This window comes from Pseudonaja textilis, chromosome 10 (assembly GCF_049901715.1).
Source record: "Pseudonaja textilis isolate UNSWEBS1 chromosome 10, rPseTex1.2, whole genome shotgun sequence".
NCBI lineage: Eukaryota > Metazoa > Chordata > Lepidosauria > Squamata > Elapidae > Pseudonaja > Pseudonaja textilis.
The window spans coordinates 10264096-10325043 of NC_141999.1; the positions used below are offsets into that span (position 1 = coordinate 10264096).

Genomic DNA, 60948 nt, shown 5'->3' on the forward strand with positions numbered 1-60948 from the left:
GTACAAAAAGATGTAACCCAGGACTAAGCTGCTTTCCAAAAAGAAGTTTTATGTTTTCATGTTTTGTGTTTTGTTTGTGTATGTTTGTTTATCGAAAATTAATAAATTTTATTAAAAAAAAAGATGCACAAGTCAGGAGATTGGTTGCTCTGCTTCTTGGCATCCGTGTTGGCTAAAGAATCAGTGCTGGCTGAGGAGAGACCTGAGGGGTATCAGTGTTGGACTCTGTGGCTGTTTAATCAATAGGTGTAGAGCAGTGGTGGGATTCAATTTTTTTTACTACCAGTTCCGTGGGCGTGGCTCAGTGGGCGTGGCATGGATTGGTGGGCATAGCAGGGGAAGGATACCGCAAAATCCCCATTCCCTCCCCGTCCCACTAACCTGCTTTCCAGCTCCGTTCTCCTCTGCAGGGCAACCAAAGAAGACCCAGCCAATCAGCTGGGACTTGGGAGGCTGAGAATAGATGGGGTTGGCAGGGAGGTGGCATTTGCCGGTTCTCTGAACTACTCAAAATTTCCGCTACCGGGTCTCCAGAACTGGTCAGAACCTGGTGAATACCACCTCTGGTGCAGAGCCAAGTGGAATCTGATCTGCTTGCATCGTGCAGCCTGGATTTGAGGTCATGATATTAACCAACATGTTGGCTGAGGAATTCTGGGAGTTGGAAGTGTCCACACGTCTTAAAGTTGGCAACATTGCTAAGTGTTGTTCCCCTGCCTTATCCACCGCAGGTAGTCCTTGATTTATGACCATAATGGAACTTACCCCATAATGGTTATAAGTCATGACGGTCATAAAGAAAGTCACCCACGGGACCAATCTGATCTTACGATTGTTGTTGCTGGCTGGGGAATTGTGGGAGTGGAGTTTCCAGGTGTTAAAAGTTGCCGAGTGAAACATTTGCTAAGTGAGTTTTGCTCCGTGGTCACAGTTATTAAGCGAATCACTGCAGCTGTTAAATTAGTAACACTGTTGTTCAGTGAATCTGGTTTCCCCATTGACTGCTTGTCAAAAGGTCGCAAAAGGGGATCCCCTGATCCCTGGGGCCACTGCAGCCATCATAAACACGAATCTGTTGCCAGGCATCCGAATTTTGATCTTGTTGACTATGGGGATGCTACAACAGTCGTAAGTGTGAAAAACGGCCAGAAGTCACTTTTTTTCTGTGCTGTTGTAACTTTGGTCACTCAGTGAACTGTTGTAAATCGAGGACTGCCAGTATTCATTCTTTGACTGGCAACAACATCCCACAACTGACCTTTTTAAAAAGCAGCTTAGAAAAAGAGCGGATTGTGGGAGAGGCTGTTCTGGAAGGGCTGCACTTGGGGTGGGTGAGGAGTGAGGAGGGGTGTTTGCCCCCAGATCCCGTCCTTAAAAGAGGATCAAACTGCCGTAGTATAGTTGGGTTTCTGTGGGCTTGACCGGAGTTTTAAATTACAGTAGCCGCACTCCAAACCTGAGCCTCACCTTTAAACAAAGAAAAGCTTTATTGGGGCCGTTCTAGAAAAGAGCTACAAATCCGTCATGCACAAAAATAAACAGTGCAATGGCAGGCTGACGAACACAAGGAGTCCTTGACTCGAAGTGTTTCAGGCTGCTTCCTTGTTTGCGCCTAGCCAGGACGTCAAGCAGCAAGTTCCACACACCCAGCCTGGGCTCACTTGGGGTCGTACGTCGAGGACAACCTGTACTGAAGTGCGACTAGAAATCAATCCGATTGGGTAAAGAGTTGGATGCCTGTCTCCCAAATGCTTTTTCCAAAAGGCAACTGGACTTCTGTAGCTTTTTCCTTGAAAACGTTTCGCTTCTCATCCAAGAGGCTTCTTCAGTTCATCTGAGAACTGAAGAAGAACTGAAGAAACTTCTTGGATCAGAAGCAAAATGGATTTGCCGGCAGCCTGTGCAGACTGCAGCGGAATTGGACAGTGGGGAAGAATGGAGACCAGTCCAGGAGTCTGGGGAGGACTTGGACGAGGTTCCTGCGTCTGATACAGAGATGGGGCCAGGACTATCTGGGAGTGGGGAGCTGCCTCTGGAGCCCCTGGATTCTGGCAGCAGTGAGGCCGAGGAACAAGGGGAGCCTGTTCCTAGTGCGCTTATGCGCAGAGCTGCTAGAGGGGCAACTTGGGAGTAAGGCTGGGAGGTGATTGCCCCTCCCATAAGATATAAAGGACAGGCAAAGGTGAAGAAACCTTCGCAGGAAGCAAAGTAGTTCGTTCCATTCGGATTAATCCTTGAAGCTCTGCGTGGACTTTGTACTTCGGTTGGTTTTTTATAATTCATTTGACACTCTAGTTATTGGCAGCGGTTCAAAGGAGAGAAAGGTGGGTGCATATCTCGAGAGACTGTTTGGGACTCATTACCGGCTGGGAATGAACATAATTCACAGCGTTGAAATAAAACAAGAGTTGTTTTTGACTAAGCGTGTGCTTAATTATGGTCTCGGGAAGCCATGGTCAGAATATAACCATGACCTGGATGATTTGAGAATCTCTATAGACAGTTGAATCCCTGCCCCTAGAAGACATTGTAGAAGGAGAATCATCTTATCAGTTTGGGGTAGTCAAAAACCCAGGAGAATTGTGGTAGCCCCTTTTTCTGACTCCTGCGTTTTACTGAACAGGCAAAAGCTTTTACGAGCTGCAGCTGCCTTTTAATAAAATCTCTTAGTCGGAAAAACGGCTGCCAAACTCCTCCTGATTTTTTGGCTGCCGTTTTTTTCTACACACCCACCTTTAATGGGCATGCAGTCGTGCCAGCTGCCCTGGCCTTTGGCGATAGCACGTGCCTCGTTTTCTGAAAAATGATCAAAAGGATTGTGGTGCACTACTCCGATGAAATGAAGCATTTCTGCCTTTGAGATTTCAAAGTCCTCCTAAAGAGAGAGCTGGGAATCTCCTAGGACGCCCCCAGAGTTCAGTCACGATTGTGGAAAAGAATATGGAACATAAGTAGAATTTTAATAATGGATGCGTATTCAATCAGCTAAATTAAAAAGTGAAGGATTTCGTATCAGAGAAGCTCTAAGCAACTGAACTGCAGAGAGAAGAGGGAATGCCCTTGAAGGATAGGAAGAACAGCCGCTAAAGAGACAATGATCAATAAGAGAGGACTGGGGCAGGAATACAGTAGTCCTTGACTTATGACTAGATGCTTCAGCATTATAATGGACTGGCCAAAAGCTACTTGTCATGCCCCTGTTGGAAACTGATTCCGAGGGGGAGGTTGAGCAGCTGGCAGGGAGTGGGAGTGTGTCTCCAGTGGCTGTGGAGGAAACTGGGGAAGGGCACAGTCCGGCTGGGCATTCAGAGGAAGACCCAGGGCCACCCCCTCTTCATCCTAGGGTACACAGGGAGGGATGGAGGAGGGAGCAACTTGAGTTACATGGGTTACGGGGGAGAAAAGGGCCCTGATTCCCTTCAACAGCTGCAGCTGGGAACACAGGATTTAAAAAGGGTGTTTGCGTACAGTACCTTGCTGGAAGCAAAGCTTGAATTAGTTTGATTTGTCAAGTCTTATCTGGGTTCCTGCGTCTTCCTAACTGTGTTTCGTTATCATTGGAAGTCTGCAATTCCTTATCCTGGCCTGTCTCGTTAATTGCTGCAGCATGGTTTGTGTTGGTTTTCATTTATAATTTATATGTACTTTGGGTTCGGACTGAATTTCTTCCCTTTAAAAACTGTTCTTGGGACAGTTTTTTCTCCAGCCGATGATAACTGGACATTGGGGGCCAAGTTGGAGGTATTTTAGGGACTTTACCTACTTTTGTGACTTTGTTGCTTTTGTGCCCCACCCCTTTGGTCATCACAGTCAGTGGGGAAACCAGATTCACTTAACAATTGCAGTGATTCACTTAACAACTGTGACGAGAAAAGTCATAAAATGGGAGCAAATTTTACTTAACAAACAGAAAATTGGGGCTCAATGGTGGTCGTACATTGAGGACTGCCTGTACAATATAGAGCAGCGTTTCTGAACTTCAATAGCCTCCAATAGAATTCTGGGAATTGAAACTTCCAGCAGAAGTCACATCTTCAAGAGGCCAAAGCTGAGAAAATGCTGGTTTAGAGAAAAAGGAAGTTTCTAAATGCAGACCTCAGACGAGTCAGATGAGAAAACCACAGTCTTTAGGGTACCAATTGGTCGTCTCCTCTCGATGTCAGGTAGTTTCAGTTTATACCTCCACAAAAGATTCTCTATGGAAAAATGAAGCTTAGCAAATATAACTCCCCCCTCTCCCTTAGTGTTCAAGAAGAGAAAGAAAATGCACTGGACTCCAATTCTTATTTTATTTGCCCCAATTAATGGCACCGCGGCCTTTTATTTTAATGAACATTAATCTAGAACCTGTTCATCAATTATCTCCACTGGGGGACGAGGACACTCACCCAAATCTTTTTCTCTCCCATCCTTCCTTCCTTGTCAATAATTATAGCTTTATTTTAATGTCAGTTTTAAAGCCGCAGAGTGTTGGGTTTTGATAACAGCAGGCTGCCAATTGGCAGGGATGTGCCATGCAACTTTCCTACAAATCAGGTCAATTGTGTTGCCATGGTGAAAGGCTGTGATCTCATAAAGAATGGAATTATCAGATTATGAGCAGAACCGAGAGATTCCAATGAATAAAAGTGGAAATGGGAGATGGCCAGGGGACCAGTCGGAGATTCCCATTATGAAGATCTGCAGGGAGAGAAAATTATCCCACCTGGCCTAATTCAATAGGATCTAGGGGTGAAAGCATCAGGCTAGAAACTGGGAGGCTGAGAGTTTTTAATTCTGCCTTAGCATGACTTAGCACAGCTGGGTGTCTTTGGGCCAGTCATTCTCTCTCAGCCCAACCCACCTCCACAAGGTTGTTGTGAGACTCTAGAAAGAGTGCAGAGAAGAGCAACCAAGATGATCAGGGGACTGGAGGCTAAAACATACGACAAATGGTTGCAGGACATGGCTAGTCTAGTGAAGAGAAGGACCAGGGGAGACATGATAGCCGTGTTCCAATATTTTCCAAAGCACCCAAAGGCCTGACAAGGAATAATGGATGGAAACTGAACAAGGAGAGATTCAACCTGGAAATAAGAAGAAACTTTCTGACAGTGAGAACAATCAACCCATGGAACAGAAGTTGCCTTCTGGTGTTGTGGGAGCGCCATCACTTGAGACCTTCAAGAAGAGATTGGACTCCCATCTGTCAGAAATGGTGTAGGGTCTCCTGCTTGGGCAGGGGGTTGGACTAGGTGACCTACAAGGTCTCTTCCAACTCTGATTATCTGTATCTCTATTAGGTAGATGTTTGCCTCCTTGAGTTATTTATATATAAAAATATAAAAATGGGATATAAATAAAATGCTGAGCCATCCTAGTTTCCTTACTGTTGTTTGAGCATGCTGTGCACATTCAGTCATCACAGTTTGCCAATCAGGGTTTTCAGCTAAATGGGTTCTATGAATCCAGCCAATAGGGGTTTATTCAAAAAAACCATAGTTAAGTGCATAATGGTTTAATACAAACTGTGAGCCAATTTTATATTGCTTTCTTTCTGTCCAATCCTTTGTCACTGAATAGGTGCTAGAAGAACAATGAAAGGATCCTTCGAGATACCTTTCTATGGAACTGCTACCCTTTTCAACAGAGTTCTATTGCTAGCTGGAAGGGAGGCAATATCTATCCATTGCATAGGTAGTCCTCAACTTATGTCCAGTCGCTTAGCAACAGTTCAAAGTTCTGATGGACCTCCTCAGAGCTATTTGCAACCTGATTTCAAAGTTCTGATGGCCGCCCAACCCTTCCCGCTCCCCACGATCACATGATCATATTTGGGGCACTTGGCAACTAGCCCACATTTACAACCATTTGCCATGTCCCGAGGTCACAGGATTACAATTTATGTTTTCTGTCAGAAACCAACATTTATGTTGTAAGATGGGACCTGGTCACGTAGTGACATGTTTAATGACCACTGCAACTTATGACTGTAATTTTGGGCTCAAAGTCATACGTCAAGTGTAGTTGTAACACCAGCACGGTCAATTTGCACAGGCAAAGAATTCCTGAGACCATGTGGGGCTTTTATGCCTTAAATTTAAATTTTCCTGGTCATATTCCTGACTTGCATGCTAATTTTAAATCGAGATTTTTGCATCCTGATTTTCTAGAAAATCTATATGGTTAAGAATACAACAAAGCTCACTGTTAGCTTGTAGTTGGCCCCAAAGCACTGAGCTAGCATGTAACTAAAACAGAAATCTTACACACCAAGTAGTGGGGTCCCTTCATTATTCCATAATGCTAACTTTATTACAGGGGAATTAATTCACTGTCTTAAGCTTTGGATTTCTTCCAATATTTTACAGACATCAAATGTGGCAATAGTTCCAAAACTTTGAAAGTTAAGCCCTTGATAGGATAACATGCATTTCACCTGTACTGCATTTTTGAAGAAAGCTGACCTGAAGCAAACAGGATGGTTGAAGAGGACCAGGACACATGGGGCCATGCACTATGGAAAGAAGAGCTCAGGTATACAAGGTGCATAGAAGGAGGGAGAGGAAGGATATGTTAAGTCTGTCTTTCCCAACCTGGAGATTTGGCACTCACCAGATGTCCCAAAACACAAAGAATTCCCGCAAGAGCCATGGTGGCACAGTGGTTAGAATGCAGTATTGCAGGCTAATTCTGTCGACTGTCAGCAGTTTGATCCTGTCGGGCTCAAGGTTGACTCAGCCGTCCATCCTTCCGAGGTCTGTAAAATGAGAACCCAGATTGTTGGGGGCAATATGCTGACTCTGCAAACTACTTAGAGAGGGCGGTAAAGCACTGTGAAGCGGTGTATAAGTCTAAGTACTATTGCTATATAAGTGCTATTGCTATTGGAAGTTCTGTATCTCTCCTTCAAGATACAGAACAGGAAGAGCACTGTTAGTCTTACCTATTCTGGAAAGATGGAGTTGAGATTTGGTTTATCACGGCTGATTTTAATTCAGCGGGAGTTCTTGTTAGAGGATGTGTTCCTGAGCGTAAGCAGGGTGCTGAAAGAATAGAAAGTATGCAAATGGCCAACATTCCATTAACAAGTAAAATATGCTCATAAAATAGTTTTCTTGGATACAGGCAGACATTTAATATATTTGAAGCAAAAGCTAGACTTATTAAGAAATGCATGAGTCCAGAAAAACTCACTTTTAACCAAACTAGATTTGGAAGAGCAGGGGGGGAAAACAGAAACTTAAATAATATTTAAACTAAACTTTTAATACTAAGTATAGCATATCTAGCTAGCAAGAAGAAAGCAAGAAAGGCCAATAGAAATAGAAACAGGTTAAGATCCTTCTCCTTATCAATCTCCAGCCATTATTGCCAGTGGTTAAACCAGAGGTGGGATTCTATAGGTTCTCACCTATTTGCTAGAACCGGTTGTTAACTTTCTAAGCAGTTTGGAGAACCGGTTGTTGGAAGAAATCTCCTTTTGTTTTTTTCCACCCTTCTTGCATTCTTGGCAGTATGCCTAGACTTAATGTCTCCAAAGGAGGTTTTTTTTTCCTTTGCTGGTACTTTCTTAAAGGGGAAGGGTTGTTTTAAGCTTTTTACACTGCTGTTGGGAGGAAATGCTCCCCTGTTGGAGTTAGCACTTTGAAGAAATAATTGAATACTGAAGCAGAGTTGCCAGAAAGAAGCTTTTAATGACAAGGAACCAAGATGAGTGACATTCAGCAAGGCTTCTTGGCTAGCTAGAAAGATTGACATTCAAACGTGAGTTTACATACTCTTTCTGAGTTTTGGTCTAAAACTAGTAACCATTCAAAGTTACAATGGCACTGAAAAAAGTAACTTATGACCATTTTTCACACTTACGAACGTTGCAGCATCCCCACTGTCCTGAGAGGCCAGGCGAGGAGAAGCGCCCCTTGATGTGAGTGACATCGAGTTGGCCACGCCCACCCAGTCACATGATCAGCAAGCCATGCCCACCAACTAAGCCACGCCCACAGAACCGGTTGTTAAAAAAAATTGAATCCCACCCCTGGGTTAAACAGCTTAGAAACCACCCCTCAGGAGCCCTTTATGGGAACCAAACATGCCTTATGGCTTAGCTTTGGTCAATCAAACCATGTGTAATTACTCAACAAACCCTCCCTTAAGCAATTTGTAGCTTTTAATGCAATATCAGGATTTTAAAAGCAACCTGTGCAATGCTGAGTCAGAAGCAAAGTTTACTATAACAGGTAATCCCAATGAAGTCTTGACCTATACTTTTTTAAAAAGCAGTGTTTGTAAAAGTAGTGGCCCTACTCCATGTTGGAATGATGAAGTAAAGATGTAGGCAGGGAACTGCACAATTATCAAGATAGTTTGGATTTTTTAAATATAAAGGGTGTGTTTGGGGGCTACTCCAACATGGAGTAGGGCCACACACATATACATGCATATATCATGATATATAAAAAGAAAGCAGATACAAATATAAAAAATAAGAAATACAGAAACAAATATATATAAATAGTCTGACATTTTTTACAATACACATAAATGAAACTTAAGTTCAACTCTTGCTCTACAATTACAATGTACTCTTCATTTCTTTTAATGTATAAATATTACTAAAACTCAAATCCATATGCCAATCTGCCACCTTCCTAATGGAGAACTGAATGATTATGTGCCATCAAGTCATTTTGACTCCTCGTGACCACAGTGATATATTTTCTCCATGACTATCCGTCCCTAACCTGATATTTCAGGTCTTCTTGGCACATTGGACTTCTTGGCACTGTGCCAGAGTCTTTCCGTGTCACTGCTGGCCATCCTTTTCCCTTTCCTTCCTCCTTTCCCAAGCATCATAGACTTCTCTGAAGAGTTGGATCTTTTCATGATGTGTCCGAGATAGACATATCATCAACTGGAAACTGCATGGATAGACCTTTTTCATGGCTAGTCCTTAATCTGGTCCTTCATCATGGCTTCCAAGGATGCCTCCATGGACACTATAACCATAAGCCTCTACCTTCCTGCTGGTCATCTCTTTACCTTCCATCTTTCCCAGAACTAGGGCCTGCAGAGAGGTGTGTCTTCACAGTATGTGTCCTAAATAAGATAATTTGAGCCTGGAACGAGCCCTTTGGGTGGTGAATCAAGATCACGTGAAAGTACTGCTTTACAAAACCCAAGCAAGAACCACATCTGGAATACTGCAACCAATTTTGGTCACTATACTACAAAAAAGCTGTAAAAAGCTCAGAGAAGAGCAACTAAGGCGATCAAAGGCCTGGAGACTAAAACATATGAAGAATGGCTGCAGGATTTGGGTTTGGCTAGAGAAAAGAATTAGGGGTGACATTATAGCAGTATTCCAGTATTTGAGAAGCTGCCACAAAGAAGAGCCTGGGGTCTGATCTAAGCATAGTTCACAAAATTGTCTATTACAACATCTTGCCTGTCAACGACTTCTTCAGCCTCAATCACAATAATACACTGGCAAACAACTGATACAAACTCAAGGTAAACCACTCCAAACTGGATTGCAGAAAATATGACTTCAGCAACAGAATGGTTAATGCCTGGAACGCCCTACCCGACTCTGTTGCTACAGCCTCAACCTCTCACAGCTTCAACCTCAAACTGTCTACTGTGGACCTCACCTCATTCTTAAGAGGTCCTTAAAGGGGGCGTGCATAAGCACACCAGCATGCCTACCGTCCGTCTTACTGTCCCCATTTATCTGTATTTACTTCCTTTGTTCTTGTTTATGTTCACACCTGTACTTATCTTGTACATGTTTGACAAACAAAGAAGAGGGGGATCAAATTATTCTCCAACGCCCCAGAAGGCAGGACAAGAAACAATGGATGGAAACTAATCAAGGAGAGAAGCAACCTGCAATTCAGGAGAAACTTCTTAACAGTGAGGACAATTAACTAGTGGAACAGCTGGCCTTGTGGCTGCTTTATTACTGGAGATTTTAAGGAGACTGGACAGTCTCTTGTCTGAAATAGTATTGGAGCTCCTGCCTGTGCAGGGGGTTGGATTAGAAGACCTCTAAAGTCCCATCCAACTCTATTCAATTCTATATAATGTTTTTTTTTGGGGGGAATCCCACCCATGTCCTGTGAAGATTGGGCATTTTGGAGGTTTTTAAGAGATTAGACAGCCACTTCTCTGAAATGTCCTACCTGTCCATGAATACTTCAGCTTCAACCATAACAATACAAGAGCAAACAATAGATACAAACTCAAGATAAACTGCACCAAACTTGATTGCAGGAAATACGACTTCAGCAACAGAGTGGTCAATGTCTGGAATACTCTACCTCAGGGGTCTCCAACCTTGGCCACTTTAAGCCTGGAGGACTTCAACTCCCAGAATGTCTGGAATACTCTACCTCAGGGGTCTCCACCTTGGCCACTTTAAGCCTGGAGGACTTCAACTCCCAGAATTCCCCAGCCAGCTGGGGAATTCTGGGAGTTGAAGTCCTCCAGGCTTAAAGTGGCCAAGGTTGGAGACCCCTGCTCCACCTGACTCTGTGGTTTCTTCCCCAACCCCCCAAAACTTTAACCTTAGACTGTCTCCTATTGACCTCACTCCTTTCCTAAGAGGTCTGTAGGGGGGGCGTGCATTAAGCGCACCAACGTGCCTAACCGTCCCTGTCCTGTTTCTTTTTTATTCGCATCCATTTCATGTATTCAAAACCATGCTTATGCCTGTTATCTAACAATCCCTTGACAAAAATAATAAATAAATAAATAAATACAAAAATGGTGTATAGGATCTCCAGCAGGGGGCTGGACTAGAAGACCTCCAAGGTCCCTTCCAGCTCCATTCTATTCTATTTGTCTGATGGGCAACTGTTGCTCCCCAAACCCCGGACTAGGTTAGTATTAGTAACCCATTCCATCTGGGAGGCTCAGGCTCGACCCGAAGTAATCCACGCCGACTCTCAGCGTCCCTCCCGAGTTGGAGACCAGAATTCCTCCCACCCCACCCGGAGAACGCGGCCCTCCAATTTTCCCACGCGGACCAGCATCCCGGACGGGGCGCGGCAGGCAGGAAGAGCCAACGAGCAACCTTCCCTCTTTCCCTCTTCGGGGAGGAAAGGGTTAGGCAGCGGCCACGCCCTTTGAGGGGGCCGGGGACGAATCAGAAGCGAGGGGGCGGGGCCGGGTGGAATGTTGTGAAGGTGGAAGTGGGACGCTGCGCGTTGAGTTGCGAAGGCGGGCGAGGAAGGGTAGCGCAGCGGTGGAAAGCGAGAGCTGGACCGGCGACGCGCAATGCCCTGATTGACGGGCGGCGGAGAAGGTGGATGGTTGTGGCTTCGCCAGGCGATTGATGGTGGCGTGGAAGCCGGGCAGGGCGGACAATGCAGGATAGAACGGACTGAGAAGGAAGGGCGAACGGGAAGCTTTAAGGTGCGCTTAAGGGCACTGAGATTCCCGCCGGATTGATTCCCTCTCTCCCGGGGTAAATGAGCCTCTGAGCCTCGGAAGAATCCTCGGATGACCCAAGGACAAGCACCAAAGCGCAGAAAGCTCCAGTTTTCCGGCCAAAGAGAGAAAAGGCATCATTAAAAACCCGCACCTGGACAAAAAAGAACTTAGGTTTGAAGGAGGGGTTGAGCGAATTAACTGGGTTCCAGAAAAGCGAAAGTGATGGAAAGATCAACCGGGGAGGGCTTGAAGGTTGAGAGTTAAAACTTGTTGAAAGTCCTATCTTTAAAGGAATAGTTTATACTCATTCAGCAAAAGAAAACCGCAGAAAAATACATGGCTTGGCTTGAAGATTATTGGATGGGTGAAGATTTGAGTTTATTTCTTTGGGAGCAGAGAAATGTCTCCATCGGAAAGCACTTGGTGCCAAGAATCTAATAAATTAGGGACTGTAAGTGTTTCTTTGCCTTTTTTCCAAGAGTAGAAGACAGTCGCTTGGTTCATCTGTTCTTTTAAAGCAAAAAAAAAATAAAATAGGATTCAAACCAATTTTCTGAGTGGTTAGAAAGGTAGATTCTCCATTAAGGATCTTTTAAGGATCAAACATCCCATGAGACTTTTTATCTGTTACTTGTTGGATTGTCTGCTGGGGGCTGTGCCAGGCCAAATCTGATAGCAGAACAAAAGAAGAACCCAGTACAGTCACAAACTGGAAGGGTGAGTTGATAAAATGACCGATTTTTTTTTTCTAATCCTCAGGGGGAAAAGATAGGGCAGTCACTGAAGATTTAAAAAGAAAAGCACCAGGAAGTGATAAAGAGAGAGAGAAAAAAAACCAGTAATCAAACTCAGGCTTGTTTACCCAGCCTGAAATAAATATGGAATAAAGATTATATATATGATAAAGGTTTCAGAACCACACCAAATTGTTGGAACTGAAGAAGCCACCCAATCAACTCGTGACAGTGGTGTGGTGCATTTCAAAGCTAGGGTATATCTGAAAATGGGGAGAGAAATTGGACCCTTAGAAAGTGCCGTCTGCAGCATTCTAGACTCCATTTCCGAGGTTTGAGCTCCTGTTTCTCTCCAATGAAGTTAGTCCCCCCTTGTGCCTGAATAATTCACTTTCTGGATTGCTGTATTGATCCGATTGATTTCCTTTCTAAATAAGGATTTGGTGGGTTCTGCATGAACCCATGCAGGCCAAGAAAAAATACCTGTTCGTGACTCTCTTGGCCACGTGGCTTCTGCTTGTTTTGTTTGGAGGAGACCAAATAAGACACTTTGCCTTTTTCTCCAGCAAAAAAGCTGAAGTCTTAAAGACCTGGCCTCATTGGGCCGATGAGATTCTTCTCAAGAACTTCGCAGATTCTGAGGAGCTCCAGAGCAATGAAAGGGGCCACGGGGATGAATCTCCCCAAAGCCGGCAGCAGTTGAAGCTGAGTGTTTACAAGAACAGCAGGTGCCGTATGGAGACTTGCTTTGATTTTTCTAAATGTAGGGAACACGGGTTCAAAGTCTTCGTTTACCCCCCGGAAGGAGGGGATCCTGTGTCCGAAAGTTACCTCAAAATCATCAGCTCCATTGAAGAGTCCCGTTATTACACCTCCAATCCAGAGGAGGCCTGCCTGTTTGTTCTAAACATCGACACGTTGGATAGGGACCATCTCTCCATACAATATGTTCATAACATCAACGAGAAAATCCAAGGTTTCCGGCTTTGGAATGACGGACAAAACCACCTCATATTTAACCTGTATTCTGGCACGTGGCCTAATTACACTGAAGACTTGGGCTTTGACATTGGACAGGCTATCCTGGCCAAAGCCAGTTTTTATGTCGAGAACTTTCGGCCTGGTTTTGATATCTCCATCCCTTTGTTTTCGAAGGAACATCCCCAGAAAGGTGGGGAAAGAGGCTGGTTATACAAGACTTCTCTCCCACCCAAGAAAAAGTATCTCTTGGTTTTTAAAGGGAAGAGATACCTGACCGGCATTGGTTCCGACACCCGGAATGCTCTCCGCCACATCCATAATGGGAAAGATATTATTTCTCTGACCACATGCAGACATGGGAAAGACTGGGAGAAGCACAAGGACAAGCGATGTGACAAAGATAATATCGAGTATGAAAAGTAAGTCAACACTTTTTCCTCTCCGAAATGCCTCATGAAAGTGAGGGACTTCGCAAAGCACTAAATGTTGAATATCGTTAATGATTGTTTAATAGATTCTGTCCCCGATTTATAACGGCATAGAGTGCAATGTTTTCAGCCTCAGGTATTGAAATGTTTAGGGCAAGCTCAGATGGGTTTCTAACCACTTTAGTTGTTGGGTTATAGAGATTAGAGGAATCAGCACTTTAAAAAAAATGCAAATACTATAGAGATTTTATAGTTAAAAACTGGGATATATGTGGAAAACCTTGTTCGTTTTCTGCCCCTTATGTAAGTTGGGTTTGAGGGTCGTTAGGATGTTTGCTCAAACTAGTAGAGCTAAATTGCCCTAATCTTTTTCACTTTCAGAAAAGGCCTGGAAAATGTCAAATGAAAAGTGGCTTTGAGAGTATGTAGATTAGAATATTTCTCTCCAAATAGTGATTCATAGAATCATAGGGCTAGAAGGGACCTTGTAGGTCTTCTAATGACCTAATGTTTCTCAACCCTGTTTCTCAACCCTGGCAGATGTGTGGATCTCATTTCCCAGAATTCCCCAGCCAGCCAAGGTGGGGAATTTTGGGAGTTGAGGTCCACACATCTTAAAGTAGCCAAGATTGTTCTAGCACAATCCCTTGCTCATGTCAGGAGTCTTTATAATGTACTATATGGAACAAACGGTTGTCCAAACTTTTCTTGTTCAGGATGGTATAAGGACTCCTGCCTTTGAAATTGTTGAAGTCCATTTTTGTAGGATAAAAGACAAAGACCCAAGAAATTAATTTCTTTTCCCCCCTATTTCTGAGATTTGATGCCTCCATATTTCAGCGTGCAAATGTTGGATTTTCTCAGTATTTCACATGGTTTGTAGGGCTGAAGCAATATGCATTGTCTATCTAAACTAAACTAAAGGTCAGTAGAAATAGCTAAGCAATCATTTCTTTTGTTTCATCACTTGGGTTTCTTAACAACTAAGTTTGAAGACTTCTGTGTGACTTTTAAGCTTGCATGGGACATTTACAACACTGTAATAAAGGAGTTGTGTTAAATGCATACATTAGTGTTTCATGCTCAGTTTTGGAAGCAACAGCTGGTTTATAATCTTCCACTAATCTGCATATTTGATTTATTGAAATTGACGTATCTTGCAAATTATGTTCAGAAAGGAGGAGAAGTTCATTGGTTTTATGGGGTCGTGTTTATCCTTCCCTTGATTTTTCTTGAAGAGTCGTCTTTTCAGTTTTTAAAGAAATGTTTATCCAGTTGTCAATGGTACAGTGGCATTGGACTTCTATTTATCATTGCGTGTCTTCACAAATTCATTTTTTCAGTAAGTGTATTTTTAAAATGTATTTGTTTGATTTTTATCCTGCCTTTATTATTGTGTATGAATAACTCAAGGCTGCAAATATACTTTTTGTCCTATTTTCCCCACAACAACAACCCTGTCGTTGGATTGAAAGACTGATTGGCCCAAAGTCACCCAGCCAGTTTTTCATGCCTAAGGTGAGGGAATTTGTTGATTAAGTTAGGGCACAAATCTGTTGATAATGTTATAAGTAAATCCACCCTGTCTTAACCCTTGGGTATAGGCTGAACCTGAGTGCATAATTGTGTGCAGGATATTTGTGTGAAAGGTTGATCAACATGTCGTTATTGTAGGATAGTAATGAAACCATATATCTCTTATTTTTTAAGAATGTCTATACAGGGCAAATAATTACTTTTGATTGATAAGCAAAAAATCTGCAAGGGTCCTTCCATGACACCTTTTTCTATTTTTTCTAGATGAAATATATGACAATAATGTGTATATAATAACATACTCTAAGATTCTGCTTTAGAAATATTTCTTACACTTTTTGCTGCTTAATGCCATAAAATAAAAGAGTGTTATATCAGCATGGCTTTAAGTTCTTGGTATTCTGAGCATTTGACTGTTATTTTCTCATTTGTCAGTCAGTCCCATCTTCTGGTAAACAGAGACGGATTTCAAGTGTCAGAAAAAGCAAATTGTTGTGATGCAAAGACAATTGTTCCCTGGTTTTATTATACTTGTATATATGTTTTCTCTATATGCTTCCTCCACATCCTTCAACATTTCATATTTGTTTATAATCCACCTTTATAATTTGTATAAATAGCCCCAAATGACTAGTACTCTTTCATCCTCTTATTTTTCCCACTACAACAACCCTGTGAGGTGGTTGGGGTAAGAGACAGTGATTGGCCCAAAGTCCTCCAGCTAGTTTTCATGCCTAAGGCGGGACTAGAGCTTACAGTCTTCTGGTGATTGGCCAAAGTCACACTGCAGGCTTTCTTGGCTAAGGTAGGACTAGAACTCACCATCTCCTGGTTTCTAGCCTGGTGACTTTCTGGCCACCAGTTTACCACAGACATTAATATGTGTGTCTGTATATCTGTGCACTATTATTATGAAGTTCTCAAATAACATTGCTGTACTTCAAGGAACTGGTATCTGATATTTTTTCCTCATGGGTGATATTTATGAAGGAACTTTTGGATTTCTTACAGATTGTGAAAACAAATTTTTGAACATGCACAGGTCTCTTTCCAGACCCAGTGCATGTGGTATTTCCCCAAACTTATTAAAACTCTGTTCTTTAAGCTGCTTTACAGAAAGAGGGTGGGATGAATGCAAAAAAGGGGGGGCTAATAGACCAAAACCCAATGTCTCAAAGAATATCTGCCCCCCCCCCCCAAGGGTCTTCAGTCCAGAAAATGAAACAAAGGGACGTAAAAATGATGGGGAAGAGAAGGGAGATGGATTGGACATGTATATGTTTGTATGCATAGCAATGCATCTTCTGCGTGCTATTCTTCCGCTTAGATAGGTAGTACATAAAAATCCTGCGGAAGAAGCAGATGTGAGCACCGGATATTTGATGAATCAGAGAAGAAAGTTGCTTTATATCTTTTCTTCTCACCTTGAGAAATCTTGAACTCTGTGGGCTTGTGCTGATATAGAACTGATTCTTGATTTTGGGGAGAGTAACAGATGGTGAGTCATTTCTCTGAGCTTCCTTTTCTTTGACGCTATCCCGTTATATGTCACTGCTCAGTTTTCTGGATGGGAAAGATAATACAGAGGGATTTTTTTTCAGGCATCACCTCATTAAAACTCAGATAATCTAACCAAATCAGTTTCCATTTGTGTGTGTGTGTGTGACTCATTCCTTACCAGAATTCAAAGAAAATGCAATGAGTATTGTAGTGGTTTTACCAATACACATTTGATAAGACTTAATCTGAGGGGCCAGTTTGCACATGCACACATTGCTTTTGTGACTCCGAGACAGATAGGTTAACTATCTTATCTCCATAAATGTGCTGGAAAAAGTGAGAGACGTGGAGATTCATTTTGCTTGATCTTTGCTGGTTTCGTCATATGGACACAAGGGGTTCAACCATTTTGTTAAACCACAGTTTGTTTATTGGTAACACAGTCTTTGATTGTCAGATTTATGTTTAGGTATCCATAGCTGTTGAATAAATCACTTTTGGCTTGATTCAGACAATGTATTAAGCCATAACCCATGGTATAGAAACCACTGTGGTTGTGTTCGTGCAAAATGCAAAAATAAAACCAAATAAACCATGATCTGGCTCACCATAATGGGCGAATGCAGTCATTCATGTCACACTGGAATGCATGTTCCAACCAGACCCTTGAGTTTCAGTCTCACTGCGGATTTAGATTTAGTTGAAAGTTTTGAAATAATAGAAAAATCCAGGGCAAGATTCTTCTACATTATTCCTATTTCATCAGTATTGCAGAATGTGGTTTTGTGAGTGTTTAAATGGTTGCCTTGTATGATTCAGGTAACAATCCAGAACTGGAAATGTTGATTTGGTGAGTAAGGAAAAGCAGCTGAGAAGAAATGAATTATTATTATTATTATTATTATTATTATTATTATTATTATTATTATTATTATTATTATTATTATTATTATTGGGGGGGGAGGTGTTGAAATATTGCTTGGGACTTATTCTGCTTCCTAGATACCATAGTGCTGGTGTGTCATTTTAATATATATGTAGGCAAGGGGGAATGGGTCTGCTGTGACAGATTCTGTCACATAAACCAGGATTTATTTGAACAAGGGTTACTTTTGTACTATATCTCCCTCACTGAGCTGCTCTGTGCTACTTTGCTTCTTATTGGAAATGTCCTGGGATTATCCAACTGCCCTTTCTTCTGCAGAACAGTACAACCGTATTGAAAGTCCGATTAGAAACCCAAGACTGGAAAAAGAATCAGACTGCAGGTAGTCCTTGACTTGTGACCATAATCGAGTCAAGAATTATAGTTGTAAGTTGTGCCACTTGTTAAACAGTGGTGGCCATAAGCAAACGGCGTAGTCTTTATGTGAACCTCGAAGCTGTTAAGTTAATCCATTGTCCATTGTAATAGTAGTTTGTTGCCAGAAACCAGAAGGAAAAGGCAGTTTCTGGCACAAAAAAAGGGTTGTAAATTGGAGTTATGTGACCGCGGGATAATGCAAATGGTCTAAGGAAGAGCCAGTTTGGTCTAGTGATTAAGGCACCAGGCTAGAAAGCAGGAGACCATGAGTTCAAGTCCTGCTTTAGTCATGAAAGCCAGCTGAGTGACTTTGGGCCAGTCACTCTCTCTCAGCCCTACCTACTTCACAGGATTGTTGTTGTGGGGAAAGTAGGAGGAAGGTGTGTTGCATATATTGGCTGCCTATTGGTAAAAATAATAAAGGCGGGATACAAATCCATAAATAAAAAGGTCAAAAATGCAACCTGGTTTCAGTGACGTGACTGGTGGAGGAGCAGCAGCTGTGTTAATTTTGAATCTGTTTCATAAGTAGGTCCATTGTAATCTTGAACAATCATTAAGGAACTGGTTGTAAGTGAAATATTATCCTTTGGTCTGCAATCCAGGACTAGAGTTGGAACTTAAACTATAATTTCTTCCTTTGCATTTTGTAGTTTCTCATTTTGCACTTTGTAGTTTCTCATTATGTGCAAGAAAGCCAGAAGCAGAGTTGAGCAATATGGTCTTAACTTAAAAGACAAGGAACTTTATATTATACTGAATTTCACAACAGTAATAAATCTTGGTATGCATGACCAATTCTCTTGGGTGAAACTAACCCACATATATCTTTCACCTTTTATTTGAACAATTAGGGCTAGCCTAACTCTGACTGAAAGCTCTTGATTTTATCTCACTTTAGCATATACTTCAATTTTTACTACAAGTCCCTGGAAGATATGTAGTGTGTAATTTGTTTTATAGACTTGAGATTTTCAATCCGTTTTCTACACGATGGACCAAAGAGTGTGAAAGTGTTTTCCAGTTAATGTTTAATTTGGTTTCTTTATTTCTGATATTTAAGACCTTAAATCTGGCAGTTTTTGCTGTTGAATTTCTGTAAGGGCATATAAATGCAAATATTTTCCCTATCTGTCTATTTAGCTGTGTCCAATTTGTGAGTATAGATTTTGCTTAATTTGGGTTTCTTCTGTTTTGCTTTGGAGAGGGGACGGTTGTTCCGAGAAGAACTAATAAATAACTGGAATAAAGCTTTTACTATTTTCCCTTTGACCATAAACTATGCAAGACAAATTTATAAGGGGACATTTAAAACTTGAATAAAAATGGTAGTTGTAGCCACAATAGTGAAAAACGATAATTTTGCAAAATAATAATAATAATAAAAAACTTGCGCCAGTATAAATTGTCACCCTTGACTCAGATTTTTAAATCAATAATCAAGTTGTTTCCCATGAAGTGACAATGTACTAATTTGAATAAAAACAAGTTCCTAGTTCTCATTACCAGTTTGCCAAATCAAAACCCATCTATACATATACTGATTATTGGTAATTTGAAACTGCATTCAAGTCAATTATAGTAGTTTTTCCCAGATTTTCCCTGCAAAACCTGTGGAAGGAAAATTTAGCTCTTGTTCCATGAAATTCTAGCTACATTTATGAAAATAGAGCAGGTGAAAATAGAGACAAGGAAACATATCTGAACTCTGTGATTGCAGCCGTCCAGTCCCAGCCTTCGGCACAACCCCTCATTGTTTATTTGGGTAAAGCTGCCCCATTGTAATGTATTTGATAAGACACGGTTGAGCAAATCATGGCTCACCCCAGTGTGTGAACCCATAGATTATACTGAAGCCTGAGTACATAGATAGATTTACACTATTAATCATTTGTGTGTGTGGGGGGGGACCCTTTTCTGATTCTTTTCCCTTCTTTTTCCTTGGATTTGCCTGCCCAACGAGGCTGCAGTTGGCTAATTTGCAAGCTAAGCTTTATTTTTTGGATCTCCTGTGGAGTGTGAAACCAGCGAGATGAGAGCATGCCTCGGCTGGAGCAGCAGAGGAAAGCTGCCAAATTCGACTTGTTAGATGTGTACAGTATGTCTGAGAGATCCCTTCCCTTGCTGGGTCTGGAGCTGCCGTTGTGTGGCTGTTTACAACCAACAACAAGGACTTTGGGGCAGTGCTACTCAGCTGGAAGGAATCCGTTGGCTCAGGAGGAATGCCCTTGGGTGCATTTAGCATCCTCCCATGCTATGTAGTATATCAGACAGCGAGGGATCTCCTGTATTTTCAGTTTTGGGCAAGTCCAGGTAGTCCTCGAGTTACAACCACATTTATGTTGTTCACTGAAACGTTTGTTAAGTGAGTTTTGCCCCATTTTACAACCTTTCTTGCAATAGTTGCTAAGTGAATCATTGCAGTGAAGTTAGTAACTGGGTGGTTGTTGTTGTTTTTTAATATTTTTATTTCATTTTCCATTATTTTCAATCACAGTTCCAATTTTACAACATCCGTGTACTGGTTATATCAAATCCCCTTTTTTAACGTCATAGTAAACATCCTAGTTATAACTATTATACAGTTTTGGCAAGATACAGATGTTTAATGCTTGTTGGATAGGGAATTATCTACATAGTGTTATACATCATGATTATAACTGTTACGTTCTTGTTTATACCATAGTGCACTATTTCATTTATCATTCTGTAACTGAGTTGTTAAGTGAATCTGGCTTCTCTGTTGACTTTGTTTCTCAGAAGGTTGCAAAAGCTGATCACATGGCCCCAGGATACTGCAACTGTCATAACTGTGAGTCAGTTGCCAACCATTTGAAATTTGATCATGTGACCCTGGGGGATGCTGCAATGGTAGTAAGTGTGAATAGTGGTCATAAGTTACTTTTTTCAGTGCCGTTGTAACTTTGAACAGTCAGTAAATGAATTGTTGTAAGTTGAGGACTACCTATATTTCAGCATTTCCCCACGGGATGTTTAAAGTCTTTAAGTCTTCTATGAACGATCTTTGCCATGTATTTCGAGGGCGCCTTCTTGGTTGTTTGGCACTGGGGTGTGTGTGTTCCATCTCATCGCCATCTTGAGGATCTGATTATTCTCTACATTTGGAGAATATGATCTGCAAGTTGGAGCCTTCCGCGTAGGCCTGGATCAAAATGGAGCAGCTTTCAACGATGTCATTTCACAAGATTTAGAAATGATGGATGATCCATTGGGAACCCATACAAGTTGTAGAGGGAATGAGGACCAAGGTTGGAAATCACTCCTCCCTCCTCCCTCCCTCCCTCCCTCTCTTTCTCTCTCTCTCGGTTAATACTGGTGTGTTGGATATGCTATATGCTAAAATATACAGTTTTGGCAAGATACAGATGTTTAATGCTTGTTGGATAGGGAATTATTATTAAGTGTTGTACCTTATGATTCTTGACTCTTGACGCATGTATCGTTTCTTTTATGTACACTGAGAGCATTTGCACCAAGACAAATTCCTTGTGTGTCCAAACACACTTGGCCGATAAAGAATTCTATTCTATTCTATTCTATTCTATTCTATTCTATTCTATTCTGTATTTTCTATTCTGTTCTGTTCTGTTCTGTTGTATTCCTATTCTATTCTGTTCTATATTTTCTATTCTATTCTGTATTTTCTATTCTATTCTATTCTATTCTATTCTATTCTATTCTATTCTATTCTATTCTATTCTATTCTATTCTATTCTATTCCTATTCTATTCTGTTCTATATTTTCTATTCTATTCTATTCTGTATTTTCATTCTATTCTATTCTGTATTTTCTATTCTATTCTATTCTATTCTATTCTATTCTATTCCATCCCATCCCATCCCATCCCATCCTATTCTGGGAGTTGAGGTTCACACATCTGAAAGCATGCTGGCTGGGGAATTCTGGGAGTTGAACTCCAGACATCTTAACAGTTGCCAAGTTTGAGAAACAAGGTGTTAAACAGACTGCCGCAACTTAGCCTAATGTGTGAAGCCAGTCAATATTTTAATGAAGGAAGATAAATGTGGGTTGCAGCAGAGGCACCTCTGCAGGTGCAAACTGAATTCCATGGCGAAAAAGCAAGACACAAATTTAAATAAATAAATAAATCAAGGCTCTACTTTAGTCCTGGAACGATTCAGTTATTTCTTCATATATGTGATCCGTGTCCCTTCCCCCTTTCCTCTGGATCTTGTTTGCAGCTGGAAAATACTGATAGAGGTGTGAAAAACATTTTGCTGGGGCCCTAGAAGGATCTTGAGAAAGTAGATGAATTCGTTAACTTATTTTTTTTTTTTTAAAAAAAAAATCTGTATCTTGATTTATATTGAAGGATATAAAGATCAAAAGAAGCCCAAGCATTTCTGGTGGTGCATTTTTCATATCTGTGTATCTTTGCACAAAAGGCCCAAGAGGAGGCAAAGACGCATCCTTGCAAAGAAGGGACGAATCCATCTTCTTGCCAAGAGCCGAGATGCTCACTGAGGCTGCAATATGAACAGAGATGCTGCTTTTGAATGCATCACACATGTCATCCAAGAGCTGCCAGATCCACAGCAGTTTCTATTTTGTTGCGTGCAAGGATTTAAAAATACCCCTGGCTGCTGATTGGCACTTCAGCGCTTCTCCCCACCTTGTCTGGACCTTCATTTTAAGCTTATACTCAATATTCACTTGTAAATCACCATATTCAAAGTGAGCCAGGTGATTCCCTCCTAAATAGCATTAGCGCTTAGACTTATATACCAGTTTATAGTGCTTTACAGCCCTCTCAGAGCTGTTTACAGAGTCAGCCTATTGCCCCCAACAATCTGGGTGCTCATTTTACCAACCTCAGAAGGATGGAAGGCTGAGTCAACCTTGACCCTGATGGGATTTGAACTGCCAAATTGTAGGCAGTCAGCAGAAGTAGCTTGCAGTATCATGTCATTCCCCTCTCCCTCCATGACAGGTGTTCTCTTTCATAGCCTTAGCAGTTGCTGCTGCTGCTGGCTTCCACTCCGTAGGCTTAACAGCCTTCATTGTGCTTGCAGATAGTCCTCAACTTACAACCGTTTGTTCAAACTTACAACGGCATTGAAAGAAGTGACTTGCAACCAATCCTCACACTATCACACCATCCCCACGGTCATGGGATCAAAATTCAGGCGTTTGGCAACCAACATGTATATATGATGGTTGAAACATCCTAAGGTCATCTGATTACCATTTGTGATCTTCCCAGATGCTGAACAAAACTCCACATTGGTGAAAGGAAGGGCATCCGGCCATTAAACATTCTGCTAGCTCCATTCATAATCCCACAAGGGATTATAGGATTGTTAAAAGATGATGAAAGTCATTGGGGAGGGGGAAGCCGGATTCATTTAATGACCATGGTGATTCACTTTATGGCCATAGCAAAAGACCTACCTCGCTCAGTGACAGATGTTCCTGTCCCAATTGTGGTAGTAAGTCAAGGCCTACCTGTAGTCTCACAACAGGAGATCTAGAATCCCATCCCGTTCTTCTCAGTAAGCACTCCCCAACCGAGGGTGGGAATTGTGCGCTGGCAAGAATTATTTTAGGTTTGCGACAGTTGCCAAGGGACCTGATACCAATCTTCAGCATTTCTGCCTTGTTTCCCACTTAAAAGGCTAATGCAGCCGCGGCGGCTTTTCCTGAACTTCTTGTTTGCAAAGTCGCTCTTTTCTCTGCTGATTTTAAGGAGGTGGATGATACTGAGGCAGCCGGCTGTTACAGGCTGTGATCCGTCCCTTTGCGTTGTGCACCGACCGTCGTCCTAGCAATTCCTCAATTTGTGTTGAGCTCTCTAGGTCTTCAGAGGAGTAGAAGTTTCCTCTGCCCATTTTTTTTTTTTTTTACTAAGCAGCTTTGCTCTAAAGAGAATTATGACAGTATAGCCAGAGTAAATAACTGGGAGAGAGTAATCGTTACTCAGTAATAGGAGAGGTCTTCTGGAATTACCAGGCAGGGAAAGGAAGAGTGATTTCTGAAGAGTCCCTTGTGAGTCTTCTTCCTACTAATTGTGTTTCTCTCTCAGATGTAGCCAAGGGTATTTTATTTTTGCACCAGCTGGTTCCTCCGAAGGGAGAAACTCACCAGATCTCCTTACCTTCTGCCAAACCACCTGCAGAAAAAGGCGGAATAATGCTTAAAAGCAGCCATATGGGCTCTTTTAATGAAAACATCACTTCCAATAGATTTGCTTTGGGATGCGTGCAGGACACCCGGTAGGAAAGTAGATGGAATCTGATCAGGAGCCACAGATTGAATTGTCGGCTGACGAGACGAACTGGGAGCGGGAGAAGTTTCTGATTGAATAGGGGTGGCTAACCGCTGACCCCACGCTAGGTATTTCCGACACGAGAAATTCTTGATGTGTACTTTGCATCTTAATATAATGGAGCCTCCTGTTGGGGTTGGAGATCAGAGAGAGAAATGAATCTCTTTCTTCTGAGGGAAGAAAGTAAGCCTTGGAGACTTTGATGATTTCTGCATCAAATATTATTGTTAAATATTTATAGTTATGGTATTTATTATATTTGTTTCATAAATATAGATTTATATACTGGAGTCTCACGTTTCAATTTCTAAATTTCTTTTTATCTGTTTAAAAACTGCCTCTTGAATAGATGATCTTCAGCTTACAGCAGTTCATTTAGTGGCTGTTCAAAGTTATAATTTATGACTGTTTTTCACACTTAACAACTGTTGCAGCATCCCCAGGGTCCCATGATCAAAATTTGGATGCTTGGCAGCTGACTCATATTTATGACGGTTGTAGTATGCCGGGATCATGTGATTGATCTCCTTTTTCGACCTTCTGAAAAGCAGAGTGAATGGGGAACTTAACAACTGTGTTACTAACTTAATAACTGCAATTACTCAACAACTGTGGCTAGAAAGATCATAAAATGAGGCAAAACTCACTTAACAAATATCTCGCTTAGCAACAAAATTTTTAGGTTCAATTATGGTTGTAATCGAGGACTACCTGTATTAGGATTCACTTTAGCAGTTTGAGATGACAGTCCCTGTAATTCTCACCTGGCAGGCCTGAGTATGATAAGATTGGGAGTCCATCATATCTGGTAGCATCTGCTCAGAGGAAGGAGAAGAACAGATTACATATTGTAGGGCAGTGGCCCCCAACCTTTTTTGTGCCGCGGCCCGGTACCGGCATCACAAAATAATCCGCGTCCCAGTACCGGCATCAGCACGCATGACAAGGCAAGGCGAGCCGAGCGACCGGCCAGCCAGCCGTCCCCCGCTTCTCCCCGCCACCTTCAACTCCTCCTTTGTACCTTTGTCGATGGGCTTCGCTTCGGGACGGCTTCGGGACGGTTGCTCGGCTCGCCTTGCCTTGGGTGCTGAAAGAATCCTCGCGCCTTAGTTTCGTTCGAAGCCCCCCCCCCTTCGATGAAACTAAGGCGCGAGGATTCCTTCAGGACCCGAATGCCACTTTCCAAATGGAAAAGCTCACCCGGAAGCACTTTCTCATCAAACAAGATGGTGGCGCCCAGCAAACCGGCAGCCCAGTAGGAAATGTTCCACGGACCGGTACCGGTCCGCGGCCCGGTGGTTGGGGACCCCTGTTGTAGGGGATAGAATCAGTTTAACTATCCATCATGTGTACAAAGAGCCAGTTTGGTCTAATGGTTAAGGCACCAGGCTAGAAAGCAGGAGATCATGAGTTCAAGTCCCACCTTAGCCGTGAAAGCCCGCTGGGTGATATTGTGCCAGTTACTCTCTCTTTCTCTCTCAGCTCAACCCACCTCACAGGGTTGTTGTTGTGGGGATAGGAGGAGGAGGAAGGTGTGTTGGATATGTTTGTGGTCTTGAGTTATTTGTAAAAATAATAAAGAATTGATACAAATACATTTTTAAAAAAGCAGCAGTAAGGATCTTTAATTGGAAATTCTCAGCATATTTACCCAGATAATTCCTAGATTATGTCAAGGCAGGCTATGACTGGAGTAAATTGGGGATGTACCCTCAGAGTTGAAGTGGCCTTTGCTGTTTTTTCAAAAGATGCAACTAAACTCAGAAAGTTGGATGTGTTTTTTCGTAGTCCTCTTGAAGAGGAATGCAGAGCATCTAACTGTCTGAAGAACGGGATCGTCACGGAGGAAAAAAATTCTGGATGCAGAAATTGCCAACTGTAATCTTCGACATCTCTCTAGTTAAAAGGATCAGATTCCAGATGGTGATAAAGAAGCAGATTTTGCTCAAGATTTGGGGGAGAAGCTGCCTTCAGAATTGCCATTACTGAACACTGGAGTTGTGCATGTTTTGACGTGTTTCAGAATACATGGGAATGTGCAAGCTACATATCTTAAAAAGAGCAGTGCCTTTTTTTTCCAGGCTCCTCCTCCTTTGAGGAAAGAAAAAGACATAGCTACTTTAATGAGTCACCTCAAATGCAGTTCAAGAAAACTGCAACTTTTCTCATATTTTCTCAAGTTCAGGCCCTAGAGAACTTTTTTTCCTCTTCTGTGTAATTGAAGAGTATGCTTAAACTTTTTTTCTGGAAAGAAGAAGGGAAAAAGTTGAAGAAAAATAGAAAAGAAAGAAAAAAGGAGGGGGGAAATAGAAAAAAAAAGATTTCGTTTCTTAATTTAAAATAGTTCAGTGTTGGACAGAGATGGTGTTAAGACCGAATTGTTGTAAGTTATTGATCAGTGAAAGACGGGATTCCTACATATTCCCCAACTATCTTGGAACTAAAGAACATGTAAGAATACCACACTCAGTGTTACTAAAATATTATTCCCCCCTTTAAATCAGAATTGGTTCCTATCATATCTAATAAACCATTGAAAAGAAAAACTGCAGAAAAAAAATATTCATCTGATAACTGGGTGTATGAATGCACAAATAACTCTTTCTACTGGTTCTTTTTCCTGACATAACTAGGTTGCAATATCGATGTGGATTCATCCATCATATGCAATGAAAGAATTTGCCAGGTCGGAGAATCCTACCTGAGTTTCTTCCTACTCTGCTTCTCTGACAAAATAGTAAATAATGCCCTAGTAATTCCCTTAGGATTACATATTTTGCCCCTTCAGCAATCTGCAAGTTATTTACTTACTTTGGATATTTGGAATAATTAACATTTAATTTAGAAGAGACTGTCAGTTATGGCCCCAGGGAACAAGAACCCTGAGTAGGGTGTCGAGGTTGCATTCAGCAACCTTTATCATCTGGTGCCACTGAAGACCTTAGGAAAGGTTTGGATTGGATATTCAAATGCTTCCCTGGGGTGAACATTTGCCTTTGGGGTGCTAGCACATCAAAGAAAAACATTTTAGCCTATTTTGGTCCGTGTCATGCTCAGTTTGATTGCTTCTTTCTCTTAAGCTAGGAAATCATTATGATTCTTTTTAAAAAAACATCTAAAATAAGACAGTTCATTGCCTCAACTTTGCAAACGTAGTTTTATTGTGCAGGTATTCCTTCCTTGTTTGGATTTGGTTTGTAGTGCATCTGGCAAGTGTACCAGAAGGATCTTCAGTTGAATACAGGTGGTTCTTGAATTATGATCACAGTGAAACCCAACATTTTTGTTAGTAAACAAGACCATGATTAAGTGAGCCTCGTTTTATGACCTTTCTTGTCATGGTTATTAAGTGAATCACTGCATTTGTTTAGGTAATAAAACTGTTCATAATCTGGCTTCCCCATTGACTTTGCTTGTCAGAAGGTCACAGAAGGTGACGGATGGCATGACCTCAGGACGCTGCAACCATCATAAATATGAATCAGTTGTCAAGCATCTGAATTTTGATCATAGGACCATGGGGACGCTGCAACAGTCATAAATGTGAAAAATGTCATAAGTCACTTTTTTCAGTGCTGTTGTGACTTAAGTGTGGTGGTGCAGTGGTTAGAATATAGTACTGCAAGTTAACTCACTGCTCACTGCCAGGAGTTTGATTCTGACCGGCTCAAGGTTGACTCAGCCTTCCAATCCTTCCGAGGTAGGTAAAATGCGGACCCAGATTGTTGGAGGGGAAGAGGCTGACTCTATAAACTGCTTAGAGAGGGCTGCAAAAGCATTGTGAAGTGGTATATAAGTCTATTGTTTCAAACAGTCACTAAATGGACTGTTGTAAGTGGAGAACTACTTGCATACTCATGGTTTCCAAACTAAGCACCTTGACAGGGAAGGCACAGAGTTACTGTGCACTATTTAAAATTTCTACAATTTCCATGGGGAAGCTGGGTTTGCAACAGGGGTGGGATCCAAATTTTTTAACAACCGGTTCTGTGGGCGTGGTTTAGTTGGTGGGTGTGGCTTGGTGGTCAATTTCACTCACATCGAGGCATGCATCTCCTCGCCTGGCCTCTCATGACTGTGGGGATGCTGCAACAGTTATAAGTGTGAGAAATGGTCATAAGTCACTTTTTTCAGTGCCATTGTAACTTTGAATGGTCCCTCCACACAAGCAAAGGACCAGCAAAGGAGGGGAAAAAAACTCCAGAGAAGTTCCAGAGACAGGAAGTCTAGTCCTGCCAAGAATGTAATAAGAATTAACGGAGAGGCAGTTTCTGTAAGCAACACCAGAATGTTTCCTTTCTGCCTTCCTTACAGGATTAGGCCAGTAATTTCTTCTAACAACCAGTTCTCCGAACTGCTTAGAATGTTAACAACCGGTTCTAGCGAATAGGTGCGAACTGGTAGAATCCCACCCCTGGTTTGCAAGGTTTTGCAGCAGTAATTTTGCAGCAGAAAGTTTGGAAGCCTTTGTCACAGTTCAGACCTATTTTGAACTCTAGCATTTCCAGGATGATCAAGAGACTAGCGATGGGGAAAGCTTGAGTGACAGATTAGATACTAAATAATCTTGGTTGGCTTCAAAACATCTTCCTGTAAATTCATCCACTTATCACAACTTTTTCACCAACTTTCAACTTCAGACATACTGAGGCCACAATTTCTGGGAATTCTCAGAATGGTTGAGGACAAAAGGTTCTGTACCTCAGCTGTCCTTGGTGTTCTTCCTGCCATCTTCTGCCCTCTAAAGAGCCCCTTGCAAGAGATCTCTGTTGGAAGGTATACAGGTAGTCCTTGACTTACGACCACAATTGAATCTAATTTTTTTGTTGTTAAGCAAGACATTTGTTAAGTGAATTTGCTCCCATTTTATGATCTTTCTTGCCATAGTTATTAAGTGAATCACTACAGTTGGATTTCACTATAGTCTTTCAGTGGTTGTTCACTACAGTGTGACATAGGACAAAAGCTTTTATCTTAATTCACATTTAATTGCATTTAATGTTAAATGTAATGCAAATAGTTCCTGACATGTTTCATTCCATTGGTTACACTTAAACTTATCAAAACAGGATAGGTTTTGGAAAGCGCTTTGAGGGTGGGTCCTAGGGCTTTGTAGTACTACTGCTAGGGAATAGATGTTTTGCTGTCTGGGGTGCAACTGTAATTTTAGAACCCTATCTATGTATATAAGGAACTTTCTCTCTCTTAAAGCTGTTTTTAGGTCACTCCACAAATACACCAGGACAGGAGAAGAAGAGCAAGGAAAGTTTCTTTCAGAATTCAGATTAATAAGTCCCAAAGGTGCTTTTTTCAAGAGGCCACTGGACTTTCTGGTTTTTGTTTGAAGACATTTTGCTTCTCATCCAAGACACTTCTTCAGCTCTGACTGAATGGTGGGAAATGGAAGGATTCAGTCAAAACTGAAGAAGCTTCTTGGATGAGAAGCGAAATGTCCTCAAAAAAAACCCAAACCAGAAAGTCCTGTAGCCTTTTGAAAAAAGCACCTTTGGGACAACCATGAACTAGATGACTGAGAATCTCCATAGATATACAGAATAATAATATTTTTAGGAAATGATTTGCAGTAATAACGTTGGAATTCTAACAAGTAATTTTGCTTTCAAATGTGGAAATTAGTTATAGGCAATTCAAAGCAATTCTGGCTTTCTGCCTCCTGTGCTTTTGGTTTAATGGAGAGAGTGTTGGTCACTTCTGAGAAGCTGTCCTTGGGCTCCGGTTGCATAATGGTTCCTAGCCATGTCCTCAAAGTGAGCGTCCTTGAATAATAATTGTTCAAGCTAGTGACATCATCAGACCTTGTGGCAGAACCAATCCATTGTGGGGGGGGAAAAATTACTAGTGATTTTCCATGCTGGTAAAAGGCATAAAGGTATAAAATTATGTGAAGAAAAATAGATGGAGTTGAATAGGTTTAAAACAAAGCTCCCCACATAACATAGAAGTTGGACATAGAAATGGGATTAGGGATAGGGGCACACACAGTATGTCCTCTGTCGCTCCAAAGTAATAGGGACTGAACCAGCTAGAGTAGATTGTAAGGGAAAGGATTTGGAGTAAACATTAAGAAGAACTTGTTGATAAAGCAAGCTATTTAATAGCGGAACAAACAATTTAGGAAGATAGTAGATAAATTCTTGGAGATTTCTAAGTTGGCTATCAGAGGTGCTAGAACCATATATTGTATTAGCAGGAGATGGGACAAGAAGATCTTTGAGACATTTCTAACTGTATGATTCCGTAATAATATTGCCAAAAGTTGGTGACTCCAAATCAAAACTTTATTATGATCATAGAGCAGCAGAGGTGACTCCAAGTTATAATTTGGTGAGAGTTGTTTTTCTGGCAATAAAACTCTGCAGTAGACTTAGGAATTGGGAATTGGTTGTTTGAATTTGGTTTCTTGTGAACAAAACCGGCATGGCCATCTGGTATGTTCCTTGTGTATTGAGAATTCAACTCCCCGAGTTGTCAACCATCATGAACATTATCTGTGTTGGCTGGGAAGGTTGGGGTTGGTAGTCCTCACACTTCTACAGGATTAAGAGAAGAAAACCCTTAATACTTCTATCCTCAGCTGGAGGACAGAAGTATTTGCTTTGTTCCTTGTCTCTCTTAAAAGGCACAGCCTAGTTCCTTTTTAGTCTCCTTGGGGCTTGTTGGAGTGCCAAAAGAATTTGAGGCCCTTCTTCCTTTCAGTTAAAAATGCACGAAAAGTCAAAGCTGGTTTAGCAACCGTTGCTGCTGCTCCTACCATTCTTATTTGAAGTTGGACAGTTTGGATTGAGCCACAAATGAGGGCAGAACATCCCCTCTGGAAAATTAGGTCTTGCAGAAATTGTGCCCTTGTGCTTTTATACCGAATGCCCTCAAACTGAGCCACAGTGTCTGTATGAGAGAGAAAGATATTTCATTATGTAAACTTCCTCTTGGAACCAGAGTTAATTACATTTGGACTCAAGGATACATATTATAAACCAGGATTATGATGCCTTGTCACACAGTCAGCCAGATATTTAGAATGGATCTGGCATTTTTATCCACTTACCAAGTTCTTCTCAAGGATCTGGGATAGGCAAATGCTGTTATTATTAATCACTACAAAATACTATAGTCCATCAGTGATATTTGTTGGAGTCAACTGCCAAAAGATTAAAGTGTCGGCAGCCATGAGTGTATTAGAAGTTCAGCATGTGAAACATTCAACTTTTATCTTCAAGAAAAAATTCCCTAGATGATTCTATGCTTGTCAAACATCTATGACAAGGGTCCCCAAACTTGGCAACTTTAAGATTTGTGGACTTCAACTTCCAGAATTCTCCAGCCAGCCAAGTTTGGAGACCTCTGATCTATTAAAAGCAACAGAGTTTGCAAGGGGCAGAGGGAAGAAGGCAGGGGTGGTGAAGAAGAAACAGTAATGCTAGCTTAGAGTTGAACAAGCTTCTCGGATGAGAAGTAAAATGTCTTCAAAGAAAAACTAGAAAGTCCAGTTGCCTCTTGAAAAAGCACTTTTGGGACAACCAACCAGGACCTGGATGACTGAGGATCTCCATAGACATTTAGCTAGCTTAGAGTGTGCATTCACTTGTAACAGGAAGAGTCCTGGTTTTGTAGTTATTTTTCCCTGCTCTATTATAGTTTATCATTGTTGCGTTTTAAGAATGAGAATGCTGACAGAAGAGAGTATCTGTAGCTCAGTGTTGAACTGTGAGGACTTTGGTGCTGTCTCAGCTTGGTTGTTTTCTTGCAAATAGTTCATTACCCAACTAGATGGCATCATCAGTAATGAATGAATATGGTTAACCAGTGGGGTTGCAGTAATGATTACTCCTAAGCAGGGGGTTGGACTAGAACAGTGGTGGCTAACGTTTTTGGGCTCCTGTGCCAAAAATTGTGCATGTGCTTGCATGCTCCCACTCGCGTGCCAGCACCCAGAAGGCAGTGCGCACCCTCCATGCCCCCTACGCATGCAGGTCCAATCCCCCACCACCACCCCCTTACCTGCACTGTACCTCATAGCTGATTTTTGGCCAGTTTGAGGCCTTTTTTGGCCTCCCAAAGGCTTGAGGAAGGCTTTCGCAGGCTTCTGGAGGCTTTGCAGGCCAAAAAGTAGCCCTGTTTTGTCACTTCCAGTATTTTCGGAAAAACAGGATGTGACGAAATGGGCCTAGTTTTCAGCCTCCAGAAGCCCACAGAAGCCTTTCTCAAGCCTTTGGGAGGCCAAAAAAGGCCTCAAACCAGCCGAAAATCAGCTGTGAGTTACGCACATGCGCAGTGAGGTAAATTTGCCTGCAGCTTGAGTGCCGGCACAAATGGCTCTGCGTGTCACCTGTGGCATGAGTGCCATAGGTTCGCCATCACGGGACTAGAAGACTTCCAAGGACCCTTTCAACTCTGTTATTCTAGTCTATTTATGTCATAGATTACTTTAGAATATTCCACAAAATTAAGTCAAGCCATGCTGAAAGGGGGATGGACCGGCTTGTTCAGTATATTATGAGGACCCCAGATTTCTGGGGGCAATATGCTGACTTTGTAAACCATTTAGAGAGATCTGTAAAACACTGTGAAGCGGTATATAAGTCTTAAGTGCTATTGCTATTATAGGAAACCAAGCTAATCCATATGAATATTGGCTAAACCAGGCCATTGCATTAAGCATGATAACATTTCTTTTGTTTGGGGTGGCAAGTTAGGTGAATTATGTTTATTATGTTTATTAATTATATTTATTATCCTGGGCTTAGCCCATTGTACATATTCATAGGCTGAAGCTTTACTTTTAGAAAGCCATTGGGAGGGAACACAATGATCCGATGTTAGAATTTCTGTGGTTTATTATTTTATTTCCTCTGTATCCACCTAGCTTCCAATGACTCTTGTTGCTAAATTATCAGTGACTCACCGCTTGTGCCTTCTTGGCTGAAGTCAGTATCCTTTTAAAATGGGTCTTCGTGTGTGTGTGTGTGTGTGTGTGTGTGTGTGTGTGTGTGTGCATACTGCCCCATAGATCAGGCTCGGACAGGCTATGGGTGACTCTGGCCAAACTCCTAAGGAAGATGTCGAAAGAAATCCAGGATGGGGCTGCCAACCCTGTAGCTACTTCACTGCAAGCAGGCCGGGAGAACTGTGGTATTGTATCTGGGACAAAGAATTGGCAGTTAAAGGAACTGCTGGATGTTCTCCAGCCCCATGACACTTGTTCTCCATCCAGTCACAGGCTGTGTGCCGCTTCTGACCACAGCTGCATTGATTTCACGCAAGGTTTGCCTGCTGCACTTTCCTGCTCAGCTTCTCCAAGTCCTGTGCCTGTGTTTAGAAATGCCTCGTAATTACCTAAAATTACCTAAAATGGTCCAATTTCCCCAACTTACCCTCATTTTTAAAAAATGTCCATCTCTGTCAGAGGTGGTATTTAGCAGGTTCTGATCGGTTCTGGAGAACTGGTAGTGGAAATATTGAGTAGTTCAGAGAACTGGCAAATCCCACCTCTGACTGGCCCCGCCCCCATCTCTTCTCCTCCTCCTGAGTCCCAGCTGATTGGCTGGGTCTTCTTTGGTTGCCCTGCACAGGAGAACGGAGCTGGAAAGCAGGTTAGTGGGGTGGGGAGGGAAGGGGGATTTTACAGTATCCTTCCCCTGCTACAGCCACCAAGCCATGCTCACAGAACTGGTAGCAAAATTTTTTGAATCCCATCACTGATCTCTGTCCATTTTGGGCTATGGCAGGGGTGTTAAACTTGATTTCATTGAGGGCCACATCAGGGTTGTGTTCGATCTCAGGGGGGCGGGATGGATGTGGCCAGGGTGGACATAGACATCTATCTTGATGTAACTCGTGTCAGGGGTGCCTGTGGTGGCCTGAGCGCTCTGGCAGCAAAAACGGGCTCCTGAGTTCCATTTTTGCTGGCAGAGGCACCGCAGGCCAATCCTTTGCTGTTTCCAGGGCAGCCCCGGGGGCCAGATCTCAGCACCCCATGGGTCGGATCCAGCCCGCAAGCCTTGAGTTTGATACCCCTGGTCTATGGGGATAAATGCTTTCTTTTTTTTTTTGACGTAGGCTTTGTAGTGTATTTCATGCATTCTAATCATGTCCACCCAGTTAACACATTAAATCACGCCCACCAAATAAGCCACACCCACAGAACTCATAGTAAAAAAGGTTGAATCCCACCACTGGTTGATATTGACCACTTTGGGGGAATTCTGGTTTATGTCTTGAGGTTTGATGTGAGTCTGAGTTTGATTAATGAATGGTGCACTATACGGGTCCATTCATAGAACAGGGTAAGTTTGTTAACACAGGGGAACTGTTTCATTCCCTGTGAGAACCTATTTTGCTTCAGGCCAGAGGTTTCTGTTTGGATTTGGGGATTTAGGAAGCATAAGAAAAAGGAAATAGTGATAAGGTTGCCTCTGGCTAAGATTAACCATTATGAAGAAAAATATAGAAGTTGGAGCTTCTTTCCATGCAGATATTCTAAATCAGTGTTTCTCAACTTCAACAACTTTAATAGGGTGGACTTCAACTCTCATGGTAGGTATAAGGTAAGATTTATGTAGGTCATTTAAACAGTATTTTCTCAACCTTTGCAATTTTAGATTGCATAGATTTTAACTCCCAGAATTCCCCAGCCAGCAATGCTTGCTGGAGAATTCTGGGAGTTGAAGTCCACACATTCTTAAAGCTGCCGAGGTTGAGAAAATACTGTTTACATGACCTACATAAATTTTGCCAATATGCTATACTCTGATATCCAGATAAAGCTTGGGAACCTATCTATGCCCTAAACCCATGATGGTGAACCTATGGCACGCGTGCCATAGGTGGCACGCAGAGCCGTTTGTGCCGGCACTCAAGCTGCAGGCAAACTTACCTCACTGCTCATGTGCACGCCTCACATCTGATTTTCAGCTGGTTTGAGGCCTTTTTTCGCCCCCCCCCAAAGGCTTAAGGAAGGCTTCTGCAGGCTTCTGGAGGCTTTGCGGGCTGAAAACTAGCCCCATTTCATCATGTCCTGTTTTTCCGAAAATACAGGAAGTGACAAAACGGGGCTAGTTTTTGGCCTGCAAAGCCTCCGGAAGCCTGCAAAAGCCTGCCTCAAGCCTTTGGGAGGCCAAAAAAGGCCTCAAACCGGCCAAAAATCAGCTATGAGGTGCAGTGTAGGTAAGGGGGCGGTGGGTGGGGATTGCGCATGCATGTGTAGGGGGCATGGGGGCACGCATTGCCTTCTGGGTGCTGGCACGAGAATGGGAGCGTGCAAGCACACGCACAATTTTTGGCACAGGAGCCCAAAAAAGGTTAGCCACCACTGCCCTAAACCAATGATAACTGTTTGGCAGATTTGTATCCCTTGTCATTACCAAACAAAAATCATTTTATTTTAACGAGAAAAGAGGGAAAGAAGACAAAGTAATGACTCAGTAAGTTTAAAAAAAGTAAGGATAGTCAGAAATCAAAATGAGATTGCCTTACATTTAATTTTACTTTTTTGCTTAGTTCTGTTTTTTCGCTGAGTCTTTTCCCTTCCCACCTTTGTGTCACTTTGCTAAGTCATTGGCGCCATGTCTCTTCTCCTATTTGTCATTAATCCTAGATAAAAATATCATAACTTTTCATAACTTATTGATTTCCAGGGCTTGCCCATATTTGTAACCACATTTGAGTTGACCCAGCAAAGAGACTTGCCGTAGTTTGGATTTTTGTGGCATAAGAAAATGCCTCAGATTCACAGCTCAGCAAAACAAGCTCTTAGCTGGTTGGAAAGCCTGAGGTGTGAAGCCGCTGTTCAAATTCTACATTCCTAACATGGTTTGAACAAGCCGGTGGTCCACCCAGCAAATGTTGGCAAATAGGCAACTTTAGAGAACTGGTGTGAGATTACAGAGCAGGGTGGAGAGTTTAGCTCAACAATTTGTCCATCCTTAACTTTCTCTTGAAGTTTTGGACCAGAAGGGGGGCCACCTCCTGGTTAGAGAACCCTTCCATGCTGGATCACACTAATTTCTTTGTTCTCTGACCCGCTGTGCTGCTGATTGGCGGAGCACACAAGATGATGTGTCTCTAAACCGAATGCAAACATTGGATTTTCCACTGTGATTATAGGCTCCCTACAGTGCCTTTACCTCTCCTTTTATAGCTTCCAGAAAGTTCTCTTTCATCCCATTGAACTTCAAGGAGGCCGTGGACAGATACTAGATTGCAGGCCACCAAGTTGCAGGGGAGCCAGAAACTTTCTTTCTGGGGAGAATGTTTGAGAACAGACATAAGCGGAAAAATCCATTTGATTTGTACTTTTTAAGTCAGTTCATCTACCTACCATGTTTCTCCAAAAATAAGACCCTGTCTTAGATTTTTTGCCACAAAAAAGGCACTAGGTCTTATTTTCAGGGGATGTCAATGCTCACTTGTGTCCCTCCGCTTCCTTTTCACTGTCAGGCCTTCAGGAACGTCTTCTGCAGCCAGCAACACTTTCCTGAAGGCCTCTGCAGCCAATAACAGAACTCTGGATCGATCCAGAGCTTTGTTACCAGCTACAGAGGTCTTCAAGAAAGCCTTGCCAACCTTGCCGGCTGCAGATGAAATGGGCTGGCAAGGCAGATGTTGGGGTGTGCGAAGCCTGGCTACCACTGTCCAAAGGTAGGTATTAGGGCAGCTCCACCCCCCCATCCTCACCCTAGCTTAATTTTTACCCATGCATTCTGGAATGGATGGGATCTTAATTAGGGCTTATTTTTGGGATAGGGCTTATATTGGGCGCACGTATAAAAATCAAGCTAGGACTTACTTTCAGGATAGGTTTTATGTTCAGGGAAACTGTGTAATTATCCCTTGGTTTCCAGCAGTTTCAGACAGCCAAAGCCAAACATGAGGAATGACCATACCTCAGTAACATCTGGAGAGCAACAGATTTTTCATCTTTATCTCATAATACAAATTAATTACTTTGCGTGAAAAATATATTCCCCAAGCAATAGAGAACATGGCCTCTTTTAGTGAAGGAGACATTTCGTAAAAGCTGTAAATGCATTGTAGGGTATCTATTATGTGCCACAGGTGAATTTATTTAGCACAGCATGATCACAGGCTTCTTGAATATCTTACAGAAGGCATACCAGCCAGCAGGTGTAAGTTTTGTGCAAAACAAAATATATTGTCCATGCTCAAACATCTCACAAAATCTGGGCCTAATAGGGAAAAGATGGAGAGTGGAGAGCAGAGGAGCTCACATGGCGTTTCAAAATCCTCCCCAAATTTATGATTGGATAAATTGATTCCTCCAATTTCTCCAGAGGCAGCAGAAATTCTCCAGCAATTCTTCATAGGTGTAACTCTTCCTAAATAGAGATGAAAACTACTAAAAATCCTTCAGGAGAGTTTCTTCGAAAAGCCCTATTTCTCAACCCTGGTGACTTTAAGCCGTGTGTACTTCAGCTCCCAGAATCCTCCAGCCATGCTCCAGCCATGCTGGTTGGAGGATTCTGGGAGCTAAAGTACACACGGCTTAAAGTCACCAAGGCTGAGAAACACTGTTCCAATACCTTTCCTTTGTAATAAAGACTGTGTTATATAGTGATGACATTGTTGGATAAGGAACCTGAAGGCCCACTTAGTCACAGCTCCCATAAGAGCTTTGATCATCCTTCTCTTTCAGTGCAATTTATCTCACAGGGTTGATGTTTTGGGGAAAATTAGGAAGAGGGAACGCAATGGATGGGCCCCCTGAGTTCCTGAATCAGCAAGCCAACCAGTCAAAGTAAATAGCTAAATGGTAGTGTAGAAAGCCAAGAAAGTTGCAGATTGCCAGAGAAGTGATTATATGGTACAATGAAAGGCAGGACATTCACATCATATACATCCGTTGGCCTCTCCACTGAACCAGGCAAGTCTTATTACATCCCTGCAAAAGAAAAACCAGAATATCTCCTTCCCCTCCTCCTCCAGTACCACCACAATGCAAAAGAATTATTATTATTTCTTCTTCTTCTTCTTCTTCTTCTTCTTCTTCTTCTTCTTCTTCTTCTTCTTCTTCTTCTTCTTCTTCTTCTTCTTCTTCTTCTTCTTCTTCTCCTTCTCCTTCTCCTTCTCCTTCTCCTTCTTCTTCTTTCTCCTCTTCTTCTTTCTCTTCCTCTTCCTCCTCCTCTTCTTTTCCTCCTCCTCCCCTCCTTCTTCCTTCTCCGCCTTCTCCTCCTCTTCCTCCTCCTCCTCCTTTCTTCCTCTTCTCCTTTTCCTTATCCTCCTCCTCTCCCTCCTTCTCTTCTTCCCCTCCTCTCCTTCTTCTTCCTCTCCTTCTCCTTTTTCTTCCTCTCCTCCTCTCTCCTCCTCCTCCTCCTCCTCCTCCTCCTCCTCCTCCTCCTCCTCCTCCTCCTCCTTCCCCCTCCTCCTTTTCCCTTGGTAAAAAATATATACCGTATATACAGGAAAATAACTTTGAATGAGCATTTGAGTTCCTACCTATTTAGAAAGACTGTTTTTTTAAAACCTGGGCATGGATTGGGACCGCAGCTTCCCACATCAGCAGAGGCCTTGCTCTTCACTGAGACATCGTGGAGGCCTATTTGAGAATAGTCCTTTTCAGTCATAACCGCAGAGGTACAGAATATCCTCCCCCGAGAGACCTGCCTGGCACCTCCCTTGTTATTCTTTTCTGCATTTACTGAGGATCTTTCCACTTTCTCAGGCCTTTCATTCCTCGTATTTTTTTTTTCAGTCCCTGCACTACAGTGTGTTTTGGGGAGCATGTATCTCCAAATGGTTTTAGATATTAAGATGTGGGGTTTTTTTTAAAGCATCTGCTCCTTATCCAACAATTACTGTCCCCATTTCATCTCCTGCCCCTGCCCCGATTCTTTTTATGGTGTGTGTTCTTCCTTTGATTTGACATGGATTTTTATCTTCCTGCTTTATGGCTGGGTTCCAGGGTGACTAATAAGTCTCTGGAAGTAAGAAATAATTTATGGGCATATCCCAAAGCTGCCTGAAGCGGGAGCCACTGTTGGCTGTGTGTATAGACACCTTAGCTTCTGTTTGCAAGTCAGAAAGCAGGAGTGTTGATAGAAAAATCTTCTTGCCTACATCCTGGGGGAAATCATCCCCCATGCAAAGGTGTTTTGTGGATTTGCCTCCTCTCATTACTAAGGATGTTTGTACATTTGTGGTGAGGGAAAAGTCAGCCTCTTTGACAGAACACAGTGGAAATTTCTGTCCTCCACCTCTGGTCTCAGTTTTGGCACACAGGGCTTTTTGTATCAGGCCCCAAATCCATTCCTTGCCCTGGGTTGTGCTTATGAAAAGGACGTTTGAAATGTAGTTCAGACCTAGCCTGAGGTAACTCTGCCTTCCGAGGAATTTCTCAATGGAATTTCTCAATGGAAGTTCTTCGTGGCTCTGAACGTAGTTTGGTGTAAACCAGGGATGTCCAATTGGAAGACATATAGACTTCTCAATCTGGCTAGGGAATTCTGGGAGTTGAAGTCTACAAGTCTTCAAGCTGCCAAGGTTGGACACCTCTGGGGTAAACCTATCACATTACAAAGCTCTCAGAGAAGAGAGGGTGATTGGTTTGGAAATGATGATAATCCCAAACAGTTGGAAACAGTAAATTTGCTTGGATATTGCTCAGACTGGAGGCTAGGGGACTGGAGACTAAAACATATGAAGAATGGTTACAGGAACTGGGCTTGGCTAGTCTAGTAAAAAGAAGGACCAGGGGAGACAGGATAGCAGTCTTCCAATATTTGAGGGGTTGCCACAGAATGGAAGGGGTCAAGCTATTTTCTAAAGCACCCGAAGGCCAGACAAGGAACAATGGATGGAAACTGAACAAGTGGAGATTTAACCTGGAAATAAGGAGAAACTTTCTGACAGTGAGAGCAATCAACTAAGGGAACAGAAGTTGCGCTCAGAAATTGTGGGAGCACCATCACTTGAGACTTTCAAGAAGATTGGACTGCAATTTGTCAGTAATGGTGTAAGGTCGCCCACTTGGGCAGGGGGTTGGACTAGATGACCTACAAGGTCCCTTCCAACTCTGGTTATCTGTTAAATCTGTTAGATAATATTAGAATGGGACACCACTGGGAAATCCAAAACTATCCAATATGAGAAAGGATTCATTTCATGCCCCAAAGTTCCATCCTGTTGGAAAATTCATAAATTATTTAAATTTATGGGAATTAAATGAAGGGAAAAGAACAAGAGCGCTGAACGATTGCCACTGCTTCACGACATTTTTGTGTTGTCTTTTCCCAGGTTTGATTATCAGGAGCTTTTGCACAACTCTACCTTTTGTGTCATCCCCCGAGGGAGACGTTTGGGATCCTTCCGGTTCCTAGAAGCTTTGCAGGTACATGGTTATTATTACTGTATTGTTCTGAGATTTTTATCCCATCTTTTTATATTATATATAGCTCATGTGTTTTACCTCTCCTGTACCACAAGAATGCATGACAACCCATTTGCAAATCATGTTATAGAATGCTAGAACTAGAGGAGGATTTGGATTACCCAATTGGGAAATATATTATCAAGTCATGGCTTTAACATGGATGAAAGAATGGATAATGTTGAGGAATAAAAGGTTATTAACGTTGGAAGTATATTATATATAACCCAAGGTGGTGAATATACCTAATCTTCCCACTTCCTCTTTTCCCCACAACAACAACCCTGCAAGGTGGGTTGGTCTGACAGGGAGGGACCGGTCCAAAGTCGCCCAGTCGGCTTTAATGCTGAAAGGAGGCGTTAGGTTTCTAGGCCATCCTCTGCACCACTATATCAAGCCACACTAGCTCTATGTCACAGGTTTGACATAGAATTGTTTCTATTTCTTGTAAATACATGCGCACATACACACATACACCTTTGCACAAACACAAAGGAACAATATAAGGAAAATTTAATATTAAGTATGGTGTTCTGTTTAAGATCAAAAGCTCTATTTAGCAATAGATTTACAGCCCTCTCTAAGCGGTTTACACAGAGTCAGCCTATTGCCCCCAACAGTCTGGGTCCTCATTTTACCCACCTTGGAAGGATGGAAGGCTGAGTCAACCTGGAGCCTGGTGAGATTTGAACTGCCCAATTGCAGGCAGCTGGCAGTCAGCAGAAGGAGCCTGCAGTACTGCATTTAACCACTGCACCACTGTAGCTCTTTGTACAGATAGTCCTTTAATGAACAGTTGAAGTTACAATGGCACTGAAAAAAATGACGTATGACTGTTTCTCTCACTTACAATCATTGGAGCATCTCCATAGTCAGATGATCAAAATTCAGATTCTTGGTAACTGACATGTATTTTTGAGGGTTGCTGTGTCCCAGGCCACCTTCTGAGAAGCAGAGTGAATGGAGAAGCTTGATTCACTTTCTAACTTAAAAACTGTAGTGATTCACTTAACAACTGTGCAAAGAAAGGTTGTAAAATGGGGCAGAACTCACTTAACAACTGTCTTGCTTAGCAACAAAAATTTTGGCCTCAATTGTGCTTGTAAGTCAAAGATTATATAATAAATGCTTTGATGTGAGTTGCAGTGGTTCTTTTTTCAATATTATCCTCAACTTTTAATTAAAAGAGGCAAATCATTTTATGCTTGTGATGTTGACATTCTAAATTGTAATTAACATGAATCGAATATTTTTCTTTCCTTCCTCTCTTGCCAGTACTCTAAGTTATCTAAACAATGGAATGTTAATCATCTCTAATCGTATTATAGAAAAATTCCTGTGTTTGAACAATCCAGATTTATAAGCGTAATAAAAAGGTTAATAACAATCTTGCAATAATACCTTTAACACCCTCAAACAACGTCTACCTATCTCAGGTCCTTGAGAAGGACTCAATAGGTAGATAAAAATGCCACATCCAGTCTAAACCTTTGGCTGACTGTGCAACCAGCTCTAAGAAAAGTTCTTTCTACTTCTTGAGAACTGTCTTTCCAAACTTGTCCCAGTTTACTAGAGCTCCTTCCCATTCCTCTACTAGATGAAACAAACAGATGAAATAATTGTTTTAGGTGAGTTTCCTAGTGTTGTAAGAGTGCTAGACTGATCTTCAGAAATAGCCTAACTGATAGGTCACAGACCCAAGGGAGCTAAAGTTCTCATGCACTTCACCCAAACACTTTCCAAAGGGTGCCAGACCTGTTTTCAGAAATAGCCAGGCTAACAGATAAGAGGGGTAGAAGGAAGGGAGCAGAAGAAATTAGGAAGAAGGAGCAATTGATAGCAAGCGAACTGGCACCGCTGGAGTTGGATTACATCTGCAAAAGTCTCCAGACTGGGCAAGAAATAGAGAAAAACGTTCCTGCTGCCAATTATTATTATGTGTAAGTGTGTATGTGTGTTTATAAATCAATGTTGACTCCTGGCAACTGCTTGGTCAGGTCCCTGCAGCTTTCTTGGCAAGATCTTCAGAAGTGGTTTGCCATTGCCTCCTTTTTGGGGCTGAGAAAAAGGGACTGGCTTAAGATCATCCAGCTGGCTAAGACGGAACTAGAACTCACAATCTCCTGGTTTCTAACCTGGTGCCTTAATGAAACTGGCTCTCCATTGCCAATAATAAAAAATAGCATGGCCGTTTTTGATGGCAGGAGCAGCAAAAAAAGAAAAAAAAATGTTGTGCATCCATTAGTGACAGAACCAACAACACACAAGTGACAGAATACAGCTTCCTTTCCTGCTTTAGACTTACTTGTGCATCACTTGTCCGAAACCCAGATCCAGCAGTTTTTTCCAAAGAGAACTAAACTGTATATAAAAAGAGCACGTATATAAAAGCTGATGGGGCCAGTTAGACCCTATATGGACAGCTACTTTTGCAGAAGTCCAGTCTCTCCTGCCATTCAGCTGAGATGGCTGCAAAAAGCAACTAATCAAAGTTGGGTAGATCCCAATTCCCAACTCTATCGTTCTGGTTGGAGCTTAATGGATCAATCCCACAGTATTGGGAGAAGAGGGAAAACACCACTTCAAAATGAGAATGGCTAAAGATAACTTTATTCTGCTTCTGCTGGATATGTATGGGCCACTGCTTTGCTTAATGACCACAGTGTTTGTTTAATGACCACCACAAAAAAAAGTTATAAAATCAGTTTGGGCACCTAACTGACCCTTTTATCACTATTACAACTTAACAACTATGATGGCATGTTTCATTACAGTTGTAAGTCATGGACTACCTATAAGCACCACTGAAGATCCTTTGAACCTCATGCTCATGTTCTCTCTCCTCTCCTGCAACCTGGTGATCCTTGCTCTGTTCTCTCTTTTTGATCCAGGCTGCGTGCATCCCGGTCCTGCTCAGCAATGGGTGGGAGCTGCCATTTTCAGAAGTGATTGATTGGAGTAAATCATCCATTGTTGGGGATGAGCGGCTTCTTCTGCAGGTAACATGCTGGTTGAGGAATTCTGGGAATTGAAGTTCCTACACCTTAAAGCCATCAAAGTTGGGAAACACTGCTCCATTTGGTGAGCTTTGGAGCCCTGGTTCATTGTTATTTAATTTTAAAAACCTCCTGAAAACAACATTGTCCTTTGCATAAGATGCTTTCATTTTCCTATATAACGTACATCAACTATTTAGAAGATGGAGCAGTGGTGGTAGGGGTTAGGATATGTGCAGAGTTACCCTTGTATAAAAAGGATATGCACACAGAAAATGGTTTATGAGAACAGTTATGTAGAAATATACAGCCACACAGAGTTGAACAAGTTGTATTAATGTTTACTTGAAGAAATAGCACGGTCCAATAAAAAGTCCATGTCATACACGTTTTTAACAGTCCAGAAAGATCCAGTTATAAAGTCTTCTTACATCTAGTTATAAAGTCTTCTTACCGGTTCCATGTCTTTTACAGCAGACAAACATCAAACCATAATACAACAAATAACCTTCGATATCAACAGAATATCAAAATAAACAGGGTTAGTCAGTATCAGTCCCTAGTCTGTCAGTAAGTATCAAGAGAGATCATCAGTGAAAAAGAGAAAGAGAATTAAACCATGATCTATAGCTCCCTCTTATGGCAACTTGCAGCACAATCAACCAACCAGAACACAGCATAATACATTACAGTATTTTTCCTTAAAGCTACAAACATATATATTTGTAGTTTATATATTGTCAACCCAACTACATTATTTACATCTACATAACAGTATGCTACCAGTTTGGCCGAATTGGTAGTAAAAAAAAAACACCTCCAAGCTGAGAGGAGGAAAACAAGCCTCAGATCAGCTGAGAGGATAAAAGACGGAAAAGCACATGGGGTGGAGGGTTGCTCCTAGCTTTTCATTTCTTCATCCTCTCAGCTGATTGGCTTTTTAGGGGGCACGCATTAGGGGCATGTATACGCGTGCATGTGCAATCACCCACCAAACTGGTAGCGACTAAGGTAGGATGCAACTATTGATACGGAGGTGTTGATTTATTTACCTCTTTACATTATTTTCATATGGCCTTTCATTGTTCATGTCTCACTTATTTGTTGTTCTTGATATGGGTAACTTAAGAATTGATTTAAATAGAGAAACTGATCTAGTAATGTGTTGAATTCTGGTAACTGAATTACTGTAACCTTTGTTATGACATTGCCCTGAGCATCCTGGATAGATCATTGCTGGTCACAGGAATATCGATTCTGTGGATAAAAAGCTATAATATGCATACATAGTTTATTCAATGCCCGTTCTGCAGTTTGTTCGTTTATTTACATCCCACTTTTTATTATTTTCAAATAACCAAAGAAAGTGTACATTCTTAATACTCCTTCCTCCTCCTGTTTTACCCATATTAAGAACCCTGGTGAGATGGGTTGGCCTAAGAGAGAATAACTGGCTCAATGTCACCCATCCAGCTTTCATGCCTAAGGTAGAAGTAGAACTCACAGTCTCCTGGTGATTGACCCGAAGTCACGCAAATTGGTTTCATGCCTAAGGTGGGACTGGAACTAGAACCTAGTGTGGTGCTTTAACCACTAGACCAAATGTTCAGCTTAGTTGTCTGTCTCCACATCATCCTTGGTACTTTTTGTTGTTGAAGTAAAGATCTCTTAATGCTTTCCTCCATCAAAACAACAAGACTGTATTTCAGTTATAGAGTGTAGTAGCATAAGATATGAACAAGGAAAATTATATCCATTTTAATAATTTCACTGAAACTTATAAGCAGTATAAAATTCCTGCATTTGCCCCTTTGTATCTTCTGTTCATGCTGCTTCCTCTCAGATTCCATCTACGGTCCGATGTCTGAACAGTGACAAAATCCTGGCCTTCCAACAGCAAACCCAGTTTTTATGGGAAACTTATTTTTCTTCTGTGGAGAAGATTGTGCAAACCACTCTTGAGGTAAGCTGCAGAAGTATGCCCATCGTTTGCCCAAATATTTCATCTGTAATTATTTCTGTTTCTATGATTGAGATCACATGCCATGGTGAACTGTGGTTTGCTAAATAAATTAGAATTGGCTGGATTCATATGACACAAGACATAAAACATGGCTTGAAGAGTGCATGCAGCAAGCTCTGAAACAAATTGGTTTGCTTCATGCAGCATGTTCAGCACATAATGGCTTGGTATGATGACCAAAGGAAGCCACAGAGAGGTGGGAACCTTTAGCTTTCAAGTTGGTCTAGGTGTGTCAAGCTGTGTCAGTCTTCAGGGTGTGTCCCCATGGCCCATTAACCTCCTTCCAGTAGTTCTTCTCTCTTTGCTTCTAGGTCAGGGCTAAGTAGTTGGAAGAGAAGGAGGGGAAAGTGAAGTTAAACTTCATGTAATTCCCTCCATGGCTTCACTGATACTTCACTGATCCACACAGCTGGTCTAAACCACACAGGGTTTATTGGACCAACCTCCAGCATATTGTCCACCAACCTTCCTGGTTCGGCCAAACCAGTAGATTTTTTACTACCGGTTTGGCTGAACCGGTAGTTTTTTTTTTTAACTACAGGTAAAATACCACCACTGTGTCTGTTGCTTGATATACCACTTAAGTTGGTGGTGAAGTTCTCCAGTTCTATGAGTGCAACTTGCCTTTCTTGGACCCAGAGCTGGAAGAAATTCATAGGTGCCAGTAAAAGGTGGAATCTCTTTGAATGGTTTGAAATGTTTGCTCCTGGCTTTCTCACCACCTGGGCTGAGTTGCCGTTTATGAGATAAGCTGCCAAATGGTTTATGTTTTTATTTTTTTCCCCTTCCTTCTTCAACCTCCCCATCCCACAATCTCTCTCACCTTGGAAAACATAATTGTTTTTTTTTCCCCCTCTGGTCCAAAATTTGGAGACATGGGGAAGGGAAATCCAAGTTTTTAAGTTTCACCTTCCTCATGAAGTGCCTCAACTGTATTATATAATGCTTAAAAATATTTTAGGTATATAGATGTAAATATAAGTGAATGAGGAGTCTCTTTTTTCCCCCTCTTGACCTGTTCAAGTTGTTTTTAGCCAGGAAATTCCTGTCTAGAGGTAAATGCCTATAGCAAAGCCGGGCATTTTATGGCCTCTTTGGCTGTCCCCATCCAGCCCACGTGAGATCATTCAGAAATTAGAAATCAAATATAAATAATTGTACCCCATGAATGCAATATAACTGCTTTGCTTTTATTTTTGAAGGCAACTGCTATTTTTATTCAGTCCAGCTCTTAGCTCCTGAATAGAGATTACACCAGGTGTATTTCAGCCTAGCATGCTTTGCTTATAGTTATAGTAACACTTAACATTTATGTAACATTTTCAGAGCTTTTTCAGACTGTCTCATCTACAGTTTCTTACTAAGGCACAAAATATGCCTGCTGGTAGCTAACTAGTGTGACCAGTGTCCTCACACTGGAATTACAGAGGAGGCATCCAAAAGTCAAGAACGGCATCCCAAATTTGAATCTGGACTTTGTGGCTACTTTGCTACGCAGGCCTAGCTTTTCCTAACTGGAGCCAAGAACAACGATTGAGATTGATCTCATATCCAGGAGATTTCCAAGCAGGTGCAGATGGCTCTAGGGTGTAATGACAACTTACTTTTCTCTTTGCTAGATAATAAAAGATCGGATATTTCATCAGGAATCACGCCCAAAGTTCTTCTGGAACACCCTTCCTGGAGGGTTGGTGGCCTTACCAGAATACTCCACTCACCTCAGCGGCTTCCCTTTCTATTATCTGCAGCAAGGTAGGGTAAATACCCCTGCATTGTTTCTAACTTCATTTTTTAATCCCTGCTTCTTCTTTCCTAAAATGTTGAAGTTGTTGGGGTGGCGATGGTTGTAATACCACAAAATGTGGCGGCCATGAATGTTCCTTTCCAAAGAGTTAGTCTTCGATTTACCGCCAAAACTGGGACCAGAATTTCCGTTGACCATCAAGGCAGTTGTTTTAGTGAGCCATATCTGATTTTGTGAGCTTTTTTTTTTTTGCCCTGATTGTTAAGCAAATCAGTGCAGTTGTTAGGTGAGGCAGTCATTAAGTGAATCCCCCATTGACTTAGCTGGCTGGGAAGTTCGCAAAGGGTGATTGCCCAACCGCAGGATGCTATAACCATCATACTGTAAATACATGCCGGTTGCCAATCTGAATTTTGATCATGTGACTGTGGATGCTGTCGTAAGTACAAAGACCAGTCATAAGTCACTTTTTTCAGTGCTTTTGTAACAGTCACTAAATAAATGGTTATAACTTGAGGAGTACCTGTTGTCTCTCTCCCGGGATACTCTGTCAGGCACCATGACTTCCACCATCTGTTTCCCAGGTTCATCTTTTTACAGGTGCTCAGAATTATTATTTAATTGAATGTTTATTTGCTTGTGTGTCAATCTATTTTAGGAGGCATTGCGTCTTAGACTTTTCCCCACGGAAGTATTTTTGTCCTTTTTTTGCAAACTTTTAAGTTTCCCAAGTAAGGTGGTGCCTATCTTCTGGTTGTTGTTGTTGTTTTTTAATTAGCATTAGCATTTATCATTTAGGGGGAGGGTCTAACCTGACAGAACGTAAAGAATCACAGAGATGACTTTGGGAAAAGGTCTGAGAAAGCCAAAGAAACAAGCCGTCGAGGAGGAACGTAGAGAGATTACATAGTCCAGGGATTGCAGGAAGCATGCGAAAACAACAACGCTGCTGTGATTTTGTTTACTTTAAAAATGGGACAAAAAGAAACTTGGACAGGCTTTCAAAAAATTAAAATAAACAACATTCCTGGCCTGTTTCTTGACCTGGTCTCCTTTGAAGGGCTGACAAAGAGTAAGTAACACAGGGAAACAGCCTCGACTCCCAAGAAGCTTACAATCAGGCCCCTGGGAGAGAAATCAAAAGGGAGAAACCCACATAGTAGAGAGAGGATGGAATGAAATAGATAATGACACATCCGTCTCTGTCATCCCCAATTCCCTCTTTGGGGAGGCTGGTAGGAATGCCTGGGGTCTCAGCAGGGCATCCTGAGCAACGGAGCATTGTCACCGAACAGCTACAGGTGGTTCTCAACTTACAACCGTTCATTTTAGTGACCGTTCAAACTCATAACATCACTGAAAAAAGGGACTTGTGACTGTTTATCACGCTTATGCTCGTTGCAGCATCCCCCAGGGTCATGTGATCAAAATTCAGATGCCTGGCAACTGGTTCTATATTTACGATGATTGCAGTGAGCCGGGGTCATATGATCCCCTTTTGTGACCTTCAATGAGGAAGCTGGATTCATTTAGCAGCCGTGTTACTAAGTTAACAGCTGCAGTGATTCACTTAACAACAGCAGCAAGAAAGGTCACAAAATGGGGCAAAATTCACTTAGCAACTGTCTCGCAGCAGAAATGTTTGGTTCGATTGTGGTCGTAAGTCGAGGACTACCTGTGGCATGACAGTCATAAGCCATCTATTCTGCAAAAGGCAAGCTGCTTCTTCCAGACCTGAGGAAGTCAAATACTTTAATGCAGTGGTGGGATTCAAAAAAATTTATTACCGGTTCTGTGGGCGCGGTTGGTGGGTGTGGCAGGGGAAGGATACTGTAAAATCCCCCTTCCCTCCCCACCCCACTAACCCGCTTTCCAGCTCCGTTCTCCTGTGCAGGGCAACCAAAGAAGACTCAGCCCATCAGCTGGGACTCGGGAGGCAGAGAAGAGATGGGGGCGGGGCCAGGTAGGATTTGCTGTTTCTCCAAACTACTCAAAATTTCTGCTACTGGTTCTCCAGAACTGGTCAGAACCTGCTGAATGTCACCTCTGCTTTAATGTAAAGTTCAAATAGTTGAATGATTTTTTTAAAAAATCAAGGCAGATGAGGAACTGTGCAGGCAAAGCAAAAGAGCAATACCCATGCACTCTTTTTATTTACCAGAAAGCTTCTAAGATTCATGGGGAGCAACCTGGTGTTTTAAGAAGGAGGGGTAATGCAGGATTAAATTAAAGCGGGGGGGCTTGCTATAGAGTCATCAAGGTGTTGGATTAGAACTGGAGTCCCGCTGCCGTCTCAGCCATTCCTGGGGAGATCTTGGGCCTATCACTTTTCCTCACTCCATCTATCTTCGACAACTCCTTGTGGTTAAAGTGAAGGGAGATCCTCACCTAGGCTTCCTTGAAGGGCTAGACCAGAGGTTTCTAAAGTTAGCAAGTTTAAGACTTGTGGACATCAACTCCAAAAGAATTCTGGGAGCTGAGGTCCAGAAGTCTTAAGGTTGCCAAGTTTGGAGACTCCTCTGGTCGAGGAACTGTAAAATATAAACGGATAAAACAATAAAGACTGATGAGGTAGTTTGGTGTCCATTAGAGACTGATGAGGTAGATTGGTGTCCATTAGAACCACATTGTGGACTCCTGTAAAAGAACACATCTGAAATTGTCACTCATGTTATCTCTGTTTCATCTGCCTTAATTCCTCCTGGGTATTTTTTTTTCCTACTGTTTTCATTGGCAGTGAAATCTGAATTGCAATTTTCCTGTGGGTGGAGACCTGACTTCTTTTATCTTCTGAAATGTCATGTAAGCCGGCAGCACTAAATAAACCACTAACGATAATTGGTTAGATGGGGATTGAACTTCAGCAGGTGAGCCAAAACCCGAGACAGGTTTGGAAGAAGGTTACAAGACTCACCCGTTCTCTCTCTTAACAGGATCCAGCCCCTCCGAGAAGTTTACGGCGTTAATCTGGGCCGTCTCACCAATTACCTCCCTTTCTCAGCCCATCCTCAAGCTCACTCAGGCTGTCTCCAGATCCCAATACTGCGCCAAGGTAAAGGAGTTTCTTGCTGTTTCTTGCAGTGTGGATGGTTGCAGCGTCCCCCGCAATCACACGAACAAACGGTGGGCGCTTTGCAACAGGCGCGTATTTATGACGATTGCAGTGTCCTAAGCAGTGGGGGTCATATGTTCTCCATTTGTAACTTTCCTGTCTGGCTTCTGACAAGCAAAATCAATGGGAGAAGCTGAATTTGCTTAATGACTGCATGATTCCCTTCACAATTGCACAAGTGACTTGCTTAACAACCATTGCAGAAAAGAATGTAAAGTTGGGCGGATCTCACCTAACGACTGCCTAGCATAGAGATGGAAGTTCTGCCCCCAGTTGTGCTTGTAAGTCCAGGACTACCTCTACAAACATGCTAGTTTTATATCGAAGAACGTGAAAAATGATCTATCGCCGCCTAAAACGTGTAGCAGGACAATATAGGTAGTCCTCCACTTACGATCACAGTGAGACATTTGTTAAATGGGCTTTGCCCCATTTTATGACCTTCCTTGCCCTGGTTGCTAAGAGAATCAATGCCGTTGGTTAGTAACATGGTTGTTATGTTAGTAACACGGTTGTTGGCTTCCCCGTTGACTGTGCTTGTCACAAAAGGGGAATCGCATGAAGTTGATCATGGGGATGGTGCCAAAATTGTAACTATGAAAAACGGTCATAAGTTGCATTTTTCAGTGCCTTTGAATGTCACTAAATTAACTGTTGTAGCTCAAGGACTATCTGTATCTCAATTTTCTATCGTCTCTTTGCCATCACTCTCACGTTTAATAACAGCTCTCATCTCCTTGCTATTACATTCTTAATCCGGGTTTCTGATGCTTTGGACTACAACCTCTACGTTGTCATTCACACCTCTTGTTGTGAAGATTGCTAGGAGGTGTGATCTTTCAGAGTTGCGCTGTACAAAATCCCACCAAGCTCTTGTGCCTTTTCCATTCCTTTGGATGTCAGAGGGTTGTGGCGGGTGTGGCAGCCTTAGGATACACCTGGGTGGGCTAGAAACCCTTATTGCTGTCAGCAGGTCTCACCTTCCCCTTTAACTACAGGGCAAGTCCTGTCAACAGCCAGGTCTCTACTGCAGATGAGCTCAGCTAACTAGGCCGCGCCCATCCTGAGCATTTCAAAATGTGTGGCAGTAAATAGAGTCTTCTAAGTTTGTGAAGACAGGAGCCTAAGCACATTGTCCTTGTAGCTTGTCTGCTTTAGAAGGAAAGATCCAGTCTATTTCAACGAAAGTACCAAGGAAACATGCATTGGTGGGTAGTCTAGTGCATTATATAGAAACCCGTTTGGGGTTCTGCTTAAGGGTGCTGGGTGGAAGCTGGGAGTTCCAGCGTTGAGGCCAATTATTACATCTCAGCCCTGGGAAGAAGTCAATGGCAATCTGCTTCTAAAAATGTTGCCCAGAAAACTGCAGAGACCTGTCTATTTACTTGCCAGGAGTCAAAAAGTTAATTCAGAGGCAGAAGAAAGAAAGGAAAAACAAAAACAACAACAACAATGAAGGCTTGAGTTTCCTTTTGGAGAGGCTGAGTGGCAATTGTTCTGCCCCACAGTATGAATTACTGCCAAATCCTGCCTTTTTAAAAACCATTTCTCATTCAATTGGAGGAAATCAGGAATATGTCTACAACATTCTCTTGTGTACAGTGTGGTGGCCTTGCATTTGTTTAGAACGGAGGCACTCAATGGAATACGTGAATGCCCCGTCTTTCGTAGCAGAGTCATGTCTCCAAACATTGTTTGCTTCCCGGCTTCCCATGATTACATTGAATCCCAGAGGGACAGTTTGGGAGGGACTCTTTTTCTAAGGCGTTTTGAGGTTGGGAATTGCAAACAGGCAAGGCGGCTTCGGAATGATGAGGAAAAAAAACGCTTAATGGAAAAGCACACAACAAGAAAAGTACAGGTAGTCCTTGGGTTATGAGCATTTGTTCAGTGACTGTTCGAGGTTATGACGGTACTAAACTAAGGGGATTTATGACCAGTCCTTGGAGTTCCAGCATTTGCAGCATCCCCACTATCGTATGATTGTAATTTCTGACATTCCCTACCAGTTTCCCATAAGCAAAGTCAATGGGGAAGACGGCAGGAAGTTGAAAGTTGGAGGTCACGGTTATGTGAGATCCTCGCTTAATCGTTTGTATCTTCCGCCATTCCACCAATGCTCCAAAAGAAAACTTGGAAGGGAATTCTCAAGCAACAGGGAATAAGGCAAGAAAACAGAAACCTCTTTCCAAATGAAAGAAAGCGATAGAGAAATTGCAAGTCTCGTTTTAGTACACCATCAGTATATGAATGTCTTTTGTCTGTCTCTCAATTGCACAGCCTGGTTTTATGGGGACAAAAATGGAACAACACAGCCCATTGTGCCCTGGAAATAGGATAGGGAAGGAAAGGCAAAGCCCCAAAACATGTATGCTGAAAATATAAGAGCTTCATAGTTGCGGGCTTTTCATGTTCGCAGTGCTGCTGCTAAAAGGACTCACACCACACACCTAGGAAACGGTTTAGGAGAAAGATCTCAAATATATCAAGTGGGAAAATTTCATTAAGAAAGATCAACGTCTCTGCAGTTTTCCTTATGACAAGCAAATATGAAATTCATTTACTGGAGCAACTTTTTAGCTGTTCCTTGGTTGTATAATTTAGATTTGCTGCAGGAAACCATTAAGATTTTGGGGTCAACCGTTCCTATGAACCTAAAATGCTGGCTTGAGAACAACCTTCCGGAGCCAAAATGTGGCAGCATTTGCACAGTGGAATACTTGCTTCCAAACCCCAGTTGCCGTTTAAAAGCAGGGGGAATTGGGGCGGCTTGCCAAGCAGGGGAGGAAAATTGTACAAGCTGAAATTCCCGAGGCAGTCTGGTGATGAGACAAAACCAAAAGACCACCCCAAAGAGGGCGGCTTTGAGGATCCGTGCAGGAGGTACTGTTTGTACTGCAGCACAGTTCAAACAAGGCAGATTTAGCGCAACAAGAGTCGTCTGCGTGTTTTCTTATATAAGACCCATAGAAATAAGCAGAGCTCTTGGGCTTTGGCACGGCTCCTGCCCTTTTCAATGAGGTTCTGTGCCAATGGGCTTTGTTCTTTCCCACTAATGGGGAGGAGACGTACCATTGGAGGTGTTTGCAGCAGAAACCAAAAACGTGCTTTTAAGATCGTCTTCATGAAATTCTGTCTTCTGCCTCTTTACGGTACCCAGTCCAACTCCAACCCAAGGATGCCCAAAGATGCATTTCAGCTTCCATAATCCCCAAGCAGGCTGCCAATAGGCCCGGTTGGCTAAGAAGCGTGGGTCTTGCTGTCGATGAGAGAGGGTGCTTGCTTATAACACCTTAGATGAACATTTTTTCCTCTAGCCTGAGTTGGAATTTGGTTGGCGTTAGAGAGTGAGCAGGAAGGTTTGATGTCAGGGAGAAAGTTCAGCGGTTTTGCTTGTTTTCTGGAGTTTTGTTGGTGGGTTACAAGAAGTGGATGGAGTTAAGGCACTCGTTTAACTCCTAAAAGCTCCCCCTGCCCCTAAAAAAATCCAGTCTGATTTTTAGGGGAATCTGGGGCTTCGGGATGATATCGTTTCTGGAGAAAATGAAGTATCTCTCTACCTCTTCACCTAAACCCACTTCGTGCCTTTTGAAAGGCCTTATAAATCTGGCTTTCCCTTCTGAATTTAGAGCCAGGATGCTAGCAAGACTTGATTTGTTTATATGCTATGCTCTGCAATGAATTGAGCAATTGGTTATTTTTCTCTGGCATCTTTTAATTCTTTTAAATACGTATGTTTTTGTTTGCAAGCCTTGTTGGCTGCCCAGAGTTAATTGATTAAGATGGGTGGCCAGATAAAGTTGCAGAAGGAACAAACAAATATGCATGGGTCCACAAAATGAAGAAAGTTGTTCTGCTGCACGTTTCAGCTAGCATTTCTGTTTCTCGTACAGATTTTAGTCTTATGGAACTGTGAGAAGCCACCACCACAGAAATGGCCGCCAACCACAGTTCCCTTGACTGTCATTTTAAGCAGCAACAAGGTAAGAGGCCATGGAGATTCAGTTTTCAATTCAGTTCAGTTTATTACAGTCATAGACCAGAGACCAGAACAAATAAAAACACTCAGTAAATATACAGTTTAAAAAATTCTAGTATAAAATAATAAATAATAACTAAAATCTATGATAAAAATCCAGTCGGTCAATTATACATGGTCTAACTATACTAAAATTACAATACATAAAATTTGTGGGCCATTGTCAGTTTTGCAGATTGTGGTTGCAATTGTCATGGAAAACATTTTAGGAAGGAAAGACCTGGGCAAAAATCAGCTGAGACCCACATTCCAGCAGGAATCCAGCTTTCTAAACACCCTTGTTCACCTATCATTCAAAGCCAGTTGAATGATCCTTCAAATGCACATCCTTCAATGTGCATTTTCCAAACACTCAACAAAAGACCAACATAAGGACAAGAGTAAATCTTCCTCTTGATTTTTCTTGCTCTCCAATTTTCAAAAGAAGTATCCTGGTGGGAGGAAATAGTTACCAACAGCAGAAAGAAAGCAGAAAAGTAACCTGAGGAAACATCTCAGACAAGTCCACCCCAAGTTCTCACAAAGATAAGACGGAGAGGGAGAAAGTGCATTCAGACTTGTAAGATTATCCCACCTTTTCTCTATCATCTCTCTCTCTCTCTCTCTCTCTCCCATTTTTAATAATTTTACAAATAACTCAAGGCGGAGAACATATTGAGCACACCTTCCTCCTCCTATTTTCCCTGCAGCAACCACTCTGTGAGGTGGGTTGGGCTGAGGACCATTGGCCCAAGGTCAACCAAATCAGCTTTCATAGCTAAGGTGGGATTAGAACTCACAGACTCTTGGTTTCTAGCCTGGTACCTTAAACCACTAGAGACCAAGCTGGCTCTCCTATATCTTTGCAATAAAAGTAGCATTGTTTTACATGACTTTGATTTCCTTCTCTGGCTCTTTCTTGAAGGGGTGACAGAAGGTCAACTTTTTTGTTTCTTGTTTCTACTCCTGCAGGTCAGCGAACGGTTTTTGCCTTATTCTGCTATTGGGACGGATGCTGTATTGAGCCTTGATGAATATGCCAGCCTTTCAACCAGTGAGGTGAGGAGGTTCTCCAGAATCTTTCTACTTGTGTTGTAGCCATGGACTTTGCATACAGGAAGGGACATATGACTACTTAAACGCAGGGCAAGGCCTAGAACCTGGGACAGTTGAGAAACAGTCTGTCCACTGCTGCAGCTATCCTGGCTCAGAGGGACTTAGGGATCCTTGAGAAACACCATTTTCCCTTTCTCTCTCCTTCCCTCTTTCTCATTCCCTCTCTCCCACCCTCTCCCTCTCTCTCTCCCTCCCTCTCTCTCTCCCCCACTCCCTCCCTCCCTCTCTTTACACACACACACACACAAACCTATTTGACAAAGCATATGTTGTAAGCCTACATATTTATATACCTGCATTGTAAATGAAATGATTGAAATGTAAATTGGTCGACATAGAAAAATAGGGGGAAAGGAATTACATATATAGACTAAAATATGGAATTCTGTTGTCTTTTAGTTATCCAATTCTGATTCCCCATTGTAAAATGCTTGTTTAGATCTGGAAAGGGAACGATGAGTAATCTTTGCATGGTCTGCTTGCAAAAGGTTCTAGCTTTAATTGGTGCCATCTCCAGAACTGGCTAGCAGAGACTGTGGCTGATCCTAGAGAATCACTGCTGGTGAGAATGGGTGAAACTTTCCCAACCTGACAACTTTCATTACTACTTTTGGAATGCCCCATCAGCATGACTAGCAGTAGGAATTCTAGAAATTTCTGGATCACAGAAGTTATCTAACCGGATACAAATTATGGATATCGTTACTATCATGAGCTAACATGTAGAGCAGGCGGTGTCCCGTCTTGGCAACTTTAAGAACCTGTGGACACCAACTCCCAGAATTCTCCAGCAAGCCATTCTGGTTGAGAAACTCTGGGAGTTGAAGTCCATAGGTCTTAAAATTGCCAAGATTGGATATCCCTTGCTCTAGAGATTATGCTCCTCGGGAAAAAAAGAAGGAATATAATTCGAAAGTAGAAGACATGTAGACAATCTGAAGCCTTCTGGCGAAAGATTCTCTTTCCTCAAACTGTTTCCCTGTTCTCTTCCTTACCTTTTAGGTTGACTTTGCCTTTGTTGTATGGAGAAAGTTCCCCGACCGGATTGTAGGCTTCCCAATGCGCAGCCATTTTTGGGATACGAGCAAGAACCAGTGGAGCTACACTTCAAAATGGACCAACGAGTTCTCTATGGTTCTCACTGCCGCGGCATTCTACCACAGGTACCCTTCCTGACTGAAGAGCGTCCTTGAGTTGGAAAGGGCCCATTGAGGCAATCAAATCCACTTCCTGCTCAGTGCTGGAATCCCCGTGGATGTCTCTCTGACATATGGCTGTCCCGAAGGTGCTTTTTCAAGAGGCAATTGGACTTTCTGGTTTTTCTTTGAAGACGTTTCGCTTCTCCTCCAAGAAGCTTCTTCAGAAGTGAAACATCTTCAAAGAAAAACCAGAAAGTCCAGTTGCCTCTTGAAAAAGCACCTTTGGGACACGTTAGAAGTAGCCTAATATTCAACCAGAACATTCTAAATTGTGCATTCTGGGATGATTAAAAAAAGCAGATTGTGGTGCAGAAGACACACCTGGAGGGAGCAGGTTGAGGATGGGAGGCCTACACATTTCTGCAGGGATCTTCTTTCTGCCCAACCTTTGCGTTTCCCTTCCACAGGTACTATCACAGCCTCTTCAGCAACTATTTGCCCGCTAAACTAAGGAGCTTTGTTGATCGGATTGCCAACTGTGAGGACATATTGATGAACTTTTTGGTTTCTGCTGTAACCAAATTGCCCCCCATCAAAGTGACCCAGAAGAAACATCTCAGGGAGAGCCCACCTCAGCAGGTAGGCAGACACGCATGGGAACCAAAGGGGCAGAGGAGAAAAGGGAAAGAATTATTCCTGTCTTGAAGGTTTTTTCCTCCAAAACTTCTTGACGCCCTTTAAATATGACTTAGGCCTGTGATGGCGAACCTATGGTACACAGGTGGCACGCAGAGCCATTTGTGCCAACACGCCAGCTGCAGGCAAACTACCCTCACTGCACATGCGCGCACCTCCCAGCTGATTTTTGGCCTGTTTGAGGCCTTTTTCGGCCTCCCAGAGGCTTTGCAGGCCGAAAAATGAGCCCGTTGAGTCACTTCCTGTATTTCCGGAAATACCGGAAGTGATGAAATGGGCTCATTTTTCGGCCTGCAAAGCCTGCAGAAGCTTTCCTCAAGCCTCTGGGAGGCCAAAAAAGGCCTCAAATGGGCCAAAAATCAGCTGGGAGGTGCAGTGCAGATAAGTGGGTGGCGTGGGAGGGGTGGATTGCACGCTCACGTGTAGGGGCATGGGGGACACACGCATTGCCTTCTGGGTGCTGACATGCAAGTGCACACGAAAAGGTTAGCTACCACTGACTTAGGCCAACCTTCTCCCATTTGGTGTCCTCTGGAGGTGTGAGGATTTCATTTCCATAATAGCAATATTGGCTACTGACGGTGGGAATTGACACACCGATTTAAAGGATAGCAGATTGACCATCCGTATTTGTGCTACTCTTTGGAATCCATACCTAGCAGAGAGGTCCATGTGGCTCTTTTGAACCTGAGTTAATTGTCCAGTGTGGAGAACCTGTGAGCCAAGAGCACTTTTTCGATAGGGGTATATACATGAAGTTTTTATGGCAGCTGGATGATACACAGAAATGTGAAAACCTCCCTATTTAGAAGGAGTTCACCTCTCAAAGCCAGTTGTTGAAAAACAACAGTAAAAGGTAGCTATTGTTTTTCTCATCCTTATCCAGAATTTGAATTAAAAAACTGTATGAGCTTTGGTACAAGGAAGCACTCACTATGAAAAGCAAAACAGGGCAGTTGTACTTGTTGTCAATTCAGAATTTCAATATTTAACAATGTGCCTGAAATTGAAATGAAAGTCATTTTGTGTAATGGTAAAGGTGTTGGCTAAAAAACAGGAGACCATGAGCTCTAGTTCTGCCTTAGGTAAAAGAATAGAATTCTTTATTGGCCAAGTGTGATTGGACACACAAGAAAATTGTCTTGATGCAAATGCTCTCAGTGTACATAAAAGAAAAGATACATTCGTCAAGAGTCAAGAATCATCAGGTACAACACTTAATAATAGTCATAGGGTACAATAAGCAATCAAATCATACTAGGAAACAGTCATACAGTCATAAGTAGAAGGAGATGGGTGAAAGGAAGGATTGGAGGATTAATAGGATTAGGCATGAAAGCCAGCTGGGTGACTTTAGGCCAATCATCAGGAGACTTTGAGTTCTAGTCCCACCTTAGGCATGAAAGCCGATTGGGTAACTGGATCAGTTACCAGGAGACTGTCAGTTCTAGTCCCGTCTGAGACATGAAGGCTAGCTGGGTGACTTTGAACTCTCAGCCCAACTCACCTCATAGGACTGTTGTGTGGAAAATGGGAAGAAGCAGGGGTATAATGTATATTGAATTATTTATAAAGTAATAAAGGTGCGATAAAAATCTATATATATCTAAACATCCGTCATAATGATGCTCGATCTCTTTCTCTCGGTTTCTGAAGCTCCTGAAAAGTGCAGCCCCATCCAACAGCAGCCTGCATTTCGCTCAACGCCAGGAGTGTGTCAATCGCTTTGCTGCCTGGTTTGGCTACATGCCTCTGGTGCATTCGCAGTTCCGCTTGGACCCAGTGCTTTTCAAGGATCAGGTCTCTGTGCTACGGAAAAAGTACCGGCAACTGGAGAGGGACTAGCTCCGGGGAGAAAGCCCACTGCTGCTCTCTGGGAAAGTGCTTGGAGAAGACGACACCAGCCATGCTGGACTCACTGCTTGCTCTAGGCTATTGGCGCTATTGCCGGATTTTGGGGTGGGTTCACTGCATCCGATGCCCTTCGAACTTTGGATTTTAAAAAGTGGAAAGTCTCCCTGGTAGCCAGGGTGGTACCAGAGGAATGTTCAGTCTTTATTGGGTTTTACCAGTATCAATAAAGTTTTGCACAAAACAGCTCTTTCTTGAGTGCCTTGGGTAGCCATCTCTTTTCAGATCAGAGACAGAAATATTTACTGGCTTTGGTGTTTTGACACGGATGGGGAATATTGTTTCAAAACCTGTAGGGCCTAATCTACATTGGCTTCTCCTGACCATTAGCTAGAATTGCAGGTGGTGAAATCAAACAAAAGATGTATTTTCAAGTTGCTTGTTATTTCCCTGCTTCTCAGCAGAGGCAGAATTTTTTTTAAAAAAGAGTAAAACATGATGTCTTTTGGGAAGGTGAAACAATCTGAATATGCTGAAATCATGGTGTCCTCAGGCCACCTTTTTTGTCCAATAGTTGACCGATGCAGGGAGGAAAATCTTTCTTCAGGACCATGCTGCTCTGTTAAAAGGGCATGCTTCTCCTTGCCTTCTAAAACAGCGTTTCTCAATCTCAGAACCTTTTAAGATCTGTGGATTTCAACTCCCAGAATTCCCCAGCCAAATTTTGAGGCATCCGAATTTTGATTGCATGACTTCGGGAAGGCTGCAGTGGTCTTTAAGTGTGAAAAATTGATCGTGCCACTTTTTTTTCAGGGCAGTGGTAACTTCGGTTACTAAACGAATGGTTGTAAGTCGAGGACCGCCTGTCCTTTCAATGCAAGGTTTCTTGCAGGACAAGGGTGATAGTTTGGGAGACGCTGTTCTGAGAAATGCCTGGGTACAGAATGGGCGGCATCTGGCTCAATTGTAGCAGCTACGAAAGAGATCTAAATGCCCTAATGGACCACCACTTAAGTAGGAGCCAGCTGTGTGCTGCAGCCGCCCAAAAAATCAGACGCAGTCCCTGGGCTGCAACAATAGAGAGACAGCATCAAGATCATGAGAATTGATAATGCCTCTTTATGCCACACTAGTGAAGCCACACTAGTGGCTCTAGTGGTCACAATACAAAAAGGATGCCGAGGACATAGAAAGTGTGCCGAGAAGAGCAACAAAGGTGACAACAGGTTTGGAGGCTAAATTGTATGGTGAGCAGCTGAGGGATCTCGGTATGTCTAATCAACTGAAGAGAAGGATAACTGTTGTGACCCAAACCTTGTTCCAAGGAAACAAACACCAAACAGAGATAAAAGCAAAACCTTCTAATGCTTCTCTGCGAATTCCGTTAATTCACGGTTAAAAACTAATTGTCTTTGATAAGAACGAGCCTTGCCAAGGTTGTGCAAGGCTGCCAAAAGCACTAGATTAAGTTGCCAAGAAATATTCCAAACAAAAAGTCTTCAAATACAAACCAAGATAGTCCGGACTGCCACAAAGCTTGAAGTGCAACAACTTCTTTGCTTCCTGCAAAGAACTCCAGTTTCTCACCTGGCTTGTATCTCTTAAGGGAGGGGCCATTACCTTGCAGCCTTACTCCCAAGTCGCCC

The 60948-nt window shown here is 42.4% G+C and overlaps 1 protein-coding gene and 1 long non-coding RNA gene across 3 annotated transcripts; one reads left to right on the forward strand and one right to left on the reverse strand.

Annotated features, from left to right (window-relative positions):
• Positions 1 to 6617: 6617 nt before the first annotated feature.
• LOC148124897 (uncharacterized) lies at positions 6618 to 11070 on the reverse strand. Its single transcript, XR_015744733.1, has 3 exons — positions 10974 to 11070; positions 6926 to 7025; positions 6618 to 6739 (listed from the first exon to the last, which is right to left on the reverse strand). It is a non-coding gene; the product is annotated as an uncharacterized LOC148124897 (long non-coding RNA).
• A 116-nt stretch (positions 11071 to 11186) lies between these two features.
• Positions 11187 to 59548, forward strand: EXTL1 (exostosin like glycosyltransferase 1). 2 transcript variants are annotated; one of them, XM_087939661.1, is made up of 12 exons: positions 11192 to 12132; positions 12716 to 13549; positions 40475 to 40568; positions 43499 to 43606; positions 45447 to 45566; positions 47246 to 47378; positions 50304 to 50422; positions 54376 to 54465; positions 55473 to 55559; positions 56619 to 56779; positions 57223 to 57394; positions 59108 to 59548. In XM_087939661.1, exons 2-12 carry the CDS (start codon positions 12885 to 12887, stop codon positions 59294 to 59296), a joined length of 1938 nt encoding a protein of 645 aa, XP_087795787.1. In that variant the 5' UTR covers positions 11192 to 12132; positions 12716 to 12884; the 3' UTR covers positions 59297 to 59548. The 2 variants fall into 2 exon arrangements, with proteins under 2 accessions (XP_026558352.1, XP_087795787.1); XM_026702567.2 differs by having other exon boundaries at positions 11187 to 13549.
• Positions 59549 to 60948: the final 1400 nt, after the last annotated feature.

Excerpts from the sequence above, each read along its gene's own strand:
- EXTL1 (XM_026702567.2), top strand. The coding sequence starts at position 12,612 with ATGCAGGCCAAGAAAAAATACCTGTTCGTGACTCTCTTGGCCACGTGG. Across the intron at positions 43,607-45,446 it reads ATGAGCGGCTTCTTCTGCAG|ATTCCATCTACGGTCCGATG; the intron begins GTAACATGCTGG and ends GCTTCCTCTCAG. Across the intron at positions 55,560-56,618 it reads CCAGCCTTTCAACCAGTGAG|GTTGACTTTGCCTTTGTTGT; the intron begins GTGAGGAGGTTC and ends CTTACCTTTTAG.